The sequence below is a fragment of the Capricornis sumatraensis genome, chromosome 3, assembly GCF_032405125.1.
Source record: "Capricornis sumatraensis isolate serow.1 chromosome 3, serow.2, whole genome shotgun sequence".
NCBI classification, from domain to species: Eukaryota; Metazoa; Chordata; class Mammalia; order Artiodactyla; family Bovidae; genus Capricornis; species Capricornis sumatraensis.
This window is the reverse complement of record NC_091071.1, coordinates 48,930,757-49,002,519: the sequence shown is the minus strand read 5'-3', so window position 1 is coordinate 49,002,519 and position 71,763 is coordinate 48,930,757. Positions and strand designations below refer to the sequence as shown.

At 43.3% G+C, this 71,763-nt stretch overlaps 2 protein-coding genes and 2 non-coding genes across 4 annotated transcripts; 1 reads left to right on the top strand and 3 right to left on the bottom strand.

Annotated features, from left to right (window-relative positions):
* Positions 1–25,361: 25,361 nt before the first annotated feature.
* POLR2D (RNA polymerase II subunit D) lies at positions 25,362–38,691 on the bottom strand. The gene is made up of 4 exons (XM_068968099.1): positions 38,597–38,691; positions 36,657–36,837; positions 30,614–30,709; positions 25,362–27,665 (listed from the first exon to the last, which is right to left on the bottom strand). Exons 1-4 carry the CDS (start codon positions 38,667–38,669, stop codon positions 27,587–27,589), a joined length of 429 nt encoding a protein of 142 aa, XP_068824200.1. The 5' UTR covers positions 38,670–38,691; the 3' UTR covers positions 25,362–27,586.
* On the bottom strand, positions 31,193–31,265 carry TRNAE-UUC (transfer RNA glutamic acid (anticodon UUC)). Its single transcript has one exon. It is a non-coding gene; the product is annotated as a tRNA-Glu (tRNA).
* A 5,741-nt stretch (positions 38,692–44,432) lies between the features above and the next one.
* AMMECR1L (AMMECR1 like) lies at positions 44,433–59,285 on the bottom strand. Its single transcript, XM_068968737.1, has 7 exons — positions 59,176–59,285; positions 51,411–51,855; positions 49,065–49,175; positions 48,648–48,762; positions 47,929–48,019; positions 46,285–46,381; positions 44,433–44,674 (listed from the first exon to the last, which is right to left on the bottom strand). The coding sequence occupies exons 2-7, from the start codon at positions 51,815–51,817 to the stop codon at positions 44,563–44,565; spliced, it is 933 nt and encodes a 310-aa protein (XP_068824838.1). The 5' UTR covers positions 51,818–51,855; positions 59,176–59,285; the 3' UTR covers positions 44,433–44,562.
* A 12,194-nt stretch (positions 59,286–71,479) lies between these two features.
* Positions 71,480–71,552, top strand: TRNAR-CCU (transfer RNA arginine (anticodon CCU)). The gene has a single exon. It is a non-coding gene; the product is annotated as a tRNA-Arg (tRNA).
* Positions 71,553–71,763: the final 211 nt, after the last annotated feature.

Sequence of the window (71,763 nt, the reverse complement as noted above, 5' to 3'; positions counted from 1 at the left end):
GCAGCCATAGTTCTTTACCCAGAAAATCATTTTCTTTTGCCTCCTCTCAATCCTCACTTCCACCAGAAAGTTGGAATAGGGCTGTTCTCTAGAGAAAAGCCAGAAGGAAAAACCCACCTTTCTTATCATCTGGATTTTTTCCCCCAGCAAGTAACTGACCCAGAATATGTGCAGTTTGTTTGTTTGCTTTTTGCTTTCTCTTGAGGCCACCTGCAGTTACAGAAATGAAAGCACCATGAGGATCAGGTCACGCTGTGTTCGCACAGATAGTTTGCTCTCCGTCTGACTTTAGAGAATCAGATGAGAAACAGTGGTCAAGACAAGAAAACCTATAAGCAAGAATAGCAGACACCTACAAATACCAAAAGACATAAATGTTTCCTGGAGGATGTGTCTCAAGTCTGTCCTTGTCGCCAATTTCAAAAGTCTTAATTGAAGAGGAAAAATCGCTGCTGGAGAAAGGTCCCCTACCAACAGTTTACAGCCTGATACTCCCATATTTTAGTGCCTCTTAAGTCAGAAACAGTTGACAAAAGATGGCGGGAAGAGTTGACAAAAGGGAAGAGGGACTTTGGGGTCAGTAGATGCAAACTGTTACATTTAGAATGAATAAACAAAGTCCTAGAGTAGAGCCCAGAGCGCTATTTCCAATCTCCTGGTATAAACCAAAACGGAAAAGCATATATATGTGTATGACTAAGTCACTTTGCTGTACAGCAGAAATTAACACAAACAACACTGTAAATCAACTATACTTCGATAAAAAGAAAGAAGGAAAGTGGGCAAGAGACTACCCTTCCAGTCCTCCAAGGAAACTGTAAATAAACTCTATGATGTGCATGATCAGAGCAGATCTGAGCTAGGCTGATTAAGAAAAATGTCAAGAAAGCAACATTTCTGCCTCAGACAAAGGCAATCTTAACTTGGCATTAGATGGCCCCCCTCTACCTGCTCTGCTCACTGGTCCTCTGGGGGAACTCAGACGATGTAGATGAACTTTCAGGACACTGATGGGCCTGCTCACTCACTGCTTTTACTTAGCTATATGAGGGAATTCCAAAAAGGGTGTTGGACGACAGTGTTCCTCTGAGCGCTTATTTGTCCTCATGTTTTGTATCTCCCACTATTTGTGCATTTCTAGGGCTTGTGGTGCGGAGAAGGCACTGGCACCCCACTCCAGTACTCTCGCCTGGAAAATCCCATGGATGGACAAGCCTGGTAGGCTGCAGTCCATGGGGTCGCAAAGAGTTGGACACGACTGAGCGACTTCACTTTCACTTTTCACTTCCATGCATTGGAGAAGGAAATGGCACCCCTCTCCAGTGTTCTTGCCTGGAGAATCCCAGGGGCAGGGGAGCCTGGTGGGCTGCCGTCTATGGGGTCGCACAGAGTTGGACACGACTGAAGCAACTTAGCAGCAGCAGCAGCAGCAGGGCTTGTGGTGACAGTGATATCAAGTAGCACTAAACCATCTCCCCAGTTCTTTATTTTGGACGAGATGCTAAGGAACAGCCCCAGCAGTGGCAGAGGTTGACCAGGTTGCCCTTCTTGCCTGCAAACTCTCAGAATCTGCAAACTGACTGGAAGCACCTGAAATTTCAATGTGCTTTTTGTGCATTCCCAGAATGGCTGATATGACATTTCCAGAAAATACCAATTGTGGGTGAGGCTGGGCAGCAACCAAACCAACCAGATGCTCTTCCACAGCCAGTGTGAAGGTTAGATGTACACTCATTCCATTTGGAGAAACTCTCGGTCAGTATCCGAGGAAGAACATAGGCATCGCTGTGTCCCAGTGGTTCTTCTGGCAGAGGAATAAAGAATAGAGCAGAACTGCACACACATGTTCCCAGAAGACATTTACAGAAAGGTACATAGCAGCATTATTCTTAAATTTCCCCAAGGTATAAACTACCCAAACCCTCCTAACAGTAGAATGTGTGAACCAGTCTCAGCGTATTTCAGCAACTGTATGCTATAGTTTCATAGGGAAGAAGGATCCTTAAAATATACAGTTATACGAGCGACTTTCACAAAATGTAGAGCAAATGAAGTTGACACAAAAGGAATTACTATTTCCTTTATTTGCAAGTAGTTGACAATGGTGACCCCCTGGTGCATAATGTGAAAGAGGTCTGAAGGAACTTTGGCGTGCTGGGTTCGAGTCGTGTATTTTGGGTTTTGTCTTTATTTTTTAATCTAGGAGGTGATTACATAGTTTGTGGAAATTCATTGAGCTAATCAATGTTATGAAAGATTTTTCAGTATGTTTATAATACTTCAATTAAAACATTTTCTAAAAGTATGTTTCGAAGATACTTTGAAAATCTCAGCAGTGACATGTTTGTTTCATGTATACTGCACTTTTGAGGAATTCTCACACATACAGAAAATGACAACTCAATAGCACGGCGGCAGACGTTACACCAGTGGCTCACTCCCTCCTCCATCCCCTCTTCTACCTTAATAAGAAGAGTCTAACTATGTTTTAGGTCAGCAGTGTGCCCATCTGAGATAAGTACTGACACAGAATGAAGCTTATTAAAGGTTATAACCAGACTGTTTATGATGTCAAGAGCAAATAATTTGTTTGGTATGCTCAAATATGAGTAAACACACACTCTGCAAAAGGTACACTTGTAATTTCATTCTACTTTATGATACAAAAGTAATTAAAAGAAAGAAATGAGGACTGGAAATGATTAAGATCTAGATACCAGAAGACAGAGCCCATGCATTTTTAAATACCTAAAAATTTACCTTCTTTCTTCTATCAAGGGCTGAAGATTCTAGAGTTGTCGGAATCACAGGTATATTTAAAATCTTTTTAAAAGTAAGTATAAAACCAAAAGCATGGTCACGGAATTACAGATTATCAAACATGTCCTGGCAGATTATTAAAGGAAACTATTGGAAATATTAGAAATAAAAAATACAGAAATTAAAACTAAAAATTCATTTAATGAGCTATCAAAGGTTAGAGATAGGTGAAAAACAACATAGAAATGGAAGTTAGAGCTGACATATTTTCCCAACCCAGCTATACAAAGAAATGGAATACTCAATTAGGGAGGTTAACATAAAAAAAAAAACAAACAAAAAGATAAACAAATTAAAAAAGAAATAGATAGATAAATAAAAAGGTTAAATAATATGAAACAAGATGATATCTGATAACCTTCTAATTTTATTCCAAGGACAAAGTGAAGAGAATGGAGGAGAGAAAACATTAAAGTGATTACAGCCAAATATTTCTTAGATTTGATAAAATCTATGAATTCTTAGCTTTAAGAAACAGGATGAAAACCATGGCATGCGGAGAAATTAAAAATTCACATACAACTATATTGAGATGCAAGGAAAACAAAGGGAAAGATGAAAAAGAACTGTTTTCACCCCCAAAAGAACAACCACCAACAGTAAAAATGAAAGGAACTGAAATAACACCTTAATGTTAATAATCTTCAAAAGAAGATCAGTATAGAGTCATATACTTCAACGTGTACTCAAATAACAGTAAAAATAAAGATGATTTCTCAAACAGGCAATTAAAGGGCGCATGATCTCAGAAGGAATGTTCAGCAAATATTGATAAACGTACATGTAGGCAGAAATGAGATATTCACTGGCAAAAAAAACACCAATGTTTCCCAGGCTTCCCTGGTGGCTTCAGTGGTAAAGAATCCACCTGCTAATGCAGGGGACACAGGCTCGATCCTTGGTCTTGGAAGATCCCCCGTGCCTCGGAGCAACTGTGCCCATAAACCACAAACACCGAGGCAGTGCTCTGGAGCCCAGGGCCGTAACTACCGGAGGCCCATGCGCTCAGGGCCTGTGGTCTGCAGTCGGAGCAGCCACTTCAGTGGGAAAAATAGTAGAATGTATGAATTCCAAAATAGCACAAGGATAAAAATTACAAAATAATAACAATAGTGAGTAAATCTGAAAGAAGGAGAAAGGAAGCATGGAACGCCGTCAACTAAGAAAAAAGGGACACAGCGTGAGAGCGTGAGTTAAGTTTTATTTGGGGCAAAATGAGGACTGCAGCCTGGGAGACAGCCCCTCAGACAGCTCTGAGAAACCGTGCCAAAGAGGCAGTGGGGAAGGTCAAAGGATATGATGTTGGTGAAGGGGGAGTTCAGCGTAATCAGGCGCTTGTTTTACAAAAGGTTTTCCGCTAGTCACAAGGAGCTGATGTCACCATGAAGGGATTTAGTGCTTTTTGGATACAAGGAGATGCAGAGATTGGGATCATGAAATCAGTTCCTAAAAATATCTATTTAAAGACCTATTCCAGCAGTATCCTTGGAGCACGGAGTGCCTCATCCTCCACACTCAACTTCCCTCAGGGCTTGTCGAAGGTCAACAGCTTCTGCAGTACAGGGTTCAGGCTCCACAGGGGCAGATGGCAAATGCCCTTGGCACGTGCCAATTTGTAGTTAACGCTATCAAGACAAATAGCTAAAAAAAAATATATATATATATATATAAGCTTGCTGTTATTGGTTAGGTGCTAAGTCATGTCCAACTTTTGAGGTCAGAGGAGCCTGGTGGTCTACAGTTCATGGAGTCTCAAAGAGTCAGACACAACTGAATGACTAACACTTTCATTTCTTCACAGTGGAGGTTTGGAGATTGATTAAATGGATAGGTAGGAAATAAAAAAAGGAATAGGTAGGATTTGAATCACTACAGACCATGATTGCAACCATGAAATTAAAAGACACTCTTCGGAAGGATGTAAGAGCTGGACCATAAAGAAAGCTGAGCACCAAAGAATTGATGCTTCTGAACTGTGGTGTTGGAGAAGACTCTTGAGAGTCCCTTGGACTGCAAGGAGATCCAGCCAGTCCATTCTGAAGGAGATCAGTCCTGGGTGTTCATTGGAAGGACTGATGCTGAAGATGAAACTCCAATACTATGGCCACCTGATGCAAAGAGCCAACTATTGGAAAAGACCCCGATGCTGGGAAATATTGAAGGCAAAAGGAGCAGGGGGAGGCAGGGGATGAGATGGTTAGATAGCATCACCGACTCTACGGACATGGATTTAAGCAAACTCAGGAGACAGTGGAGGACAAAGGAAGCGGCGCATTGCAGTCCATGTGGTCACAGGGAGTCGGGCACGACTGAGCGACTGAACAACAGCAGGCTTTGCGTTGCTTGTAGAGCTGCATCTCTGCTTCCGTAAAGGCTCAGTTTATAAAACGGATGGGAGGGAAGTAAGAGCCAGATGACAGGAATGGGCTAGGTGACAGGTAAATGAGAGCTCATAAAGCTCTTCTATTTTTGTGTGCATTTGAAACATTCTTTAAGGAAATATTGAACAATTGCTCCTTATAAATTGGAGGGAATAGGTAATACATTCAAATGGCACAAAATCCAAGTTACAAGAGGGGAAAAGAGGGAAAAGAGAATTGCTTTCTCATTCAGTCACCTCTCCAAAGGCAGCCACTCTTACCAGTCTCTTATGTGTCCTTCAAAGATGAAGCTGCATACCTGAGACTGGGGTTCTGAGCCCAGTCACACTTCAGACTGAACTTAAACCCACAGTCTCCCAGCTGAAACAGCACACCTGGTCTCAGGAAGCTCAGATTCTTTACATCTAAGCACCGGAGGCACTCAGCAAGAGGCTAAGTGATAAGTAGATGTTAATATAGGACCCTTGTGGAGGATACAAGCAGAGGCAAGAGGGCTTTGTCCTGAGAACTAAGTGGGGTAGCAGGTTTCTTTAGGGAGATATACGTGCCATGGACAGGGTGTGGGCCACCTCAGACCCAGGTGAGAGGCCCTGGGAGAAACACTCCCAGAGCGTGGTCCACCTCCCACGGCAAGAGCAGTCCCGGAATCTGGGGCAGTTAGCTTTATGGGCTGGGTAATTTCACAGGCTAACAAGTGGGAGGATCATTCCAGTTATTTGGAAGAAGGGGCGAGGATTTCCAGGAATTGTGCCACCACCCACATTTGGCCTTTATGACCCCAGAGCTCATGGGGGAGCTCTGCGGGTGTGTCGTTTATCTGATGTATTCCAATGAGCGGACAATGAGGCTCCATGTCCACTGGAAGTCAAGTCTTCCACCATCTTGGGCCCAGTTGTTTTTTTGTTTTTAATTTTTTTTTCTTTTGGCTGCATCTGGTCTTAGTTGTAGCACGAAGAAACTTTGCTGTGTCCTGTGGGCCATTTCTTTAAGGAGCAAACTCTGCAGCCGCAGCGTGCGCACTGCTGTGGTCGCAGCATGCAGGCTGTCTACTTGTGGCGTGCAGGCTTCGTTGTGCTGCAGCATGTGGGACCTCAGTTCCCAACCGGGGATCGAGCTGGTGTCCCCTGTGTTACAAGTCAGATTCTCAGTCACTGGACCACCAAGGAAGTGCCCTCTAGTTGGCTCTAACCAGTTTTTGTTGTATCAGCTGTGTCCTTCTTTTAAAGGCTGTACTCTGTTCCCTTCCCTCCTATATACTATATAATAAATGGAAAGAGTATATAAAGACATTTTTTCCTAACAAGAAGGATGTGATACAATGTTTCTTATCTTGCTCCTTTTGTGGCAACATGTCTTGGCACTTTTCTTAGTCTCAGCTTCTCAGTTTTCTGTTTTCTGTTAGAATGATTATTTGTTTTATGAATCCTACACTGATGGCACTTTAGTTGAGTTCAGTCGCTCAGTTGTGTCCGACTCTTTGCAACCCCATGAATCGAAGCACGCCAGGCCTCCCTGTCCATCACCAACTCCCGGAGTTTACTCAGACTCACGTCCATTGAGTCAGTGATGCCATCCAGCCATCTCATCCTCGGTCATCCCCTTCTCCTCCTGCCCCCAATCCCTCCCAGCATCAGAGTCTTTTCCAATGAGTCAATGCTTTTCATGAGGTGGCCAAAGTACTGGAGCTTCAGGCTCAGCATCATTCCTTCCAAAGAAATCCCAGGGCTGATCTCCTTCAGAATGGACTGGAGGGATCTCCTTGCAGTCCAAGGGACTCTCAAGAGTCTTCTCCAACACCACAGTTAAAACGCATCAATTCTTCAGTGCTCAGCCTTCTTCACAGTCCAACTCTCACATCCATACATGACCACAGGAAAAACCATAGCCTTGACTAGATGGACATTTGTTGGCAAAGTAATGTCTCTGCTTTTCAATATAATCTCTAGGTTGGTCTTCCAAGGAGTAAGTGTCTTTTAATTTCATGGCTGCAGTCACCATCTGCAGTGATTTTGGAGCCCCAAAAGAATAATCTGACACTGTTTGATTGTTTCCCCATCTATTTCCCATGAAGTGATGGGACCGGATGCCATGATCTTCATTTTCTGAATGTTGAGCTTTAAGCCAACTTTTTCACTCTCTGTCACTTTCATCAAGAGGCTTTTTAGTTCTTCTTCACTTTCTACCATAAGGGTGGTGTCATCTGCATATCTGAGGTTACTGATATTTCCCCCGGCAATCTTGATTCGAGCTTGTGCTTCTTCCAGCCCAGCGTTTCTCATGATGTACTCTGCGCATAAGTTAAATAAGCAGGGTTACAATATACAGCCTTGACGTACTCCTTTTCCTCTTTGGAACCAGTCGGTTGTTCCATGTCCAGTTCTAACTGTTGGTTCCTGACCTGCATATAGATTTCTTAAGAGGCAGGTCAGGTGGTCTGGTATTCCCATGTCTCTGAGAATTTTCTACTGTTTATTGTGATCCACACAGTCAAAGGCTTTGGCATAGTCAATAAAGCAGAAGTAGATGTTTTTCTGGAACTCTCTTGCTTTTTCCACGATCCAGAGGATGTTGGCAATTTGATCTCTGGTTCCTCTGCCTTTTCTAAAACCAGCTTGAACATCTGGAAGTTCACGGTTCACATATTGCTGAAGCCTGGCTTGGAGAATGTTGAGCATTACTTTACTAGCGTGTGAGATGAGTGCAATAGGGCTAGTTTGAGTATTCTTTGGCATTGCCTTTCTTTGGGGTTGGAATGAAAACTGACCTTTTCCAGTCCTGTGGCCACTGCTGAGTTTTCCAAATTTGCTGGCATATTGAGTGCAGCACTTTCACAGCATCATCTTTCAGAATTTGAAATAGCTCTACTGGAATTCCATCACCTCCACGAGCTTTGTTCATAGTGATGCTTCCTAAGGCCCACTTGACTTCACATTCCAGGATGTCTGGCTCTAGGTGAGTGATCACACCATCGTGATTATCTTGGTTGTGAAAATCTTTTTTGTACAGTTCTTCTGTGTATTCTTGCCACCTCTTCTTAATATCTTCTGCTTCTGTTAGGTCCAGACCATTTCTGTCCTTTATCAAGCCCATCTTTGCATGAAATGTTCCCTTGGTATCTCTAATTTTCTTGAAGAAATCTCTAGTCTTTCCCATTCTGTTGTTTTCCTCTATTTCTTTGCATTGGTAGCTAAGAAAGGCTTTCTTATCTCTCCTTGCTATTCTTTGGAACTCTGCATTCAGATGCTTATATCTTTCCTTTTCTCCATTGCTTTTGCTTCTCTTCTTTTCACAGCTATTTGTAAGGCCTCCCCAAACAGCCATTTTGCTTGTTTGCATTTCTTTTCCATGGGGATGGTCTTGATCCCTGTCTCCTGTACAATGTCACGAACATCTGTCCATAGTTCATCAGGCACTCTATCAGATCTAGTCCCTTAAATCTATTTCTCACTTCCACTGTATAATCATAAGGGATTTGATTTAGGTCATACCTGAATGGTCTAGTGGTTTTCCCTACTTTCTTCAATTTCAGTCTGAATTTGGCAATAAGGAGTTCATGATCTGAGCCACAATCAGGTCCCGGTCTTGTTTTTGCTGACAGTATAGAGCTTCTCCATCTTTGGCTGCAAAGAATATAATCAATCTGATTTCGATGTTGACCATCTGGTGATGTCCATGTGTAGAGTCTTCTCCTGCGTTGTTGGAAGAGGGTGTTTGCTATGACCAGTGCATTTTCTTGGCAAAACTCTATTATCTTTGCCCTGCTTCATTCTGTATTCCAAGGCCAAATTTGCCTGTTACTCCAGGTTTTTCTTGACTTCCCACTTTTGCATTCCAGTCCCCTATAACGAAAAGGACATCTTTTTTGGGTACTAGTTCTAAAAGGTCTTGTAAGTCTTCATAGAACTGTTCAACTTCAGCTTCTTCAGTGTTACTGGTTGGGGCATAGACTTGGATTACTGTGATATTGAATGGTTTGCCTTGGAAACGAACAGAGATCATTCTGTTGTTTTTGAGATTGCATCCCAGTACTGCATTTCAGACTCTTTTGTTAACCATGATGGCTACTCCATTTCTTCTGAGGGATTCCTGCCCGCAGTAGTAGATATAATGGTCATCTGAGTTAAATTCCCCCACTCCAGTCCATTTGAGTTCGATGATTCCTAGAATGTCGACGTTCACTCTTGCCATCTCTTGTTTGACCACTTCCAATTTGCCTTGATTCATGGACCTGACATTCCAGGTTCCTATGCAATATTGCTCTTTATAGCATCAGACCTTGCTTCTGTCACCAGTCACATCCACAACTGGGTATTGTTTTTGCTTTGGCTCCATCCCTTCATTCTTTCTGGAGTTATTTCTCCACTAATCTCCAGTAGCATATTGGGCACCTACTGACCTGGGGAGTCCCTCTTTCAGTATCCTATCATTTTGCCTTTTCATACTGTTCATGGGGTTCTCAAGGCAAGAATACTGAAGTGGTTTGCCATTCCCTTCTCCAGTGGACCACCTCTCCACCATGACCCGCCTGTGTTGGGTGGCCCCACAGGCATGGCTTAGTTTCATTGAGTTAGGCAAGGCTGTGGTCCTGGTGTGATTAGATTGACTAGTTTTCTGTGAGTATGGTTTCAGGGTGTCTGCCCTCTGATGCCCTCTTGCAACACCTACCGTCTTACTTGGGTTTCTCTTACCTTGGACTTGGGGTGTCTCTTCACGGCTGCTCCAGCAAAGTGGAGCCACTGCTCCTTACCTTGGACGAGGGGTATCTGATGCCACACACTGGTGGCACTTACTGCTGCACTAATGCTGCAATTGCCATCCTTGTAAGGTTTTTAAACATCTAAATACAGCTCTATATATCACCTCCCACTGGATTAAAGTAGGTTATTCCAAGAGATCCCTCTAGATAATGCAGAGCTCTAGGTAATGTTGTATGGCACGTGGGATCTTAGTTCCCTGGCCAGGAATCGAATGCATGCCCCCTGCATTGGGAGCGTGGAGTCTTAATCACTGGAATGCCAGGGAAATCCCAAGATTTTTCCGAGAGGCCAATTTCACAGTAACAACAAATCAGAAACAGAACAAACTATGTGCCTGAATTAAAGACCAAAGAAGATAATACACATAATTTCTTTGAATACTCAGCTCTAGTGTTTAGGGAAAATAAAAATTTGCATTTAGAATACTGTATACGCAACTACAGGTTTGGCTTATAAAGCAAGAACACTGGATCCCAGGTCAATAGGCCTGGGTCAGAGTCCTGGTTCTGCCACATGGTGAACTGATGTTGGCCTGCACTGCCTCTGCTTTTTCCTCTAATGCCTGTTAGAGAATTTAAGGGGCACTTGGCAAATTCAACCCCCAGCCCAGGGTTTACCCTTTGGACATACACAATGCTCCTATTCTAGCCTCATCCCATTTGTGTCATGAATATTTTCTATCATCAGAAATCCCCTGGGTCACATAGTCCTGGATTCAAATAGCTTCTGGAATTTACATCTTATCTTTGTGATTTACTGCTTACATAATATTGATTTTTCTGAGTTTCAGTTTCTTCTTTGGTGAAATGAAATGCTTTCATGGGATGTTCAAAACAAATTGTAAACCTGACCACATTTCCTCTCCACTGCTGTCATTCTAGTCCAGATATAGGCAGAGTGTGCCTGTATCTAGCTGAGAAGAGATTTACCTTTTTAAAGGATTAAGAAACAAGACAAAGAATCCGGGATGATGATCATATGTAACCCACAATGACTGAAGTATACTCGGCTCCGCTTGACCTCTGCTCTAGTCCAGGCCATGTTTGCTTGGATTATAGTGGTTGCCTCCTAAGTGTTCTCCCTTCTCTCCTTTCTCATCTCAGTTTCTTCTTCCACCCAACTCCAATCCACTGTCTATACTGCAGCCAGAAGGACCCGTTTCAGACACAGACCAGAGCTTATGTCCCCCTCACTGGAAGCCTCCAAACGGCTTCCCACTGTACAGAGTATAAAATCCCAGCCCCTTGCTGCCACCTCGGCTCCTGCCAGTCTCGCCCTAGTTGTTGAAGCTCCAGTCTGTTTTCTCTGCGCCCGCACCCCTGTCCCCACCCCATGCCTTTCCACTTTGCATTCTCCCTCCTTATCTGGAACTCTTTTTTCCCCCTTAGATTTCACTATCTTGGCAGCTCAAATTGCGACTCTTTAAAGAGGCCAGCCCCAAGCACCATATCTAATCTAGCACTCTTCTCAAGCTAATCTGCTTCACTGCTTTTCTTGTCCGTTTCTCCCCACTAGAATGTAGACTCCAGGAGCGCCGGAACCTTCTCATCTAGCTCGCCTTTTTGAATCCCAGTCTATTTGGTGGGTGCTCAATAAAATATGTTGAAAGGATGAATGATCAGATATGGAGAAGGTTATAAGAGCATTAGTGAGCATTAAAGTATAAGGGCATGCCTTGGAGTGTTTTTAAAAATTCCCCAAGAGTTGTGGTGAAGTCTCAATGAGATATATAAAACACTACATCTAGCCACAAACACCTGGGCTCAAGGGCAGTCTGCCTTCACCCCTTCTCTATTTCAAATGCAAATAAACCTGGGAGTTACAAGACATCCGTGGGTAAGAGTGTGTGAGAGAGACATAGAAAGGAAAGATTCAGCTGAGATACCCCGGGACCATACTAGTTACTAAAATACTGAAATATTTCCATAAGTAACCTCTGATCACTCCTGTCTCCCCAGGACCTCACTATGATCTGGCAATTAGAGTTACTGCCTGACAACATCCAGGTCATCGGCCTAGCTTCTAGGTCATTAAATGTTTGGAAAGCACCTGCTTATTGAAAATTTATAACTGGCAGGAGTAAGTTACTGGAGAAGGTGAGTTCTGACTAGCTGCTGAAAAGAACATTTTTTACCAAGAGCTGCCTCTGCTAAAGGCAGAGACCTCTGTATCTTGTCATAGATAGAAAAGCAAGCTATTATTATTATTAAAACTAGCTCATTTTTTCCCACCAGGAACAAGACACATTGATAATGGTTCTTCTACTTCACAGAGGCATATGGTTTTTCTAGTTCACAGAGGCATATGGTTTTTCTACTTCATGTCAGCTCTGTCAGGTGATACTGAAATGCAAACAGAGATGTTGAAAGCTGTGAGATTCTAGATGAAGAGATGTGTGGTTTCCCCAGCTGTGAGTTTGCAATAAAAAGGAACTCTGTCCCAGACCGGCTCCAGGCAGCATTGGGACCCTGCTAAGGCATTTTCAGGAGCCCTGAGCGCAGCCAAGGTTGGTTGACACAGTCTGTCCAGGGGTCAGCAGGCCTGCACACACTGAGTTCGCCTGTCCACACAGAGAAGGGGAGGGCGTTTGGCAGACCTCTGTCCATGCTAAAGTACACTGACCTGAGTAAGCAGGCAAGTTCAGTTCTTAAATGCTCCGTAAGGAAAGGAAGGATAAATGGTCACCTCTTTTGTGTTTGTTTACTCAAGCATCTAATTTTTACTTTAAGTAAAAAAAAAAAGTAAGTTTCATGTATTTCTCCAGTTTTATTGAGATATAATTGACATGAAACTTTGATTTAGTTTATGGCATCACCAACTCAATGGAAATGAGTTTGAGTAAGCTCCAGAAGTTGGTGATGGACAGGGAGGCCTGGTGTGCTGTAGTCCATGGGGTCACAAAGAGTCACACAAGACTGAGTGACTTAATTGAACCGGACTGATGGTGTATAACATAATGGTGTACAACATAGCAAAATGACCACCACAGTAAGTTTAATTAACATCCATCCCCTCACATTGTTACAATTTTTTTTTCCAGTGAAGAGAACTTTTAAGGTCTCCTCTCTTGTGTATGTGGTAAGTCACTTTAGTTGTGTCTGACTCTTTGTGACCCAGTGGACCCTATGTAGCCCTCCAGGGTCCTCTGTCCATGGGATTCTCCAGGCAAGAATACTGGAGTGGGTTGCCATGCCGTTCTCCAGAGGATCTTCCCAGCGTGGGGACTGAACAGGGTCTCCTGCATTGCAGGTAGATTGTCTACCATCTGAGCCACCAGGGAAGCCCCCTCTCATAGCAACTTTCAAATATATAATACAATATTCTAAACTCCGGTCATAGAGCTGTACATTATATCCCCAGGACTTCTAACTGGAAGCTCGTACCTTTTGCTCAACTTCACCCATTTCCCCCACTCCTGACTCCCCACCTTTGGCAACCACACATCTGTTCTGTTTCTGTGAGCTTGTTTTTTCAGATTCCACATATAACTCAGATCATGTGGCATTTACCCTCCTCTGTCTGACTTACTTCACTTAGCATGATGCCCTCAAGGTCCAGCAAAATCAAAAATACTTTGATTACAAACAATTTAACTCCTGAAAAACTCACCTGTTTAACAGATGAGTATAGTCCACAAACAATGACCATAACATACTCTGCCAATTTCTCTACTAGGAAAAGTGAGAATCAGCTCTGGATAGAGAGCTTTTTCTGTACTTAAGATACTTGTTTTGTTTTTTGAGAAATAAGACTCTGTTTTCAGCAACATGGATGGACCTAGAGATTATCACATTAAATGAAGCAAGCCAAAGACAAACATGATTTCACTTATATGTGGAATCCAAAAAAAAAAAAAGATAACAAATGAATCCATTCACAAAACAAAAACATATCCATAGACACAGAAAACAAACCGCTGGCCACCAAAGAGGAAAGGGGGCCCAGTAAACTGGGAGCTTGGGATTAAAACAGACACAACACCGTACACGGAGTGGACAACCAACAAGGACCTGCTGTATAGCACAGGGGGCTATGCTCAATAGCTCATAACCTGTAATGGAAAAGGATTCCTACAGGTGCTTCAGTGAATTTCACCTGGGATGGGACTGGGGCTGCAGGGCACCAACTTGGTAGCAACTTTGCACACGTCCGAGCAGTGTACCACCTTGGTGTGCTTGAGGATAGCGATGATGTCGCCCACCACAGTCACACCCAGTTCCTCCATGATTTCCTTGTTGAGATCCAGCAGCACGCTCTTCTGGATCCTATTATCCACAAATATCACTGCATAACTGACAGAAGGTAATAACTGGAGGAATAACTGGAGGAATGCCAGCTTCCTTAGAGAACAGGGTCCATTCAGAAAGGACCATAGTAATTGAGACTGTTGTCTCCCTGGCCTTCACACTGCTCCCTGGAGTGGCCTTGGCAAGTGACTTCACCAGTCGGGCCTCTGTGTCCTCATTAGAAGCCTTTAAGTACTGGTGTCTGCCCACTATAGCTGCAGAGTTCGCTGCATGTGTGCATGCTAAGTCACTTCAATTGTGTCCAGCTCTTTGTGACCCAATGGACTGTAATCCACAAGACTCCTCTATCCATGGGATTCTCCAGGCAAGATTACTGGAGTGGGTTGCCATGCCCTCCTCCAGGGGAACTTCCCAATCCAGGGATCGAACTCAGGTCTTCTGTGGCTCCTGCACTGCAGGCAGATTCTTTACCGCTGAGCCACCGGGGAAGCCCCACAGAGTTCCCTGCTTGACTCAGTTCCCTCTCTCTACCATTAAAGGCCATCTCCAGTGCTGACTTTCTTTCCCTCTGGGCCCACGTCTACTCATGCCACTCACCTTCACTTCTGGCAGCACCCAAGATATTTGCTATACAGTAAATCCCCTACATATGAACCTTCAAGTTGTGACTTTCAAATATGTGAACATGCCTTGACAACCTGATGGAACTGGAGGCCCAGAGTAAGGATAAAGGAGAAGTAACTGAAGAACCAAAGAGATTCATGATGCAGGAAATGGCAAGAGGTTTTTCTTTTTTTGACAAGGCATTGTTAGTTTTTTTTTTAATAGTAGAAGATGTTTACCAGTTTTCACAATCAATAGCCAGACAAGAAAATAAAAGATAATTACAGTTGAACGCCAAAATGGGAACATGATTAACTTAACAATATGAAATAACTATACACAATTTGGGAGGTCAAGCAGAGTGACATGGTAAGTGGAAATGCATATATGCATGTTTTCATTTGCTCAGCCAAGCTATGTCTTTTGGTTGGTGCATTTAATCCATTCACATTTAAGGTAATTATTGGTATGTATGATCTTATTACCATTTTTTTAATTGTTTGGGGTTTATTTTCAGTAGGCCTTTTCCTTCTCTTGTGTTTCCTGACTAGAGAAGTTCCTTTGGCATTTGTTGTAAAGCTGGTTTGGTGGTGCTAAATTCTCTTAACTTCTGCTTGTCTGGAAAGCTTTTGATTTCTCCATCAAATCTGAAGGAGTCTTGCTGGGTAGAGTATTGTTTGTTGTAGGTTTTTCCCTTTCATCACTTTAAATATATCATGCCATTCCCTTCTGGCTTGTAGAGTTTCTGTTGAGAAATCAGCAATGGCAAGCAGGTTTTCTTTTTTTTGACAAGGCATTGTTAGTTTTTTTAATAGTAAAAGATGTTTACCAGTTTTCACAATCAATAGCCAGAGGGGGAAAAAAAAAGATAATTACAATTGAATGCCATAATGGGAACATGATTAACTTAACAATATGAAATAACTATACACAATTTGGGAGGTCAAGCAGGAGTTCTAACGGGAGTTCTCTTGTATGTTATTTGTCATCTTGTTGCTTTTAATGTTTTATCTCTGTCTTTAATTTTTGTCTGTTTGATTATTGTGTGTCTTGTGTGTTCCTCCTTGGGTTTATCCTGATTGGGACTCCCTTTGCATCCTGGACTAGGCTGACTATTTCCTTTCCCATGTTAGGGAAGTTTTCAGTTATTATCTCTTCAAATATTTTCTCAGGTCCTTTCCTTCTTCTTCTTCTGGGACCCCCTATGATGGGAATGTTGGTGCATTTAATGTTGTCCCAGGGATTTGTTAGGCTGTCTTCATTTTTCAAAAAAAATATTTTTTCTATGTTCTGTGGAAGTGATTTCCACCATTCTATCCTCCAGGTAATTTATTTTCCATTTTTCTGCCTTAGTTATTCTGCTCTGGGCTGCTTCTAGTGTATTATTCATCTCTGTTTGTTCTTTAGTTCTTGTAAGTCTTTGGTAAACATTTCTTCCATCATCTCCATTCTTTTCCCAAGATCCTGGATCATCTTCACTATCATTATTCTGAATTCTTTTCCTGGAAGGTTGCCTGTCTCCACTTCATTTAGTTGTCTTTCTGGGGTTTTATCTTGTCCCTTCATCTGCTTTTTCATCCTGATTAACTGTAATGTGGTTTTCCTAGCTGCTGCAGGATTGTGCTTCTTCTTGCTTCTTCTGTCTGCCCTCTGATGGAGGAGCCTTGTGTAAGCTTCCTGATTCAGGGGACTGGCAATGTGAAAAACTGGGTCTTGCTCTGATGGGCAGGGCTTGCTCAGTAAAGCTTTAATCCAATTATCTGCTGATGGGTGGGGTTGTGTTCCCTCCCTGTTAGTTGTTTGGCCTGAGGTGACCCAGTCTTGGGGTCTATGGGCACTATGGTAGGGTTACTGGTGACCTCCAAAAGGGCTTACACCAAGGGGGAACTTCAGAGCGAGGACCCTGTGGTGAGCCCCTGCCAACACACGCCTCCACAGGAGGCCCTCCAACACTAGCAGGTAGTTTTGGTTCAGTCTCCTGTGGGGTCACTGCTCCTTTCCTCTGGCTCTTGGTTTGCACAAGACTTTGTTTGTGTCCTCCAAGACTGTAGTCTCTGTTTCCCTCAGTCCTGTGGAAGTCCTATAATCAAATCTTCACAGATTCCCTGGGGATTCCCAGTCCCTCTGTCAGATTTCCAGGCTGGGAAGACTGATGTGGGGCTCAGAACCTTCTTAACAGCGGGAGAACTTCTTTAGTATTATTGTTCCCCAGTTTGTGGGTCACCCAGTGGGTACAGAATTTGATTTTATCATGATTGCACCCCTCCTACCCTCTTGCTGCAGCTTCTTCTTTGTCTTTGGAAGTGAGGTATCTTTCTGGTGAGTTCCAGCATCCTCCTATGGTTGTTCAACAGCTAGCTGTGACTTTGGTGCTCTAGCAGGAGGAGAGGAGTGTGTCCTTCTACTCCACCATCTTGAACAGGAATCCAAGGCTTTTCTGGTTTTGAGGCACAGGACCTGAATGTAGAGTGGTAAATGAAGGTAAATGGCAGGAGCCGTCCATAATGCAATTCAGTGCTACCATGTCACCTATGATGAGAAAAAAGAGTTACTACCCAGATATCACCAGACTGTTTTTTCATCGGGGCAGATAGAATTGAATCCAGCAAGGAACCAGAACTTGTGCTGTCCATGACAGGCATGAGTGAACTTGCAGCTTGCCCTCCATCTCCTATTGCTGACAATCATTCAGCTCTACCATCTCCCACATCATCTTTCTCCTGAGTCCCCTGCATAATGCCAGGAACTGGAAGGTCTGTCTCCTCAGAGAAATGTGTTGTTTTTCAGTCGCTAAGTCATATCTGAGCCCATGAACTGCAGAATGCCAGACTCCTTTGTCCTCCATTATCTCCCAGCTGCTAAGTCGCTTCAGTTGTGTCCAACTCTGTGCGACCCCACGGATGTCAGCCCACCAGGCTCCCTCATCCCTGGGATTCTCCAGGCAAGAACACTGGAGTGGGTTGCCATTGCCTTCTCCAATGCATGAAAGTGAAAAGTGAAAGTGAAGACGCTCAGTCGTGTCTGACTCTTAGTGACCCCATGGACTGCAGCCTACCAGGCTCCTCTGTCCATGGGATTTTCCAGGCAAGAGTACTGGAGTGGGTTGCCATTGCCTTCTCCAATTATTTTCCAGAGTTTGCTCAAATTCATGTCCACTGAATTGCTGATGCTATCTAAACATCTCATCCTCTGCCAACCCTTTCTCTTTTTGCCTTCAATCTTTACTAGCATTAGGGTCTTTTCCAGTGAGTCCAGGTATCCAAAGTATTGGAGCTTCAGCTTCAGTATCAGTCCTTCCAATGAATAATCAGGGTTTATTGCCTTTAAGATTAACTGATTTGATCTCCTTGCAGTCCAAGGGACTCTCAAGAGCCTTCTCCAGAACTACAATTTGAAAGCATCAGTTCTTAGGCACTCAGCCTTCTTTACGGTCCAACTCTCACATCCGTACCCGACTACTGGAAAGACCATAGGTTTGACTATATGGACCTTTGTCAGCAAAGTGATGTCTCTGCTCTTTAATACACATTCTAGGCTTGTCATAGCTTTTCTTCCAAGGAGCATGTTTTAATTTTGTGGCTGCAGTCACCATCCACAATGATTTTGGAGCCCAAGAAAAAATAAAATCTGTCACTGCCTCCATTTTTCCCCTTCTATCTGCCATGAAGTGAAGAGACTGGATGCCATGATCTTAGTTTTTCGAATGTTGAGTTTCAAGCCAGTTTTTTCACTCTCTTCTTTCACCTTCATCAAGAGACTCTTTAGTTCTTCATTTCTTGCCATTAGAGTGGTATCATCTGCATATCTGAGGTTGTTACTATTTCTCCCAGCAATCCTGATTCCAGCTTGTGAGTGAAATGTGGGCTCTTCCAAAAGAACCAGGTGGACAAGGACACTTGCCCCTCATTCAAGGCTTCAGGTTAAAAAAATGTCTCCTCCAAGAACTCAAAACCTGAAACTTGTGCCACATGTGGGTTTGAATTCAAATTTATGTGCCAGGGTCCAGCCCCGGTGGATCCAGGGTGATTCAAAGGTGGGGACGGAGTTGGCGTCTTTGGAAAAATACATATTTAATCACAGATATAGAGAGATTAGAAATGGATAGTGTAGTAGGAAGATTAGTGGAGAAAAGGAGGCTGAACAACTTGGATTACGTGGAATAGCATCATGCTGCAGATGGGAATTCAGCCAGAAAAACGGGAGCAAGAAAGAAGCGACATGGGGGAATCAGTCTTTCCAGAAACTGATCAGATGTCATTATTTTTGGGTTGGCTTATATACCTTTTGTTACACATAGGGATGAATACAGAGTCACGCGGGGGTCAGCAGTCCTGACCTTATCAAAATCAGGTGCTTCACATAAATGTATAAAAAAAGGTCTTAGGGATATTACATCATCTTCTGGCCATGAGTGAGACCTGCTGACATTTTATGATCCTTTCTTTCTGATAACCAAAAAACTTATTTTTTCCAAGTGTGTTTTTTCTTAAACTAGGCACCACCCTCCAAATAAAGTTACATTCCCATAGGGTGAGGGTGTAGTGAGTTACAATCAAGAAAGGAATTTATTTAACCCAAGGTTAACATGATTAGTCTTAAAGGTTAATACTTATTTCTTCCTATATGCTAGTTGTATTCATTATAAGGGTAGGGAACATGGAGATTTAGCAGGAAACATCAGCCCAACAAATGAAAATCCTTTCACCAATGTTCCCCTTAAGATCTATTTAGTCTTAAGATATGATAAAGTTACATTTTTACATAGCAAGAACACAGTGATTTATAACAAAGTACAGTGATCTATTACAAAAGAGAAAATCCATTAACTCAAAAAGTCTAGTATTGCTAACATCAAAAACTACTATATTTCCTTTGCTATATTCCAAATACATTGATTAATATATTCCCAGGTGCCTAAGGATATGGAGGCTTGACGGTAATCATTGACTCAACAAGAAGAAAAAGCCCTATGCTAATTAAGACTCTCCAAATACTCCAAAACTCTCTGTGCTGTTTATGGTTGAGAGGTAGTAAACAATCATGTGCCTAGTGGCAGCAGTATGGATAATCCTGTCACACAAGCTAGTCTGTCAGCAGAGAGCTTTGACCTGAGACATCCTTGTCCCACCCAGAGCAGGGAATTAGCAACAATTATTGACACAACAAATGAAAAACCCTTCACCAATATAATTCCTAACCAACCCATTATACTAATAATTTCTAACTCCCCAAAAGAATTTGCCTTTAGTAAGTCTAAAACATCTCATGCCTCTCAGATTGGGAGGCTGTAAACAATCACATGTGGCTGGACGAACCTATACAGGTGGGCTAGATAACCTTCAGAGGAGTCTGTAAGCTGAAACACTCTTGTCACGCCCAAGAATTTTTATTGACTTGGAGCTGCACGTTTACTCCTTCTCTGAGAGAAACGGTTATGGGGGAGAGCCCCCCGTAAAGTCAGAGGTGTAGGTGAGAGCATAAAACAGACTCTGGTTTTGGGGTTAGATGCTCGGGAACAGGGGGTTTCCTGAGGCTTGATCACGCCTTTGCGTATGCCAAGCCTCCTTCCTCATGACCTTTGCCATGGGCAGAGTTCCTCACGCTGGCCCCCAGCATTTATGCTACACAGTCTATGTTGTAGGAATCGCTATGCTGAGAAGTTATGTAAGAAATATTCCAAGGCCACTGATACCAGAAGCCTAGGAGACCTGCAGACCCCTCTGTAAATACATGTCAATAAATTTGACACATTTCCTCTCTAAAGGGCAAAATTAACAAATAGAGAACTAGAACTTGAGATAACCAGTCTGAAAGAGAGTAGAAATTAAATGCCAAATTGCCAACATCCGCTGGATCATCAACAAAGAAAAAGAGTTCCAGAAAAACATCTATTTCTGCTTTATTGACTATGCCAAAGCCTTTGACTGTGTGGATCACAGTAAACTGTGGAAAATTCTTCAAGAGATGGGAATACCAGACCACCTGACCTGTCTCTTGAAAAACCTATATGCAGGTCAGGAAGCAACAGTTAGAACTGGACATGGAACAACAGACTGGTTCCAAAGAGGAAAAGGAGTACGTCAAGGCTGTATATTGTCACCCTGCTTATTTAACTTATACGCAGAGTACATCATGAGAAACGCTGGCCTGGAAGAAACACAAGCTGGAATCAAGATTGCCGGGAGAAATATCAATAACCTCAGATATGCAGATGACACCACCCTTATGGCAGAAAGTGAAGAAGAACTAAAAAGCCTCTTGATGAAAGTGAAAGAGGAGAGTGAAAAAGTTGGCTTAAAGCTCAACATTCAGAAAACGAAGATCATGGCATCCGGTCCTATCACTTCATGGGAAATAGATGGGGAAACAGTGGTAACAGTGTCAGACTTTATTTTTCTGGGCTCCAAAATCACTGCAGATGGTGATTGCAGCCATAAAATTAAAAGACACTCCTTGGAAGGAAAGTTATGACCACCCTAGATAGCATATTCAAAAGCAGAGACATTACTTTGCCAACAAAGGTCCATCTAGTCAAGGCTATGGTTTTTCCAGTGGTCATGTATGGTTGTGAGAGTTGGACTGTGAAGAAAGCTGAGTGCCGAAGAATTGATGCGTTTGAACTGTGGTGTTGGAGAAGAGTCTTGAGAGTCCCTTGGACTGCAAGGAGATCCAACCAGTCCATCCTAAAGGAGACCCGTCCTGGGTGTTCATTGGAAGGACTGATGCTGAGGCTAAAACTCCAGTACTTTGGCCATCTCATGTGAAGAGCTGACTCATTGGAATAGACCCTGATGCTGGGAAAGATTGAGGGCAGGAGGAGAAGGGGACGACAGAGAATGAGATGGCTGGATAGCATCACCAACTCGACGCACATGAGTCTGCGTGGACTCCGGGAGTTGGTGATGGACAGGGAGGCCTGGCGTGCTGCGATTCACAGGGTCGCAAAGAGTTGGACACGACTGAGTGACTGAGCGACTGAGCGACTGAATTGAACTGAACTGAAGTTATGAAAGAAGCAGTAGAAACTATGATGAAAGAATAAGACTGCAGAAAAAAGAACAAGGTGATTTGGAAAACATCAAGTTGAAAATTATGAAGTAGAGACTACAGTCACTGACGTAAGAATTCAGGACTGAAGAGGATGGAAATGGGGGAGGAGAAGGGGAAGTGACTACTAACGGTGTAAGTTTCTCTTGAAATGATGGAATGTTCCACACTTAATTCTTGTGATGCCTTCACAGTCCGTGGCTATACTAAAGAATATACTAATTAATAAATTAATTTGTATACTTTAAATGTGTATGTCAATTTTACTTCAATAAAGCTGTTGAAAAAAAACCTCGGTGGGGAATTCTCTGACAGTAAAGTGCCCCTGGTCAGGGAGCTAAGATCTCACAAGCCGCATGGTGTGGCCAAAACAAATTTTAAATAAAGGGAGAGAGGAAGGAGCATGGGAAATAAGCTACAGTTAAAAGTGGCGATGACTAAGAACTGTCCCAAATTATAGAGGGCATGAATCCATAGACAGCAGCAGCAAAAATTCTCAGAGAGTGTAAGACTGGATCCATTCCTCGACATTTTGAAGTGAAATTGTAAAACACAAAAGAACAAGAAGGAAATCATAAAAGCAGTTAGAGACAACAGATTATTTACAAAGGAACATTAAGACTGTCAGAAATCTTACAAGCAACAAATAGCATCCTCAAAGGACCCTGGAAAGTTAATGTCTATGTAGAACATGGAATTCTACAACTACCACTCGAAATGAGGGTGAACATACTTGGCTAAAGAAAGGCCGAGAACATTTACTCTCTTTCTCTTATTCAAAGAACTACCAAAGGAACACCTCTGTGAAAATGAAAACTAACCCAGGAGGAAGGAGGGATGCAGAGAGGCAATGATGAGTAAGTAAGTTGTTAAAAATATGGACAAGTCTCTGCATTGACAGTAAACTTCGTGTATTTGCTTGCGTGTTGAGGGTAATTAAAAACAGAGTCAATCTAAAGTCCTGGACAAAAACAGCACAGAGGTGGGAGGAGGGGCTCGGGGATGATTTTGTGGTCTTTATATTACTCAGGGGAGTAAAAGACTTCAAACAGGAAATACGCTTTCTTTTTATTTGTCTCACTGAGGCTGCAGACTCTGAGTAGGTGTTCTGTCCTGTTTCTGTATCCTCATGCGTATAAAGCAGGACCTGACGCAAAGAAGTGTGTCACTATGTGTAAACAGAGGGTATTCTTTTGTATCTTTTAAATGAGAAAAATGTCACCTCTTTTAAACACTCTCGAAAGCTAACTAGGGTGCACATTTCCCCATTAACATGGTAATTGAATGTAACTTGTGTCTATGTCCTTTCTGAAATTCCAATATTTTAAAATTTATTTTTAAAGCTGTTTATAAACATCTTCAGCTTCTGCTTGTCTTCTCTATGTCTCTCAATTACTTTTTGAGTGATTTTACACAATTAAAAATGTTTATGCAATCTTTCACGTTTTTAAATTCTTCTATCATTAAGTTTAGAAAGTATTGCTTTTATTGCTTCTTACATGTCTTCTAACTTTAAGATGCCTTTCAACATGGAGAACTGTGAAGTTCCCTATTAACAAGGAGGATGTATTCAGGACATGTGTGGTCATGGGCTGGTGTTGATATGGCTTGGGAGATAGAGGCTGGTCTGAATTTAAAAGGACTTCAGTTTGAATCCAGGAGTATCCAGTGCCTGAACCACATTTATTAGTGGAATTATAAGTATCAGAAGCCTTTAAAGGTAATAAATCTTGGAGTTTTGCTTTTTAAACGCAACATACAAGTTTTCAGCCTACTTGGCAGAATTAATTAAGAAAGAGGTTTTCAACAGAAGATGAAGTATTCAACTTTTCACTATTACCAAATGTTACCTTAAAACAGCCTTTATAATTTTGTCCATGAGTATTAGTAGTAAAGAGGCAGGTTTTTAAAAGCGAAATTTGTATCATACACAAAAACTGGACTCAGTGATGCACAGAGAGTGATACACACCTTTAACCTTCAAAACTCTGGAGACGTAATTTGGATGAATGGCCCGCCATTATTACTGCTGCTTATGTGAGCACTGTCAATCTTGCTGAAATGCTGTCAATGCTTTGCAGGACATTTGTGTTGGGAGCTAAGAGCTGTGTTGTCCACTGGCTACATATGACTATTTAAATTTAAAAAAAAAAAAAAAACTTTTTGTCACGCTGGATATTAGTTGCAGCATGTGGGATCCAGTTCCTTGACCAGGGATCAACCCGGGCCCACTGCATTCTGAGTGTCATAGCCACTGGGCTACTGGGGAGATTGTGTGTGTGACTAGTTACATTTTTAAATTTAAGACATTTACAGTGCAGTTCCTCGAGGGACACTCGCCTCAAGTGCTCAAGGGCTACCAGTAGCAGACAGCCCCCACACCAGACGGAGCAGACACGGAACAGTCCTATCTGCTCCGCTGGACAGCGTTGCCTTGCCTTCCCCAATTCTCAGGTGTCTTCTGGGCTGCTTCTCCACCTCCACCCTGTCTAAGCCCTCGCTTCCAACTGTATTTTTCAAGTATATTCTTGCTCTCCCTGCACTCCTCACTGTCCTGAAAACAGGGGCAGTGTATTTACAAAACAGGGACGATGTATTTTCTTAACACTTACTACTTAAGCACTCCCTCGTCATTTGTCAGTCGCTGTCGTGTCCTACTCTCTGTGACCCCATGGACTGTAGCCGCCAGGTTCCTCTGTCCATGGAATTCTCCAGGCAAGAGTACTTGCGTGGAGAGCTGTTCCCTTCTCCAGGGGACCTTCCCAACCCAGGGATCGAACCCAGGTCTCCCGCATTGCAGGAGGATTCAACATCTGAGCTACCAGGGAAGCCCATCAAGCATGCCCTTAGCGTCATGCAAAACGAGTGAGACACAAACTACAAGACTCCAGCAGACAGAACTGCCTTCACCCTGCTGTCCCCACTCAAACATTCCGCCTGTTAGTCCCAAACTGTCCTCCAGCTGATGCTGCAGGGAGACTGGAGAGACACATGCAGATACATCACTGACTGTTCAGGGCCTGCACTCTGTTTAGGCCCATTTTTTTCACCCAGGGGTAGTTTCATCCAACTTGAGGGCAGTAGCCCCATGTGTTTCTTCGATATTTCTCAGTGTTTAGATATTTAATAACGATTGCTTTTATATACTAAATTGTATCAGCACTGGGACTGACCTTTGGCCCAGAACTTTCCCCGGGAGAAATCTGAACTAAGTACCAGGAAATTCTTGTTGGTGTTCTTATAAGTGCAATAGGCAAATTTACAGAGGAGTGTATTTTAAAAATGCATGCTTCAATTTTTAATGAAGTCTCATGCTGCTTTAAAATGCTTTCTGGAAAAATATAATAAAGCAAGTATGACAAACGTGTTAAATGTAGGTGATGGACATACAGGTGTGATCAATGCACTAGTCTTTTAGCTCTTCTGGGCACAGATTTAATAAAAAGTTGAAACAACGTCACACAACCAACATACCCTGTGTTTCAATGGTTCAGGTATCTCTTTAGTTCACCCTTTTCTTGCTAAATGGTATTCCACTCCGTGGCTGTTATCAGATCTTGCTGATTGACCCACATGCTGGTGGACATTCAGTCTGTTTCCTGTTTGGGGCTATTATGAATAACGCTATAATTATTCATACACAAGTCTTTGTGTGGGCTTCAACGTGTGGGTTTGAGAGAAAAGCATAAAAGTCATTTTTATTTTATACACATAGTCATTTTATGCAGCTTGTGCTTAGGCCGCACTCAGTAATGCTGTTTTTCAAGACTCAAGTTTAGTAAATTTTTATAAAACCAAAATGACTAGAACTTTTCAGAAAAGCTTTTCGGGTTCACTTAGCTTTCCGTGAGGTGAGGCTTTGACAACATGACATCTTTATTTCAGTGTGTCTGAATTCTGCTTTTGCAAACAGTACAAGTCTAGCGATGTTTCAGACGATCCAAGAGCTTGTGAGGCCTGCTGCTCCCTGGACAGCGAGCTGCGGTCCAGGACTGTAAAGAACCAGCCCAGCAGAAGGCGCAGACCAGGCTGTGCACCTGTAACACAGCACGAGGCTGCTTTTACCCACCATCCCGATACGAGTTACTGTTTTTACATCTGCTGCTAGTTGCCTTACTGCCTGCCGTTCATTAGTGCCAGGGGCTTTACACGGTGTAAAATTCTCCAGTGGGAACACCATGGCGACAGTGGCAGGGCCCTGCTCCTGCCCCACAGCACACACGCCTAGATTCCAGCTGGTATCTAGGTTTGTTTTCTGTTCCATTGCTTGGTGCCAACAATGTAATTGCCTCTTTTATGAACTAAGTCTACAGGCTTCAAAAAGTAGTCAGTTTGCATTGTTCTCATAGTCTGATACCAGTGCCAGTGGGTAGGCTACCAAATCCTTGCACCAACTTCTATGAAGCAAGCTAAGAACAGCTAACAGGTACTGGGGTATAGTGTATGTCAGATACCAACAGGCTCTAAATTACTAATAATTTTCTCATTCACCTTTCAGTACCTATCATTATCCACATTTTACAATTGAGAACGCTGATGAGTCTCAAAGAAGTGAAGTTGCCCAAGGATGAAGAGTACTTTCTCAAATATTCCTTTAATTGAGGTATAACTGACATTTCCTTCAAATAATGGTGACTTAGAAACCATGTCATTTCAGAAATTGAAAATAATTTATAAAAATAAGAAAATCTGGATTTTTGCCTTGGAAGCTGACATAAAATGGCCTTGACTTTCTAAAGCCAACTTTGTTCTTTCCCGATCCTTATCCTTGGATCATGAATTCAGGTGGAGTCAACAAGTACTTCAAAGAAAAATCCCCAAACTGTGAAGAAAACAGGCGTATTTCCCCTCTGAAAATTGAAAGCCACAATATTTAGCTATTTTCCAGGCAACTAGTCTCAGATTGAGTGATATCACTCCAGGGGCTCAGCAAGTGGCAGGCTCCCTCCTTGCAAATCCCCACAGAACACCTGCTGCTGAGCAGGCAGCCAGACGTCTGGACCTGACGCCCCACGTGAGGATACTGCAAAGTACTCCCTGCTTCACATCCAGCCTAGGAGGGAAAAGTCTGAATTTGGGAGTGATGAAGCAAGTGCTTTAAGAACACATATGCCACATGCTTATCCATCGCAGGCTGTGTGCTCCACAACACCCAGTGGTTACCCTCAGCATGACAGAGGAGCTGCTTTTCTCAGAAACCACTTTCCTGTCTCCTGGGCTAAGCACAATGATGCCAAGGCTCTACGTCTTCTCTCTAAGAATTTCAAACAGTGACACAGGTCTGCTTTAATTCCTCCTTTTGCATTTAGGTAAGACTGTTTCCCAGACTAGTTTTACATGTCCTAGAAGAGCTTAAAAAACAATGAACACATTGATATTAAAACATGAAATATTAGGAATCAAAATAACCCAAGGGCCAAAGACCATGCTGTGAGGCAGTCAGCAGTATCGCTTGTATGGCATCACCCCACCTCGTCCTTCCCAGAGGCAAGCTCAGGCAGCCACGGGCAGCTACTGCAAGGCCTCTCCAAGCTTGTACAGGTCATCACTGGCCAACAGGCAAGCTTGAAATAGCAACCTAAACCAAGACGAAGCACTGGGTTGTTCTATCCAAAGGAAGGCCAAGTGTCTTCTGCAACAGAATTTCGGTGTGAGTCAGCCCCAGACTCTGAGCCAGGGGTGCTGTGCTGCGGATGTGACGTGGTTCCCCAGCAGCAGTGATATCTGGTGATTAATACTGAAAGCTGCGCTTGGTCTGGATGTCATCAAGAATCTGCTGTAGCTCCTCATCTTCAAACCGCCCCTCCAGGCTACAAGAAGAAAACCAAGAGTGAGTGTCCCAGCAACTGACAGTACTCCCACCCTCTTCTTTTGTAGGTGCGGATCTTGGAGCACTGCTGGCTCACCCCTCCGCTCATCCCTAAACACTGGCACCTTTACGTTTCAACTCAATTTCCTTCCTTTCCTTTGAGAACATTATCAAGTATTTCAAATACATAAAAGGTATAGAAGAATGATCCCCAGTTGACTCATTAATAAATATCGACAGACCCAAATCAATGGTTCTGTGTGTGCTCCGCTACTCCAAAACCTTCTCTTCCTTCCCTAGGAGTAACAATCATCCTAAATTTGGCATTCATTACCCCTACATATATTTTTATACTTACTATTGTATACATAAATGTACCTTTAAGCAATCCATAGCACTGTTTTTAAACTGTAAGAAACAGCACTGTATGTATCCTTCTGTAATTTTTTCACTCAACGTTCATCCTGGCATATGTTGACATTATCTCATTGTTCTAGTTCACTTATTTTTTTCACTGCTTTATAATAAACATTGCATGACTGCACAAAGATTTATTTATCCAGTCTTGCAGACTGAAGACTGTTGGCAAGTTTCCATTAATAATGCAGCAATATACACTGGAACACATGTCTCCTTTTAAACTATGTTTGAACTGCTTTTAGGACACATACCCAGGAATGAATTTGGGGGTCATGGGGTGTATTTAACTTTACTAGATGTAGCCAAATTATTCTCCAAAGTGACTGTATAAATCTGTACTCCTATCATCAGTGGACCAGAGTTTCAGCTGTTTCACATTTTTGCCAACAACTGGTATACTATAAAAACATTGGTCTTACTACAAAAGCACTCATTCTCCTGGGCTGGCCAAAAAGTTCAGTTTTTTCCTTAAGATGGCTCTATTAGCACTTAGTTGTCTTTAATTTCATTCAAAACAATTTTGTTAGACTATATTGTGACAGCTTGCATGTCACATCAGCATGCATTAAGAAAAAAAACTTATCACAATTGGTGAGTTTTTGTGTAGCCATTTCAATACAGAAGACAGAAGAAAAAAAGGAACATTTTTGGCCTATTATGCTTTATTTCAAGAAAGGTAAAAACACACCTGAAGTGCAAAAAAAGATTTGTGCAGTGTATGGAGAAGGTGCTGTGACTGACTGAAAATGTCAAAAGTGGTTTGTGAACTTTTGTGCTGGAGATTTCTTGCTGGATGATATCCCACAGTCAGACAGAACAGCTGAAGTTGACAGCAATGAAATCAACACAATAATTGAGAAAACAATCAATGCTATACCACACAGGAGATAGACAGCCAACGTACTCAAAATATCTGAATCAAGCATTGAAAATCATTTGCACCAGCCTGTTAATTGCTTTGATGTCTGGGTTCTACATAAGTTATGAAAAAAAAAACCAAACCAAACCCTTCTTGACCATATTTCCTGCGCAATTCTCTACATGAATATAACTAAAACATTTTGTTTTAAAAACAAAGTTTGAAAGGCAATGAAAGTGAATACTGTACAATAATGCAGAATGGAAGAGATCCTGGGGCAAGCAAAATGAATCACCACCAACACGCCAAAGGCCAGTCTTCATCCGAAGGTGATGTTGTGTACATGGTGGCATTGGAAGGGAGTTCTTTATTATGAGCTCTTTCTGGAAAAGATCCCAATTAGATCAACTGAAAGCAGCACTTGACAAAAGCTGTCAGGAATTAGTCAACAGAAAATGCATAATCTTCTACCAGGATACTGCAAGACCAAATGTTTCTTGGACAACCAAGAAAAAACTGTTATAGCTTGGCTGGGAAGTCTTGATTCATCCACCATATTCATGGGAGCCTCTTGATGAAGGTGAAAGGGGAGAGTGAAAAAGCTGGCTTAAAACTCAACATTCAAAAAACAAAGATCATGGCATCTGGTCCCATCACTTCATGGCAAATAGATGGGGAAACAATGGAAACCGTGAGAGACTTTATTTTCTTGAGCTCCAAAATTACTGCAGATGGTGACTGCAGCCATGAAATTAAAAGACGCTTACTCCTTGGAAGGAGACCCGTAACAAACTAGAGTATTAAAATTATTTTGTTGACAAAGGTCCACATAGTCAAAGCTATGGTTTTTCCAGTAGTCATGTATGAATGTGAGAGTTGGACCATAAGGAAGACTGAGTGCCAAAGAACTGATGCTTTTGAACTGTGGAGTTGGAGAAGACTCTTGAGAGTCCCATGGACTGCAAGGAGATCCAACCAGTCAATCCTAAAGAAAATCAATCCTGAAAAATCATTGGAAGGACTGATGCTGAAGTTCCAGTACTTTGGCCACCTGATGCGAACAGCTGACTCATTAGAAGAGACCCTGATGCTGAGAAAGATTGAAGGCAGGAGGAGAAAGGGACAAGAGAGGATAAGATGGTTGGATGGTATCACCGACTCAACGGACATGAGTTTGAGCAAGCTCCGGGAGATGGTGAAGGACAAGGAAGCCTGGCTTGCTGCGTCCTTCCATGGGGTTGCAAAAAGTCCAACATGAATAAGCAACTGAACAACAAATTTACCAGACACTGAACTTTCAGATTTCCATTTATTTCGGTCTGTACAAAATTCTATTAATGGAAAAAATTTCAATTTTTTCCTCTTCAATAGAAGACGGTAAAAGGAACCTGGAACAGTTCTTTGATCAAAAAGATAAAAAGTTTGGGGAAGATGGAATTATGAAATTGCTTGAAAAATGGCAGAAGGTAGTGGAACAAAATGGTGAATACGTTTTTCAATAAAGTTCTTGATGAAAATGAAAAATGTGTTTTTACTTTTAAAACCAAAGGAATTTTTTGGCCAACCCAATATGTTGGTGATATCCAGAAATCACCCAGCTTTTAAACAGAGTAATTCTACTTGTAGGAATTTATTCAACACACACAGAACTTTTCACCACCAGTACTAACCTTGGGATCAGAGCCTTGGACTCCTCAGCAGTCTCTGGACAAAGGTTGGCTAAACAGGCCAACTCAAACTTATGAAGCTTCTTCTGGAGCAGCAAGCTGATCACAGGGAAGAAATATCAAAACAAGGCAAATGAATAAGAAAAAGTGGATGAAATGTAGCTAGCAAGGAGGAGAAAAATGTAAAGCACCTGCAATCTTTCCATTAAAATTAGATCTGCTGCAAAATCCCACTTTCAAATCAATTCATGTTCCTGTTTCTCTTCCTGGAGAGCAGGAAGCTATGAATCAGGCAAAGACAATAAAAGTAATCTGAGCACACCTAAGTAGAGGATTCTTGTGATAAAAGCTTAAGAAAAAAATCCTCTCTACCTGGAGGACCATACCATCTCTCCCCCAAGAATTTATTTTGTTGCTTTCTGCTCTTCCTACCATTGTTCTTTGCTTCGTTATTAATTTTATGTCTTAACACACGATGTTAGATTTCCCTGATCTATTAGGCATTTTGAACTGGAGGAAACTCTTTTTTAAAACAAGTTTTACTTTATTTTTGGCCACACTGAATGGACTGTAGAATCTTAGTTCCTTGACCAGGGATCGAACCCAAGCCCTCTGCAGTGAAAGTGCAGAGTCCTAACCACTGGACCACCAGGGAATGCCTCAATTCTCTTTTACATGTATCTAAGAAATAAATAGAGGCATATCTTACTTTGTACAAATCTGTGTATAAGCTGCATCTTATTTTAAATGTACCTCTAGTTCAAACTGTAAAAAAGAACATCATTAATACAAATCATATCCTGGATTCTCATATATCTACTATATTTTCTAAAAAGATAATATCATTTTAGTAGAATATTTTATCAAGTCAATGACATCAACTATACATGAAATTTTCTAAATGTTAAAAAATATTTATTTATCTATCTATTTTTCCCGTGATGGGTCTTTGTTGCTGCACACGTGCTTTCTCTAGAGGAGCGAGTGAGGGCTGCGCTCTGCTTGTGTGCCCCGACTCTCGCTGCATCGGCTCCTCGCGGTGGAGCACGGGCTCCAGAGCGCACTCAGTAGCTGTGCCGCATGCAATCAGGGCCCCTCGGGCATGTGGGCTCCTCCCCAACCAGGGGTCAAACCAGTGTCCCCTGCACTGACAGGCAGATTCTTAATCACTGGACCACCAGGGAGATCACACTGCTTACAACAGAGGTTGTCCATGGTGAATGAGGTTTCAGAAAGGACCTGTTTTTAGAAATCTTATTTTTGGCTGTGCTGTGCGGCATGCGGCTTCTTAGTTCCCTGACCAGGGATCCAACCTGCATCCTCAGCAGTGAGAAAGCAGGGCTTTAACCACTGGACTGCCTGCGAAACCCTTGATTATCTGATCAGACAAAAACATTTACTGTCCTTATCACTTGATTACAAGTCTACTAGTTATTATACAAAATTGAGAAAATAAAGACAGAAAAATGTCACCCATATTACCATCTAAACGAAACCAATATTACCATCTTAGTATACCATTCCAAACATCTTTCTATGTTTTAGAAATAAACTCACTCATTCTATTGTTTAACTTTTGGTCACCTAATAAAGCTATTTTCATTTTATAAAGAAAAACTTACACAGGTTCATAATGTAGTAAATATATGTATATGAAGGGGTTTGTTTGTAAAATGAACACATGCTCATTTATAACAAACACCCTCTCAAAAAAACCCACTCAACATGGGAAAATAACCTGAAATTCTACCCAGAAATAACAGTGCTAACATATTCATGGAGATCCTCTTCCCCTTCTCTACATAATTAAAAAAAAAGAAAACAAATGTTATTCTGTAACCAGCCTTTTTTCACTCAACAATACAGTCACTGTCTTCCACATTTTACACACGTACCTTTTCCTTCGACTTGGCATTCAACAGATTGTGTCTTAATTTATATAGCAAATGTCCTGCTCTTGAACACTTCCGTTGCTTCCAATTATTCATCATTTTGAATAACGCATTCTGAACATCATTGTAAATGCATACTTCTTTATGCATCTGATTACTGTGTGTTTTAAAGATAAATTTCTGGAAGCAGAATTATTCAGTCAAAAGAGATGACTGTCTGGAAGGCTTCTGAGAGACAGTGCCCTGAAAGAGTTTTACCATTATACACTTCCACCAGCAGTAAAAGATGGCGCCTGTTTCCCTTACTTCTTACACTAGGTTTCCCATTCTTTGTTTGTTTGGCTTAAAACAACTTATTATTTCAATTCAGGAGGCCAGAAGTCTGAAATTAAGATGCTGTCAGGGTCATGCTCTTCCTGAAGTCTCTAGGAGAGAAGCTGTTTCCTGCAGTTTCTTAGCTTCTGGTGCCACTGACAATCCTCAGTGCTCCTTGGCTTGTAAATATGACAACCTTTCTCTGCTTGCATTGTCATATGGTATTTTCCCTGTCATACTCTTCTTATGAGGGTAACAGTCATACTGGATTAGAATCCACTTTAACTGAATATGACCTCATCTTGACTTGTCTGCAAAGATTCTATCTCCATAGAAAGACACATTCACAGGTACTGGGGATTTAGTGCTTCAACATCGTTTGAGGGGGCACGTTTCAACCTATAACATGGTCCAAAGGGGAGAGGTTTGGTCTCAGATGGTTCCAAGAGAAGTAGTCACTGGGGAGGCTTCACAAAGATTAGTCAAAGACCCAGGCGCATTGAGGAATGGGTAAAGAATGAAGAGGGCTTCCCAGGTGGCTCAAGTGGCAAAGAGTCTGCCTGCCAGTGCAGGAGACGTGGGGTGGTTTCCCATTCTTTTTAAATCTGCTTGGCCATTTTAGCATTTCTTAGATTTCCTTGAAGATGAACATTACTTCATATGAATTAGTCATCTGAAGTTGTGATATCAATCTCGTCATTAAAGACTAAGTTCATTTTCATAAACTGGGTATCATCTCTTACTTTTTAGAGCTCTTAACATTAAGGATTATCAATCCTTTCCCACTTTACTCATACTTACATTTTAAGTATAGCAGTTTATTTGATGTTAGGAAGTTTAAAGATATTTATTGCAAATTAATTTACTTATTCAACTAAAAACTAGTTAGTGCCTTTAATGAAATTGACAGTGATGAATACGATCAAGTCCTTGCTCTTGTAAAGCTTACAGCCAACTAGAGTTTATCAACCTTCCCCACATATAAAGTCCTACTAACCACACCCAAAATTGTACATTCACTCATGTTAACACATAGTACTTTCATGCATCATAGTTTACATTTACATTCTTAATTTCTGAAGAAACCAGTTTGGAATAAGGTGTACAGAGTTAAAACTCTGTTTTAAAATATTTTCCCACTAACTTAGCATGCCATCTTTGTCATATACTGGAATCATATAAAATATAATCAATTTGGATTTGAACCTGTTCCTTAATTTCCTATTCTGTCCCAAGATCTATCCTGACACCAAAGTGTCACTATTTTAATTACTGTCGTTTTTCAATGTTTTTTAACATCCTATAGGGCAAATTCCCTTTTATTTTTCTTTTAAAAATTTTTTCCTGACAATTCTTACAAACTTAAGATCTTTTGGGGGTTATTCATTTATTTATTATTATTTATTTTTCACTGCTGAGGATATATTTTTCTTAGCACCATTTTAGATAGACTGTCCTACTCACTGGTAGGATCCAAATAATCAGTGTCTTGCCTCAGCCAGTATGATCTATTACCATCTCACCTTAGTTGAATTATATGGCACATTAAGCTTTATTATGAGCGTATTTGAGAGAGAGAGTGAGTGTGTGTGTGTGCGTGTGTCTGTGTGTCTGTGTGTAGGCTTCTCAGGTTGCTCAGTGATGAAAGAATCTTTGCCTGCCAATCTTGGGAAGATCCTCTGGAGTAGCAAACGGCAACCCACTCCAGTATTCTCACCTGGAAAATTCTAGGGACAGAGGAGCCTGGAGGGCATATATACATCAATTCCCTTGAGGATTTAGAATGGCACTAGATGTATACATTAATTTGAAGAGAAATGACATTTTTATAGTATTAAGACCTTTTATTTGTGAATGTTTAAGTCCACCTTCATTTATTCAAGTCATTTTTTGGGTCAACAATTAGCAGTTTTGTATGGAACATTTTCCCCATGAATACACTCACACTTTTCACAACAGTCTATCCTTCACATAGTTTTATCACTTCATTTTCTGTGCATTTAACTTTGTTGTTTGGCTGCACTGAGCAGCTTATGGGATCTTAGTTCCCCAACCATAGACTGAACTGAGCAGCTGCAGCGGAAGGACTGAGCCCTAACCAATGGACCGCCGGGACCTCCCTCTGCATGTTTAACTTTTGTGAACATCCTTCAATTTCATTTCCTATCATAATTTTTAATGACAATATAGGAGTCCATCAAACGGATTTACCACAATTTATTTAATTACTACTGAATATTTAGGTTGTTTTTCACTCCTGACTACTATAATTCTCTGAAGAGTCTGCACATATACATCTTTTCGTTCATCTGCCTTTCCTTAGGACAGTTACTTCTCAAACATTTCCACAGGAGTGGAGCAAACAAGCACCCTGAGGCAACCTGGGGGCATAATGACTTTCTGCAACTGCAAGGATTGAAGTCTCATGATTTAATTCAAGAACTCATATACATTTTTTGTTTTACTTCACAGTATACTGGTATCTGCTTGCTTTAATGTAGAAATGTATTAAACCACATACTATCAAAACCACATAGTATCAAAACTGATACTTCAAGAAAGAGATGCTACCCAGTTTATAAAAATGGACTTATCCAGCGGCCTGATTTGTATCAAACTTCAAGTGACTGTCTAATTCATACAAATAAAGTTCATCCCCAAGGAAATCAAAGAAACGTTAAAATAGCTCGTTTTCTCTGGGGCCTCCTGTATGCTCCAGCACCTCACTGTTCTCAGAGCATATCCAACTCAATTTGAGAAGCAATGCCTTAAGGAGAATAAAGGCTAAAAACCAGTCACTGTTTGAATGGCAAAGATCCAAAAGAATAATCCAAATTTATGTTTGTTTGTTTATTTATTGGCCATGCCATTAAGCATGTGGGATCTTGGTTCCCTGACCAGGGATGAAACCTGGGTCCCCGGCATTGAAAGGCGAATTCTTAACCATTGGACCTCCAGGGTAGTCCCTCTTGCTACGTTAATGAATAAATTATATATTAATTATATAAAACATTATATAACTAAGTTATTGTATATTATATACAGATATCTTAATAATATATAATAAATTATACACAATACATAAAATTATATTATATAATATTATATATAATATATACAATTATATAATTAATTATATAATAATATATTCCACCAGGATAATTCCCTGGTGGTCCAGTGGTTAATACTCCACACTTTACACTTCCACTGTAGGGAGAGTGGGTTCGATCCCAGCTTCGGGAACTAGATTTCACATGCAAAAGGGCAACTAAAGGGATCTGCCACAACTACTGAGCCCTGTACTCAACTGAGCCCTGTACTCTACTGAGCCCTATACCCTGGGGCCTGCAAGTCACAATGAGAGAGAAGCCTGCATGCTGCAGTGAAGAGCTGATGTGCAGGCACTAAGACCTGACACAGACAGATAAATAGATAGATATTAAAAAAAAGCAAAATGCAGCAAGATCTCTAGGACAGATCAGGTGAATGATAAATAAGTCCACTCTATTTAAAACATAACAGGGCTGTGTGTTTGTGACGTGTGTGTATATGAATTCATGGAATAAGCTCTGGAGGGCTAGCAACAAACTTTTGACAGTAGTCACTCTGCAGGGAGGTAAGTGGGATTTTGGGTACAGAAAAAGTAGGCAAGGAGGATTTCGGCCTAACAAGCTACTTTAAAGTTTGCCAAAGACATCATTTTCCTCACATGAATCGCACAAACGACGCCCATGAGGCAGCAGGGGTGGGGTGGGTGAGTGGGGATGGTGGTGCTGACAGCCTTCCACATGCAGATGCCCAACAGTCTGGATTAGTAAGAACTTTCTTTCAGCACTCACCTACGGACACTGGCGATGGTCTCTCTGTTTTTGAAACGACTGAAACGGGCAGTGTAATTTAAAGTTTTCATGAAGACCTCGGAAAGTTCCTGCTCATCCTCTGCGCTCTCATTCTGCTGCTTTCGATGCTCAAGAAGCATATGAACTTCCGAATTCAGAAGCGTCTCAGCTGTTTCAAACTCTATTTGTGAGAAGCATAAATGTCAGCTGAAAATATTTCTTCCCAAGTCAGCTTCTAAATGTTCATTTGCCTTAGTGACTATCAGCAAACTTCTGACCCTGCAGAAATCCAGAGGCTTCACATCCTACAACTGTACAGTGTTCACACAAACAAAACACCTTAAATAAAAAGAACCGAGACAAAACCCAAGTACCAAAAACGGGTTTATCATGAAATTCAGAAAACCACCTACCTCTCAGTTATCACACCTTAAAAAAGAAAACAAACATACGTGTCCATTATGCCTACACCGTCCATGATGCTGTCCTCGGAAATATTTCACCCTGAGTCTATGAAATACAATACTGAAAGCAATCTCTATACACAGTAATAAACAGAATTATGGTACAACCATTAAGTGGGCTTCCCTGGTGGCTTAGTGGTAAAGAATCCACCTGCCAATGCAGGAGAGGCCTGATCCCTTGGTGGGGAAGATCCCCTGGAGAAGATGGCAACCCACTCCTGTATTCTTGCCTGGGAAATTCCAGGGACAGAGGAGCCTGGTGGGCTACAGTCCAAAGGGTTGCAAAACAGTTGACACAACAACTTCGCGACTGAACGCCATCACCTCCCATCAAGTACTATCTAGTCCTTTAAAAGAATAGAACAGTTCTACAAAATTTATGATTTCTATAGCATAATCCTATTTTTGCAAAGAATAAAGGGTATAAGTATATATTTATAAATAAGCATGGTTTGGAAGGATAAACACTATTTATAGTTGTTTGGGTGAAAAGGTGTGGACTTTAATGTTTTACTCTGCATATATTAGTGCCTTTAAAAAGGCAGGTACTGTTCAAGTTTTCCCCACTTTGTTGTTGCTGTTCACTAACTTCGTGTTTTTCACTACCTGTAAGATATATTTTGAAGCCTTAAGCTACTTATTTTGGGTTTTTAAATTACACATTAAGTCCATCACACAGCACAGAATCCCTGATAGCATTCCTGATAGCAAACCGTGCTTTACTCGCTGCCATCTGACAAAGATTCTCTTCTCTCATAACCAAGCTCTGGCCAGGCTCCTGTGCGCCCTTTTCTCGACTAGGACTCAAGGTTGTTCCACAAAGACTTGAAGAAAACACTAACACGATTTCTAACAGTTCAAGGCTGCATCCCTGGGATGACTCTAGCTCCTTTACAGTGGCTGCTTATGAAAACTGAAGGCTGTCAAAATAACTTGTTTGTTCCTGACAACATCTGAAGATAGGGCCCTTGTCTCACAGCCCAGAGCGCAGGGTGTTGGGAGGGAAGGAGCCTAACCCCATAACCACCAGTTAACAAATCCAAATGAGCTTCAAACGGACCAACCCCCGCTTCTCGTAATTTTCCACTTTCCTGACTCTTTATGAGGCCCTGCTCACCCCTCTCCCTATTCCTTCATTCTCCCTTTAAAACGCCCAGTCACCTTTGCACAAATCCAAGTCTAGATGATTCCACGCTTCACGCTTTCCCCTACTGCGATAGTATATTAATGATTAAAACGTGCCATTACCCCTTTAGTGTTGGCTTTATCTTTGACACAACCGTCCAGCACTTCCCAGTTTATGGACTAAAACAACTTAAACACGAACAAGAGGCCACCCGGGGCGATGTGGAGTTGGGGGCCGACGGCTCCAGCGCTGCCGGTGTGGACTCCAGCTGGCCAGTTCCCGCGGAACCGTGCCCAGACGGCCCGCACCCTCCTCCTCCGCGCCCTTCGCCACGCCTGCCCAGGCCGCACCTTTGGGAAAGATGAGTTGTGATGCGTCCTCCTCTACATCTCCAGAGCGCGGATCGTTCCCGCCCGCCGCCATCCTCTCGCCGAGAGCCAGTACCCACGCTGTCGGAAGCGGAAGCTCTTTCCGGTCGCCGCCACGGAAGGGGCGTGTTCTTGGAGACGGGGCGGGGCCCCACTGGAGGTGGGCGGGCCGCGATGGGTAGGCGAGACAACAGCGGGGTGGGCGGGGCCAAGGGACCTAGAGGCCTCGGGCGCAAGCGGGGAGGGGCCAGAACGGTGGGGTCTTGCAGGTCTCCGGAAGTGCCGCGACGGGGTGGCGTATCCTGCGGCCGCGGCAGGAGAAAACCGTCACTTTCTTCAACAGTAGGTCCTTCGCCGCGAGTCGTAGGGACTGCTCAGTTGGCATTTCTGAGCCTCAGCTATCTCACCTGTGAAGTGTGGATGAGGATACCGCTTTCCAGGGCGCAGGGGAAGGATTGGATGGGATGCAGGAACGCGCAGACCGACCCAAGGATCTCTAGTTGATGGGAAGCTGGGTAGGTGACTCTGAAAACATTCAGTGTAATTCCTCCAATGCCTCAAAGCATTTAAAATGTTTGATTTGTAGTGGATTTTTTCCAATACTTCTGAACATGGAATAGTGGATAGTGATATTGAGAAGCCTGTTGGAACATTTGGGTGATACTTAGAGTAAGTAAGCAAATGAAAAATGATTGTTTCCAACTTGAGAGAAAACAGATGGTTGTACAATGCAGGAAATAACCATAGTGCACTGCTTGGCTCAGGAATGAACCATCTATAAGTATATAAACTGTTCACAAAAAATGAAGATATTACCAGACAAGGGTATGCATCTGTATTCCTTTAATTTATAATTCCTTTAAATTATAATTTATAAAAGTTAATTTGCCTTGTGTATGTGTTTCCAAAAGAAATGTATCAGGTGAATTAATGGTAGGTCATATAGTGCTGGCAGAGCTTATTACTGCTTCAAAGTGCTTTCCTACACAGTTCATTAGAGCTGCAGGCCAATGCCCAGAGGAGTCTGGGAACATGCCCCAGCTGGGTATGGGATAGTCTTTGAGCTCAGTGTAGGCCCCCTTCTCCCATCTATCCATCCAACAGGCTTTTGCAGAGCACCTACCTACTACTTAACTGGACCTTAAGATTTGCTGGCCCCAGTATTAGCCACATACCTAACACACAGCAGGAAGAGAAGGCAACAGAAGAGAGAACAGCAAATAATCCACACTGATATTTCACAGGCTGTTTTGCCCACATTTTCATTCTGGAAACCATTATAAACACGTAAGTGCAAGGCCCTGAATTTAAAAAGATGAATCAGTCCTAGAGCCGTACCCAAGAGGAGCTCACTAGGAGTAGCTGATGGAAGGTCTGGACTTAACTTCCATTGTAAAAGACAGCAACAGAAGATACAGAGAAAGAGATCATTAAGTTCCTCAAGAGCTACTATGGTTCTTTGTACTGTATTGGCTCAGAGTCAAATTCTTCAACCAGCCCAGTGAGTGCCTTTCAAAGGCAGATATTCAAGCCAAGGTCACAGACTAGATTTATCTGGAAGCAGATTTAGAGCAGACTTGGAGCACCTCCTCCATCCTTACAAGAACTCTGATTTCTGACCACATGGTTAACATTTCTCACAACAGGTTAAAATGGCAAATTTTATGTTATATGTGAGTCCATGGGGTCAGAGAGTCAGATGTGACTAACACTTCTATATTTTACTACCACAAAAAAAAACAAAAAAAAAGACATGGATTTCCATGCTGTTTAACTACAGGTGGTATTATAAATATGAAATACTACTCTGGAACCGTAACTTCTCTTGAAGGAACAAAGTTCCTCTCACTCCGGAGTTCTTATCCCAGTCTGTTTAATCAGTTGTAATCTATTTCCAAAATCATCATCTAATCCTGATAATGTACACCTGTGGCCAAGTATCAGGGTTTTGGATCTGGGTATCTTAAAAAAAAAATTACATCCATGCAAATAATTTCAGCCAAAGACTAACAATATCAGTATATGAATGTAAAGTTTGAAGTTATTCCTTGCTATTTTCTCCAAACACATCTTATGCTTTCTGGGCTATCCAAAACTAAGAAATATTTTCCTTTAGGTCAGACCACACAATGTCCCAGGGTCACTGCTGAGTTAGTTAACCTCATGAATTATCTTAAATTTGAGCATTTCCCCACGACCCCCTTTCAGGTTGTAGCTTTCTGGGAAAGGTCAGCTTCATTGGGAAGTCTAAGAACTATGAATCTTAGTTCAGAAAATTTGGCTCTTAAAAAACCAGTGGTACTGCTAGCAACCACAAAAAAATTTAAAAATGAAAGGTTATTGGAGATCAACACCATACAAAAACATGCAGTCTGAATAAATATGATCTGGTTGGCTATCTCTAAATAATGACTATTCAAAAATAACTATTACTACTATCTACTATTCAAAAAAAAAAAAAGACGAGACAAAGAACAATTTTTACCCATTATGATTTATTCTCTACAATACTTTGTTAAAGAGTTCAATGATTTGCACTCAGAAGTTATATAGCCAAGAGGCAACCAAGTGTAATACAAAGAATTGGTCTAAAGTCTTTGCACTGAAGGCCATACAAAGTCTCTTGCTTCAGGGAAGTAAGAATGAAAATAAACAAAAAGAACAAATAGCTCCCTAGGTTCCAGAATCTCAATAGAAAATAACATCAACAATTAGTGAAATTGTAGGTGTTAACATACCATGGAAAACAGATCTTGTGCAAATATTAAAATTAACACCCAGGACTTCTGTATAGATGATTTTTTTATTATAAACAATAAAATATATGTAATGTCTGAACTACAAACCTTTCGTGTTGAAATGGTCTTTAACATGAGTTGCTTTAATGTTATGAAGCGAAAAAGTTTAAGAACCTCACAGTGGAAACAATCCAACACTGATAAACTCTAGTGATCAAAGACATTCTCTTTTAATGAAGACCAAGGACAATTCGAAATCACAGAATGTCCCAGCTGTGGGTATTATGAGACAAGCCAACTTTCCAGACCGAAAGGCACTCACAGCTAGGGATGAAACGAACTCCGAACCAAACCAGCCACAGTGGGCTGGTCCCTTAAAAACGGTGGTTACTGTTCAGCTTGAGCAGTCCAAGGACAAAGGAAACACTGAGCAGAAAACATTCCTTCTCTTTAAACCTACCACTCACACCACATACACTGGCCACCCTCATCACTGCTCTGGTCAAGCAACATGGAAGGCAGGTCAGTTCCAGTTCGGAGTTGTCATTTCCCTACGCAAAGCTGCCATATGGATGATCCAGACTTAGTATTTTTCCTGAGAGCCACCTGCCACACGTCTTCATAAGGTAACCGTGACCATTTATTTCCAGACCACTTTCTGACTAGGCTCCGTTCAGGACAGACACTGAGTGCCATTCCTCACAGGGCCAAACAGCTTTCCTTGGTCGACTCCTGAGTCCTCTTACTAACGTCAGAGGAACCCGAGCATCTCCATGGCTGGACTCGGATGGGAGCATAAGGGAATGTGCGGGGAGTAAGGCTTCTTCACTCCAAAAACCACTGAGCCCACTTCAGTGTGGTTCTGGGCTTAAGCCCGATTCTTGTGCACTGATTTTTTTCCCCCATTTTCCTGGGGTTTTAAATTTTCTGTTTTTTTCTTAAATGGCAGGTTTCCTACCCCACCCTCACTAAAATTAAAAAAAAATACTATACACTGGGAAAGACAAATAGGGCAACATTTCTACAAGAAACAATAGGCTTGAAAGAGCATGGCACTGTAAATGTTTGCATGACCAGTCTCACTGAGCGTGCTCAGGGGTGAAAGTTTAGCACCATTTTTTTTGCTTTTTTTAAACTTTAGAAATTAAACACAACTTTTAACATAGAAGACTTGAACAGTAATGAGTGTAGCCCTATGTACCAATACTGTTGTACAAATTGGAGGTGGGTGGTTTAGTCCAGAGCTGACCACCCTGACATCAATCCATGGCACCTAAAAGTAACCGTCGTCACATTTGTTTGTAACAAGACATTTATTATTCTCAGCAGCAGGAAATCATGAAACAACTCCTTCATCTTCAGAAGCCTGTTTTCATTAACACTGCGAGGGAACGGTGGCAGGATGTGGGAGTGCGCCCAGCAGCAAGATGGTGCTGGAGCCTGGCCCGCACACCTGGACATCAGCCCACACTTCCCTTGCACATTCCACATCCTTAACAGCAGCAGAGGATGGTGCCAAACACACTGCTCACCCTAACCCATCTCTTCAAGAAACAGGGCCTAGAAAAGCATGTGTGTCATTCCTTAGACTGGTGTCCCTGCTCCCCCCGCCCCCTGCTCCTGGCAGAAGAAAACTCAAAAGATCTTTTGACTTGAATATCTGCCCATTTCGGGAAGCCACACCACTACCACATAAACATTAAAAATAAATTAAATCAAAACATTGTGTTCACTGGGTTGACACCCAATCCACTTTAGAGTTCTCTAAGCATACTGTTGGAAACCAGTGTATCACCTGTAGGGTCTTGTCTTCCAACTGGCCACCTCTTCCTGTGAATCATTTCAGCAGTGCCTCTGTGACAATGTTCTCAAAACATCTTCCAAATTCCCAACTTCTATGAACTGTGCCACCATATAAGCGAAGAATAGGCAAGAGGGAGAAACTTGCTGACAGCTATTTGGAATCAGCAAGAATGGGAAAGGGGAATATGCCACATGAAGGTATGAATGACCTAAAATAAAATAAGCTATTTGGAACTCTGCCGCAGTGGGGTGAAGTTTTCCCAGCGTGTTAGGCAAGATAAAGATTCACCTTGTTTAATTACACAGCTTTGTTCTAAAGTCCCCATAAAGGACCTGAAACATTAACAGTTTTCCCACTTCTACAGGCAAACTAGAAAAAGGAACTCCTCTGCTTAAAGGTCTCTCAGGATGTTTGCCTGAAAAGAAAAACAGCTTGGAGACCCTGGATTCTCTGCTATGACGACGTATCCTTCTAAAACCCTACCCAAGTGCTTGTTGGAACGTCTCTGAGAACCTAGATCCAGCTATAGGCACTGCTACCAGTAGAGGAGTGAGGTAGCCAGGTGGTAAGGAAGAGGTCTCTCCCTTGACACTGCGTGCAGTGATGCCATCAGGACCTCCCGCAGGCATCCCAGTCCATCCTCAGCAGGCCAAACCACAGAGCTCGGTTCAATACCAGAAGACTCGATGCAGAAAGAGTGCCAGAAAAATCCAACTGAGAGTGGGATGAGAATTAGAACCTTCGAGGCTAACTGAGCAATGAGATCTGCAACGCCATCCAAAGGGCTTCTGATCTTGAGGTGGGTCTCTGTCCAGGAGCCACAGAGGACTCATGGTGCCCACGTTCGACCCTAACATGGCGTCCGCTTATGAAGCATGGAGGTTGTGATCAACTCTCGGTACGCAATAAACTGCAAGTTTAAAAAAAGGAATTTAAAACAACCTAAAAATGTTTCTTGTTGGTCTCCGTTGCCCAGACTGCCAGGGGAATACACCTACTTGATCTGGGGAGGCTGCAGGTGTGTGTGGGGTAAGCCTTCATGGACCATCAGTTCCAGCTTCCACTGTGTGTCCGACACACAGGCAGCAAATCAGCAGCGGCACCTGCACGCCAAAGTCTTCTGAGCCCACACGGAATTCTCACTAGGCATGGAGGAGCCCCAATCCAACGGAACCCCGTATTGAGGAAAGGCTGAGATAAGGCTTGGGCCCTCAAGTTCTGTTTCATTCAATATAAGCCCCCCCCTCCCACCTCAGTCAGTTGGAGGCAGACTTGGCAACGGAAGCTAGCATCATAAAATGGTGCAGTAATAGAAGTAACTGGACCAGGAAGAGGAGGCATCTGCTCCAATGATGTCATAGCCATTGGTGGCCACGGGGGGGTGGGACTGGTCATGCAGCCGTGTGTCAGGAGTAATGATTGTAGAGGGGCGGGGCATGAAGAGTGCCATTCTGGAAACAATGCTGTCGAGAAGCTATATATTCTGCATAACTGATTGTCACCTTCTCACTTCGGTACCTGTGTAAGGAAACAGGAAAGGGTGTTAGGAACCCCAAATACTTCATTTTAAAATCACGCAGCAGAGTAAACCAAAAGCTTATTCCACATTTTCAAAGAATAAAATGGAAGACCAAGAGCAATCTTACTTACAGAAAATGAAAGACAGCACAAGAAAACAGTGTTGTTATTACAAATGAACAAGATGAAAAAGCACAGTCACAGTCCACCCCTGAGAATGTGTTTTCTGCACATCCCACCTTTAAACACTTCATATGCTTATCATTAGGCTGCTCTTAAGCAATCTGCTACTAGGGTCTGGATGAAGAATTTCAAGGTCAAATTATATGGGTGGCAGACGGGAAGATGGCTGCACCAATGCCCAGTGTAAAATGCGTTATCTATTTCAGGTTAAAATGTGATAAATTTGACAGAAATGCAACTTCAACTTGCAGAAAAGCAACAAACAAGTTATTTATAACTAAAAGGGGCACAGATACCTAATTCTGGGTCAAATTCTGATGAAGCAGGTTAAAAGGTCCTGGGTCTTACTTCCCAGATGAATGTGCCGTATCATATACCACAGGGTCATCAGAACAGAATTCATAGCACTTTGGCCTTGCTCTAAAAAGAGCCATGAGTCAGGATGCAAAGCATGGGGTGTTACAAACCTATGGAGCCTACTACAGACCACAGGAGCTGGGTGTGACAATCCTTACCCAGAGCCATCTCTTTCCCTCTGTAATCACTCCTCCACTGCAAGGTGATTATTCCTGAATTTTGACAGGGAAATGGCTGTTCAAATAAATTATAATAATAATGATAATAATAATGCTTTGTATTTGAAGATTTTTCTTTTTTGGAATCCAAAGCATTTCAAAAACATGGGGTTATCTTCCAAATAGACCTGTGAGGTTACTACATGATTATTCAGCATTTTACAGATGAAGAGGCCAACAGAGGCCCACACAAACCCACAGAAGCTACACCTCTCAGGATTTCCACTTTCAATAGGGATGGGAAGAGAACTGACATCTACTGACCACCTACAATGCTGCCTGGCCCCAGACTAGAATTTCTGCATACATTACCTTACCACACTCTAGAACAACCCCAAGGCAGGCTTTTTTTTTTTTCTGCTCAGAGAGGCCCAAGTCACACAGCTGGAAGTGGTGGAGCTGGGATTTAGGGTCCAGTTCATGCAGATTTTACAACAGCCCCCCCCATAGATGTATTTGCTCCTAACAGGCAGAGGCGATTCCTTGTTACTAGTCCATCACCACGCCACCTGACTGCATGTGGTGACTGCAGCTGACCCAGGACTTCTGTTATTCTCCTGCGTTCAGCCTTCCCACTCAGCCTCCCAACAAGTGGGTCTGGCAAAGACACCCACAATTGTTTAGCAGCTACTCTGCCCCAACTATGCCATCAGCGGAGCTGCGGACACGCCCAGGATGCTGGGGAGTCTCTGCTTCGCTGCCACTGCTTCCTCAGAGCTTCAACCTCACATACACTTCTTTGGTTTGGAGACATTAGCAAGGAACATTTTTCTGTTCCCCTGTCTATCAAAAGTATCTTCCATCTAACCCAAACTAAGTTAAAATGACAAGGAAAATGAGACAGTGGCTTACCTGGTGAGTTTGATGGTTTTTCTGAATTCACTGGTAATTGGAGCCTTAAAGCCACCTTTCCTGAGCAAGGAATCTATCGTCTGGATCTGATCCCAGTCTGAGGAGAAGACAGGCACACAGAGGTCAGTGTGCAGTGACACCAAACCAGGCAGGCAGTGCCCTAACACAGCGACAGGAGGGCAGCAGCCGGGCCCGCTGGGGGCAGGGTGGGCTGGGCGCGGCCCCCACGCCCTGGCAGTCCAAGGAGAGCCTGAGACGTGCGAGGATGCCCAGCACACACCGTCAGTGGCCTTCCCCTTCTGAGTCTACCCTGTCAGGTATGATCGCAGGACAACCATCTGGGAGCAAATACGGCCCCTACTTGGCTGGCCTGGAACTGTAACCAGGGCTGCTCTGGAGAGGGGAGAGCGCATATTCTGCAGCCTGCAGACCTTCATGTGGCCTTGCTGCATTCTGATGATTTCTAGGAGTCGCTTTCTACTACAGAGACTTGACAGCAGGACCGAAGCTATTCCCTTAGGAAGGATGAGAAAGTTGTTTGCACATCTACTGCTGTGTTCTTCTAGAAAGATTTTCACCATATACAACCAAATATATCAAATTGAAAACCAAACAGAATTCCATAAATCACTGCAGCAAGTGCCTTGATTTTAATTTTCCCAATCAGTTTTCAAATAGCAAAAGTGTTTGATTATTTACCTAAATTATCATCACACATCACTACTAGGAAATATTCCTGGTCCATCTCCTTGGACAGAAAGGCCAGATTTATGACCTCAAAGAGGTGGCTAAAAGGCTTCCTCCTTTTTAAGCCATATCCCCACTGCTTTCCATGACGGGAACCAACAAGGCAATCCCTCTCCACATAATCAGTTCACTGATATACTGAACTCAGTATTTTTCTCTATTTCAGTTTCATACCTAACTGCTAAGTCACTTTAGTCGTGTCCGACCCTGTTCTACCTCATAGACGGCAGCCCACCAGGCTCCGCAGTCCCTGGGATTCTCCAGGCAAGAACACTGGAGTGGGCTGCCATTTCCTTCTCCAGTGCATGAAAGTCAAAAGTGAAAGTGAAGTTGCTCAGTCGTGCCCGACTCTTAGCGACCCCATGGACTGCAGCCCACCAGGCTCCTTAGTCCATGGGATTTTCCAGGCAAGAGTACTGGAGTGGGTTGCCACTGCCTTCTCCGATCATACCTAACTACTAGATATTATTTTTTTAAAAAGGACTAGTTCCAAGAAAGAAAGAAAATTGGGTTGTACGCTGCAGAATGCATAAGCACCATTATAAGGTATTCTCCTAAATGTTCTTTTAAAGAGAAAACCTGCCCAACCCACTTCCTACCTTTAGTGTGCCACTGTAGGAGCTACTGAGTTCTTTTTTCCTACAACTACCACTGCAGTTCTGGGCCCAAGAAACACTACTACTCATTGAAAGTAAGTGAAACAGAGACCTGAGAAGTATTTACCCCTTTTCTTTCCCAGCTCTTTTGGGGAGTTTCTTATTCTGTAAGAATCTGATGGATATGGGGAGAAAGCACGCCACTCATACGCAGTTGCACTGGACTGAAAGGCAGCACAGTCCACTCTCCTGCCCTCTACCTGAAAACTGCGAAGGGTATCACTCCATTCGTCTAACTCACCTTGTTCCTTTGCAACCTCAGGTAAGTAAGTGGCTGTACGTTTGACGCCTTTTTCATTGATGAATTCAATTCGAATCCCATGGACCCCAACCTACAAAAACACACAACCAATAAATGCCATTTACTTACTCTAACGGAACTTCAATTATCCTCATGTAAATTGACACTGTCCTCTGACCAGCTTGACCCAGGGCTGAGAAAAGGGGAGCCTCATGCTTTTCACGACTGACTCTCTCTCAGGCATAGAAGCCAAAGAAACTGCTGCTTCAGGGAAAGGGAGAGTCTATGTGCAGCCACCTCTCTGAGACTATGGAGGCTGCATAATCAATTCTCTCAATAATGCATCCAATAATCGTGAATATTCCACCTTTAATATTCAAGAACAGGCTACAGGATTTGATCAGGGCTCCTGACTTTTCACATGTGGCTCCAACATTTATTCAAGGGCTTACCAAGAAGAATCAGGAATGTTCTCCTTTATCCCATTATTTACTAGACATGGGGAAAGGACACAGGAGAGAGCAGACTGGTAAGAAAGGGGTTTCTTTCTGCTCCTAATATCGAAGTATCTTTTCTGTCACCCAGGTTGCCTACAACTGCCTCTGACCTCAGCTCTCACATGCTTATACCCTTGCTCAATGAAGGAGATTCATTACCATGTACTAACCCGAACCCAAATGCAACGAGAGATGCAGAGTTCCAAATGCGGCTGTTCTCACCTCCCAGTCCAGGTAATCACTGGCATCCTCAAAGTTAGTAAGGAGGGAGACAGAGCAGAAAAGTTTAGGCAGCTCCTCTCGGGTCAGGGGGGGAAATCGGCTGTCCTTAAGTGCACTGGAGGGGACAGAAAACATAAGTGAGGCTGCTCCGGAATCGGGAGCCAACATCATGAGCCTGAAAGTTTACGGCTCTTGAGCTCTGCAGAAAACATTCACTACCCATCAACACGAACATGATAAAAACAACCCGATGCTACTGTCTGTCTATACTTGAACTGCTAAGTGACTCACCAGATTAAAGCCCCCACAGCTCCTGACTATCAAAAAGAAACACTCAAGCTTTACCACTCGGAAGAAACAGGCAGTTATTTTCAAATTTTGCAAATAATCTACCCATCTCACGTGTGGTGTCATTACCTGGTTAGCGTGTATTCCCTGAGTCCTGAATGAAGATTCATGGCTGAGAAGGTCCCAATGCAGCCACGAAGCCGCTTGTCCCGCCCTGTCTTCCACGTCACAAAGAGTGGACTGAAAGAGCAAGCACGCAGCAATCAGAGAAGAAAACCTTGGTTTTATCCCTGTCCGCCTGTTCTTCCCCAACACGACTGTTCTCTGATGTGGGCTGTCTGGAAGGCTGCGGCCTCCGGGCGCCGTGCGGCCCCGAGGTGGAGATGGAGAGGAAGTGGCCATGAGGCAGAGAGAGAGGCTCCTGCAGCCCCTGCTCTCAGCTCCGCTCCACTCCGCATGGACGCACTGCTTCCTTCCTCCTCTCTCAGGACCCTTTCTTCTAGTTCTCCACATCTTCCTCCTCCTGTTTACCCTCTTTCTCTGTGTCTATGTCTCCCAGTCCCATCCTTCCTGAAGACATACTAGCCTGCACATCTTCTCCCCTCAACCCCACACTGCACCCATCATTATTTCCGTCTCTTCTGTTTACAGATTCCAGAAGAAAAAAGGCTCCCCGAGAAAGTTTATTCTGCGGACTTCCCTGGTGGTTATCAATACACCAGGCAGCGCAGGGGTTATGGGTTCAACCCTACATGCAACAAGCCTGCCTGTCACAACTACTGAGCCAGAGCACCACAACCAGAGTCTGTTCACCGCACAAAATACCTGGATGATGCAATGATGATCCCATGCGCCTCAACTAAGACCCAACGCAGCCAAATAAATAAGTATTTTAAAAAGAAGGCTTATTCTGGGATTTTCCTAGTGTTCCAGTGGCTAAGAATCTGTGTTCCAATGCAGTAAAAATGAGTTTGATCCCTAACTGGGACTAAGATCCCACGTGCTGAGGGATAATTAAACCCTGAGCGTCACAACTAGAGAGAATCCCATGGGCTGCAACTAAGATCCAATGCAGTCAAAAATAAATAATTCTTTTTTTTTATTTAATAGCTTATTTTCAGCAGAAGTTACCACTTTCTAGGCCAAAGTCATGCGGCATTAGGCTACATCAGATAGACAGTAATAGATATTCAGACACAGGTTACGGGACTGCCTTCTCTTCCCAAAATTCTTCCATGTTCCTATGCCTTTACCTCTTAAGATTCTTGAGTTAACACTGCTAAAAAGCAACTTACATCTTTAAAGTTACCTTAGATCATTATTACAAGGCAAGATCTCCCACCTACCCATCTTTTCCTTTCAGTAAAACACCTGAACAGCACCAGCCAAAGTTAATGTTCCAAAACCTACTCAAAAACCCTTCCAGTTCCACTGTCCCCACAGCATACAAAGCTGTGGTCACCACCTACTCTCCACAGTCTGTGTCCTGCTCCTGCAAGGGACACACCTGACTACACTCAGATCAAGGCTCCGACTCTCCATCTACTTAGTTAGCGTTTCTCTGTCCACAGACGTCACGTGGGAATACTTCCCTAAAAAGCGAGCACATTGTCTCATTTCCTCTCCTCTGACACAATCACAGACTAACTTCCCCTCTATCTGCCCAGACAGCGTGAGGCACACCCTGCTTAGCTTTTGTGTGTGATCTGTCAACTCAAGTCTGCTGAGAGCAGGGACTATTTCTCCATGCCTGTCTATTCCCAACCCAATCCTCAGTATGTCACTAACAGTTCTCAGTCAGTGAATCCTCTAAAAGCGCCTCCTAAAAAAATAAAAAAAGCAGCACTGCTCTTTAAATGCACCTCGAAGCTGCCTCCAATTCTGAGAAAGAAAGCCTTAGCATGCTTTTCTTCATCTGACTTCACCCTTGACATACACATATTCCTTATTTAAGTCACTAACACCTCACGGGAACTTGGGACAGTCTTGAACTAAAAGCATCAAAACAAATTCTGACATTCTTGGTGGGGTGCTGGCAGCCCCACGGGACTGACAGTTAAGTGATGGGACTCTTGAATGAGCTCCTCATCACCAGCCTGGCCCTCAGACACTGGTAGTTGACTCGGATTTCAGCAATGCCTGGGTCCACAATGGTGTGGTGGTGTGACTTCTCCACATGAAGGTCTGAATGACCTACTCACTGTCATATGGAACCAAAAGACAGTCAAAATCAAAACCCTCCTGATTCCCAGAATGTAACTAACGACAAGCCAACAACTCCTTCAAATGTGGCCTAGTAGCCACTTTCGATATTCTGGATATTGTTTGGATATTTTTCATCATTCTTTTCCCATTAACCCTTGCCTAAACCATGTTAAAGCTTTTTATAAGTAGACGACTCTTGCAAGAAAATGACCCCAGAAAGCGGGTGCCATGCCTTTCTCACTGTCCCCAGCGCACGACTGCTTTACTCACTAGGGGTCATTGGTGAATCTGGGAAGTCGTGGCTGCGGGAAGCCGTAGAGGTGACAGTAGAGGACGTCGAAGCAGTAGCAGCACATCTCTGCGGTCACCACCAGATTCTTGGTGGTGTTGGCAGTTCCATTGGGCCGGGGGAGAGGGCTCAGCGCTCCCGATGCGGGGTTCATTCGTGTGATGGGAGAGTTTCCAGGTCCCAGAGTTAAGTCCGACACATTCTCCCGACCACTGCTGCCATCCACATGCTGGTGGTTTTGAAGAGGTCCTGAACTAGAGCCGGGGACAGTTGTGGACTGGTTCCCGTGACTGTGCGTTCCACTTCCAGATAACTTAGGCTTCTTGACCCCACAACAACCTGCTGCCAGCTTGGGCTCAAGTGGAGGAACACAACGTCTTTTTCCCATCCTGATTCAGTGCTTGAGGTCTGGAATGCTGCAGAACCCTAATCCAAAAGAGAACATCCAAGCATTAATTCAATGGTTAGTTAGAAGAACACAAAAATCAAAGAGAAAGGGTCTACATGGAAGGGGTAGGAGTCATCGAGTTCTTTCTCACACAGGTCACATTGCTCACAAAGGGTGTCAGAACAGTGGGCTGGAAAAGCCTGCATTCCACACCAGGGACACCCAACCGTTACCTGAGGGGAAGCTATTTTTCACTTTCCATAAAGGTTATGACCATCATGAATGGAGGCAGGCCAAAAACAGCTCCCTCTTGCCCAGGCCTCCTCGGGCAGAAAGAAGGGTAGAGTGGCAGCCAGTCTGCAGGCGAATGGGGTCTTTTCGAGACTGACTGAAAGACTGCACCTGACCTGACAGGCTCTTCATCAGGATGCTTTCTCTACATTTTTACAGGCTCCAAATTGAACCACTCTGTTTCTAAAGAGTCCCAGAGGAACTTGCATGTTTTCCTTGTTAACCACATCCTTTCTGCATTTTCCTCATCACCAACCTCAACTTAGCTACGTGACTTTAGCTCCAGACCTCTGTGAGGATGAAGAGCAGCCGCTGCTCTGGCGAGAGTGCGCTAACACAAGGCACCCGCGCACCTTTCTGTCCTCACAGCGATCCTGTGGTCTTACTCATTTTCTTTAGTTCACCTCTGAACGTACTCCAATTTCTACACTTCTATACTTTCAAGACCCCATTCAAAAAAAACTACAACCAAGCAGAAACCTTTATTCACACAAATGATCCAAGCTTCAGTCCTTTTGTGAGGTAGCCATTTCTGCCCTGTCACAGCAAGGCAGAGATGCAAAGCTATCAGTCTGACAAAATGTGGCATCAGATGGGCCAGGAAACCAGAGTTCCAGCTGATAAAGGGGAGGAAGGAATCTTTTTCCATTAAATTCGTTTTCTTAAGAAGCCCAAGGTAAAGATATATAGCTGTAACATGACCGAGATCCTTTCTGATATCTATGTCAATAATTGAGACTCATGAAAATAGATCCTAGTTATTTCGATGTTGATAATACCAAAGTTTATAAAATCCTGCTAACTTGAGAAAAATGTACTTTGTGTTTTTTCACATATCACTACATGTTGGTTTTTTTCTTAAGGGCTTCCCTGATGGCTCAGACAGTAAAGCATCTGCCTGGAATGCGGGAGACGGGTTCGATCCCTGGGTTGGGAAGATCCCCTGGAGAAGGCAATGGCACCCCACTCCAGTACTCTTGCCTGGAAAATGCCATGGACTGAGGAGCCTGGTAGGCTACAGTCCATGGGGTCGCAAAGAGTCGGACACAACTTGGTGACTTCACTTTCACTTTTCACTTAGTTTTAGCCTCCTACTCAATATATATATACATAATTTTCATCTAAAATTTTCTCTGTAATTTGAACACGCAGCACACAATTGCCTTTTTAGGCACTACTCTACTGTATTGTATAGTATTTTGGTTGTAATGTGTACAATCTTTTAAATAAAATTAGATATGTACTTACCCATTTCCAATGCCATTATTTCTACAAACACAACTTCTCACTTTAGATTGAATGAGATACAAAAATTTCACAAATGGTGCTTTTGTTTCTGATATATCCCGATCCCTAACAAAATACACATTTTGTGTTTAGGACAATTCTTCGAAAGAAAGTTGTCTCTAGCAGAGGAGTAACAGTTTGAACATTTCAATGTCTAGCTTGCAACAGGCTTCTTTTTAAGAAAGCCTCATGCATGTGATACATTAAAACCGCCAATGAATAGACTGTTTCTGAGTGTGGATATCACTGTCTTCTTCAGACTGTTAAGAAAAGGAGCAGGAGGTCCTGGTTAAAAATGCTGCCTCCAGACTCAAATGGCCTGGGTTCAAATGTGATTCCTCCAGGATTAACCTCTCTATGCCTCAGTTTCTGCAAACTGGGAATAACAATAGTGCTTGCTTCATGGGGCTGTTAGGAGACTTGAGCTTAATCTATGGGAAGTGCTTCCATGCACTTTCTGGCATAAAGTTAGCTGCTCTTATCATCTGGGCTCTCCTCTGACTGCTCCCCCCAGAGGTGGAGACTCTGGGAAGGCTAGAACTTTGCTGCACACTCAAGGCTTAGAGCACAAAACAGATGCTCTTTAAACAGGATTTCACTTAATCCTCAGAACCACCCAGCAAGGATGATATTGCCATCATTTTACAAAGGAGGACACTTAGGTTTAATAAGAAACTCTGCCACTCAGGATTTGGACCACAATCTATCTGCCAGACTACAAGGCTTGGGTCTTCCCACCAAGCCACAAACAACGACGAAGCTGCCAATAATATCCACTGGATTCAGTCCCTTTGCTAGGGGCGTGATTGAAAAAAAAAAAAAATCAAGGGAATACTAAAAACTAGAAGAATAGCTTGCAAAATTTTGCCAACAAAAATGGAGCCGAGGGAAGCGCACTTCCCTGGTGGACCAGTGGTTAAGAATCCACCTTCCAATTCAGGGGATACAGGTTCGACCCGTAGTTGGGGAACTAAAATTCCCACGTGCCACAGAGCAACTAAGCTTGTGCACTGCAACTACTGAGCCTGCAGGCTTCAGAGCCCGTGCTCTGCAACAAGAGAAGCCCTCCCACACCACAACCAGAGAACCCCCTAGAGATGCAACGAAGACCCAGTGCAGCCAAAATAATTTTAAAAAAAAAAAGGAGAAGCAGGGGAAAAAAATCAAAACCTAAGCCCAAAGCTCTGCCACCACCCTGACAATGACCAGTACCCCTGCCACAGTCGCCTGAGTCCACAAGGAACGTCACTGTCCTCTGAGCTCTTACTTGACTGTCCTCCTTGGTGTAACTGTAGGCAGAGGGTTCAGGGCATGTGTTCATCCAAGCAGAGGGACCTTCTCTTGAGAGCTAGATCTTTAACAGCACCAATAGGGCCCCGAGGCTCTGCCTCTAGAGTCCCAGCGTTCAAAGAAGCAAACAGAAGGGATGAAATAACAGTAAGTTAAAAAAAGAAATCCTTCTTCATTCTCCTTACACCATAGGCCGCTTGAAGAAGAGAGAAATGTCATGAGATAGTGGTAACTCAGGTGTTCCCCCAAAGGTGCGATCCGCTCTCTGATGGGTGAAACACCCTGTAACAGAGCCGAGGGTTTTCAAACCATGCCAAGGCAGGTGAGGTCAAGCTTAGGAAGATTCTGCCTACACCAGTGGCCCCCAATCTTTCTGGCCCAGGGACTGGTTTCAGGACAATTCAAGCACATTTATTGTGCACTTTATTTTTAATCTAATGCCACTGCTGATCTGACAGGAGGTAGTGGTCCGAGCCCTGTAGCTGGAGACCCCTGGCTTACCCATAATGCACAACCACCGCTCCGTCTGGGGGCATACCGAGAGATTACATTTAGCAATCCCCCCACACCATCCGCAACTGTGATTTGTAATCAACAGAGCCAACCCAAACCTTGTGGATCCTCAGGACCAAGTTTTCTCTGGAGGCCACTGAACAAACAATTCAATCAATATTCTCAATTAGTGACTAAAGGCAGAGTTAGAGACTTTCTGCATCAAAAGTATATTAGAAGGCATTTCTTTAACATTTATTCCATAAAACTTAAATCTATAGAAAACTTCAAACATAAAGTAAAAGAGTATAATGAACTCAATACTCAGCTGTAATAATTTTCAACAAAGGGCCAAACTTATTTCATCCACAGCCTACTTACTCCATCTCTCTCACCCTACTGAATTATTTAAGGTTTGTTTTTTAAACGGGCCAACATTTTACTTATCTGTCAGCGTAAAGCAAATATTAACTAAACAGTACAGACTGTGAAGGTGCTGGTAATGAGTACTTTTATTTACATAGCAACCACTACCTATCAATTCCATCAGGTTTCCCTCTTGAGACACTCCTAACCCAACTCCAACAAAGTGGGCATCTCACCACAACTAAGTGTCCCAGACCCGGCTCCCAGGACTGTCCCACAATGACAAAAGACATACTTGATTCTCCAACGGCTCTGTTTCTGAGGGCACAGTGTAAGATTCCTCAGATTAATTTCAATGCAATAGACTAACCTGCTGTGACCGACTGAAAATACCCCCCATGGCATACATATTCTACCTCTCTTAGAAAACTATGCTTTTGTTCTCAGCCTTCCCCCAACTTCATAAAAACCACCAGCAATGGTCACAGGAGTAACTGAATGGCTACTGTCAAGTGGGTTCATCTGAAGTAACTGGAATCAGGTAAAAACCTTTATAAACACATATACCACAAAGACCCTTCTGGAGCCTTCAGTTGGCTAAACTCAAGGCCATTTTAAGGGCCTATAATAGTGATGTCATTTTCCTATACTCCGTCTACTTTAGAACGAACAATGAGAACAAGCTAGTTAAAACTGGATTTCTACCAGATGGAGACAATACCCATACTTCCACAAAGAGCTGGAGGAAATAACAGGAGTCACTGTTTTACCTCTTAAGGCCTCCTAACCTAGCAAGTGTCCAATGAAATTGTTCTCAGTGTTGAAAGTCACCATGCCCTTTATCTGACACACAGTGCTCAAGGGATCCTGACCCTCAAGAGGGTCCAAAACAAAGGCACCTTTGCAGCCTGAGGGGAAGGTGAGTGGCGTACAAAGCCACCTGAATTCCAGCCAGCAATGAACTCCCCAGTACCTTTAGTCACAGAAACTAGGCTGCATTTCTGGGCTTTTTCCCACAACAGTTAACCCAGTGTCCTGCATATGGTACACAAACCAACAATCTTATTTGCAGATCTCCCAGCAACTTCATTTAAGTTAGCCTTTCTAATAAAACGAGTATTTATGGCACAGCCTGATCTTTACTCTGTTCCACCGCGAGGGGCTGACTGTTGAGTGTGTCAGAAGCTGAAGGTGCCGACATACAAGTATCTACTCATATCAACAATGTCAATTCTACTCGGCCCAAACCAAGGAGTGGTTTAATTCATAGCAAAATGGATAGCTAATGTGGACCATTCATTCTAAAAATCAGGTCAAATATCCCCTTCACTAACTTCATTCTAAAAATCAGGTCAAACACCCCCTACACTAACTTCGTGGTTTGGTTTATGCCGGTAGCTGTTCTCTGCCAAATCATAGCAGTTGGTCAGTCCCAGGCTTGGCCTCAGGGGCTGCTTACCTGTAGGTTGCTCAAGGCTTTCCTTCCAAACGACGTGCCTAGTTCCTAAACTGCATGTGACAAGAACTTGCCTCCTTTTTTCAAATGATGGAGTACTTTAAGAGCATAATTTGTCGGGAAGGCAATTTACAATTTCAGAAGTTAATGGAAATGATGTGTGATAAACTGCTTATATTTATAAACAAGAATGTGGAGACCAGTGCTGAGGGGAGGGTGTGACGGCATCCTGACAGACATGGCTGGCTGGGCAGGAGGGCCTTTTTCCCTCACTGGGGGTCCCTTCCAAGGCTCCAAAGTCCACTGAAAACAACAAGCTGATGCCTTCCCAGGGCAGCTCCCATCCTCAGAGGACAGAGTCCAGACTTTGGAGTAGTCATCTAGGCTCAAATCCCAAATCTGATTTAGCAGGTACAGGCTATGCAGACTCAGGCAGGCTGTCCGTCTCTGTGGATCTAGGCTCCTGCTACCACAGAGGGTTTATCTGTGAGCATTCTTTGAGTAAGACATGAAAAACATCTAGCTGATCTTTGGCACAGAACTACTATTTATTAAAGCGTCTGCTATTACTATTAATATGGGGTTATTATTCTAATGACCTTGATGTTTTTCCTCTTTGGAGACTCATACTTCTAATAAGTCATCCATTGATCTTTTCATTGTGAGATGCCAGGAAGTATAAGGAATATTGGGCTGACAGCTGTGCACAGTTCTATTCTATAAAAGTCCTCTGTTAAGTTTGAAGCCATATAACAAAAAGAAACTAAATTTGCTAAATACACTACTATTACAGAAATCTTGATATATATTGAGTACATTAGAACTACCGAGACAAAATAGTTAGATTTCCAATAACCAATAGTACTTTTCTAGATAAAAATATCTAGAAAGGCTAGGAGGTAGGAAAAAAAATAGGTTCACCTTTGGAAGACAAGTTTCAAAACAGCTATTCAGGGGCATGACCTTTTAACAACAACAACAAAAAACAGACTTGGGAGGTAGGAAAAAGGCAAAAAAAAAAAAAGGGGGGGGCGGTCTCTGCATTTTCTTCTGTTATTATTAGTGTCCAGATGTCTATTCAAACCAATTTTATACAGAAGGGAACAGACTGCAGTTTCCTTTGTGACACAGAAGTGAAATGAAATTCAATTTAATAATTATTTGAGTAGTGAAATGGCACGTAAACTATATTCTGGCCTACTTAAGGAACTATTCCAAGAAATAGTCAGATGAAAGACCCACAAAATATTCTGGACATTATTTCAAATAATCATCTCTGTATTTCTGAAACCCGGTCACACACACACACACATCTGAAACATCTGCTGTGTAAAAGTTTTCCCTGCGAAAACCAGATCTCCCTATACAACTGCTTTTTAAATTTACAGATCTAGAAAAGCACACAATACTACACACCTTCGTGTGAACTTAGCGTAAGGAAAAACATGAATATAAGAAATCAAATGTTTTGTTTCCTTTTTAGATCCCCTCCCTTAACTGTGTGAGCTATGGCAGGATGCCAGATCTTTCTGGGCCTCAGTTCTTTCATTTGTAAAATGAAAATATTTGTCCCCTGCCTTCCTCACAGAGAGACTGTGAGGCTCCAATAAGATATGAAGCATTCTGAAAAACTTTTTTACAAGTGTTTGCATACCATCAGAGGGGACCCAGCAGTAATAAAAAAATTTCCCAGAACTCTGTTTACATGTAGAATTTTAGTTTTTACGAAAACAGTATCACCCTAGCAGATTTAGGGCAAAATGTTCCAAAATTCTCTGAAAATTATAACCATGTGGAAGACATCTGATAATTGACCTTGACAGAAACTGTATTAACCTGAGTTATGATCTTTGTCTTTAAAGAGTAATTTGGGAAGGGGCGGGAGGCAAACCTTTATGTAACCCAAGGGTAAGTGTAATGCTACAAAACCATCTAAGTCACTCTAATAGGATTATGGAAAATAAACTTGTTTTTTTACCAATTAAAATTATTTTAAAAGCGAGCAAGTGGAAGTGGAAGGATTCATCACGTTTAGGACACTCATGTAAGTAGAAAAACAGAAATGAACAAAGTAAACATATATTCTAGTCCAAGCCCAGGCCTAAAGCCAAAAAAAAAAAGACAAAAAGTAAAAGCAACACAATTCCATTCTAAGTATGTCCAAGGTAATACTCACTGAAAGCAGAAAGTTTGTGTTGTCAGGGGAACAGCTATAACAGAGGAGGGGAACTATTTTGTCTCTGAAATGAACTTTCTTCCTTCTGATTCCATTCCTTCTTCCTGTACCTAAGATGGAAATGCAGGTGCAGTGAGTGAGCAAAACCAAGGCAGTGAGGAGGTAAGAGATGGTTTCTGAAAGGAGTACAACAGAGTAATTTCTAGGAAGGAAAAAAAGCTAAGGAACAGGTTTTCCTTAATTCAAAACATTTCAAAATCTAAATATAAGGTGGCAAGGGCAGCCCCCTGCATTAAATCACCTCATTCCTGACGTCAACACCAAGAAGGGAGGACAAGGAAGATTAAAGGTTTTATTGAACCTGAACATGAAACACACATTAAAACTTCCTCCACCACTAATTTAGATCAAAAGTTGCTCTCAGGCCAAGATACACCATCCCAAGGCTCTCTACTGCTTTCAGACTACAAACAAGATTTCCAAATCCTCTGCAAACAGGGTGCTGAAGGATTACTGGACAGCATGTCAGGGTCCCGAGGACAGGCCACCTTGTTATCCCAGGTGGAGATGATAACTGTTGGTAACAGTCAGTCATCATTACTCTTAGGCTGGCATAAGTCTCTCCATAGTCTCTTCACCAACTCTCCCCACCCCCCCCCCCTAGTAGATATGAGTTATTCCCAAAGATGTAAACAGGAGACTCCAGGCCCCACCCACTCTATCCAAGGAGAGGGCAGTGAAAGAGGATAGGCCCAGAGGGACAAGGGTGAGAGAGTGTGGCAACGTGAGGAGTTCAGATCAGGACAGGGAACAGAGGAGGGCAAGTAATGAAGGGCAAAATCCACAGCCTGGGAAGGAGGGAGGAATAAAACCCACAGAGTATCAGGAGAGATGATGGAAATAGGGGCTTTGGGTGGATAAGGAAGGACAGAATGAAAGTGGGGTTTAAAAAAAACACAACAGATTAATGAAAGGCGGGAGCGTGCGTATTAGAGAGTTTAGCAAAGAAAGGGCGAGATACAGGGGGGAAAGGAGAGACCAGAGCGGGAGGGGCCAAGAAGGGCAGAGAGAAAGGTAAAAGGTAAGGAAAAGGTGATGGAAGGAAAGCGCGGGGCGCTAAGAGGAGTCGGGAGACGACCCAGCGACGGGTAGGGCAGCTGAGGCCGAGCCGCGGGGGTGGAATCCAGACGCCAAGCGGGGGAGGGGGCGGCGGGACTGGCGGGGGGGGGGGGGCAAGGGCCGCCAGGCGGCGCCGGAGACCACCAAACTTTACACGACCCGAGACTGTTTCCAGGAGGGAGTGGAGAAAAGAGTGGGAGCCTCGCCTGGCCTCGCCCGGCCTCTCCTCGCGGCCCGGGGCAGGGGCGTCCGCCCACCCCCTCCCCGGCGCGTCTCCCGACCCGCCCGCCCCCCGGTGGGCACACGCGGCCCGCAGGCCCAGCCCGCCGCCTCCGTCCCCGGCCGCTCGGGAGCCCCTCCCCACGCTGCCCCGGGACCCTCGCCCCGAACCCGGGGGGCCCGCTCCTCGGCCCCTCCAGTCGCCGCGGAGTGAGGAGGCCCGGAGGGCTCGGGGGCAGAGCGAGAGAGGGCGGCCCGGCGGGGCGGGGGAAGAGGGCGCGGCGCGGACCGAGTTTCCCACCTTTCCTCCTGGCCCAGACGTAGCCGGGGCAGACGGGACCTCTCGCGCTCTGCCTCCTCCTCCTGCTTCATGGAGCCATGCGCCTGGGTGGGGGCTCCCGAGAGAAGCGGGCCGCGGGCGGGCCGGACGCGCGGCGCGGACGGGGCGGGGCCAAGAAGGCCGGCAGGGGGCGGGCGGAGGAGGAAGCTGCGGGGCGGCGGTGGCGGCAGGGAAGAACTGCTAGAGGTATTCCCCGGGCAGCTGGAGGACTGAGCCGAGTCGGGACCCGAGTCTTCCGGTATCCCAGCAGCCACCGGAGGCAGTGAGGTAATGGAGGAAGAATGTAGGGAGTCCTCCAGTGGACCACACGCCCTCTAGCGAGGCGCCAAAACCATAGAGATTAGGGGGGGCGCCGGAGCACCGCCCCGCTACTGTCACGTGGCCTGACTCTGCGTACTTTATTGGCTGGTGCCGACTCTACGGGGTTGAATTTAGGAGACTGCTTCCTATTCTTGTGGCCGAATCTCAGGCAGTTGGAATAAAGAGGAGAGGACAGTAAGGCGCGAGAGGAGGTTTGCAGGCTGGTTCTTCCCAGGTCGTTGAGCAGGCCGAGGGGTGCGCTGGACTGTCAGGCTGGCCGGCGCGGAGCACGCCGGGTCCCCTTGGCTTCTGCGAGCGAGTGCAGAGCGCGCCGGGAGTTGTAGTGCGGCCGGCTGGGCGGCATTGTCCGCCGCGTCAAGGCCTAAGTGCCAGCTGGGTATGCCAGCCCGGGTGCCCGGGTGCCGCGGCCTCGCAGCTCCGCCCTCTCCCGCTTTAGAACCCAAGCGTCCTGGCGCGCGTCGCTTCCCCCGACCGAGCCGCCGCCTTAGAAAGCAGTCAGGAAGGGGCAGCTCAGACCAGCTTTAAATGAAGCCGACCCCCTGGCTCTGGCCAGGTCCGCGGGAGAGATATTCCAGGCTCTGGGCCAGTCTCCTTATGGATGAGAAAGGGCAAACCAGACCCGGGAGGTGCCAACAGCCCATCTCTGTCTTGACCCGCTGCGTCCCAGTCTGGAGACCACGCAGGTGGAATTGTCCACAGTACAGGCTTGATTCAGTAGGTCGACTAAGCACATTCCTCAGTACTGGCAGGGCAGGGGCCTCAAAGAGCACTACAAAAACCAGTTTGTTTGTTTTTTTTAAATTAGGAGTAAATAGTTGTAATTTCGATTCATGGGGTCGCAAAGATTCGGACACGACTGAGCGACTGAACTGAACTGAACGATGACTTAGCACTCATTTTAACTACACATAGAGTTGCACAGAAAGTCTTAATTTCTGCCTCGCTCCGTCACCTTAACCAAATAGTTTAGGCTCTGCAGCAAAAAACATGCTCTGTTTTAAAGCATTTCCAGTCTTGCTAAAAACACACAGTCAAGCCCACAGTTTTGTTTATGCACAAAGGAATCCTAACGTGTTTGTCCTCAAGGAGCAAAGACAAGTATCTAGTAAAAAATGCAAATCATATCTTAACAGTGAAGCTTTCCAGCAAAAACCTTCTGCTCTGGAATGCATAATGTGCTAAAGCATAATAAGATCTACTACCACAGACTTTTAGCTTAATTACCTGCACGCAGCAAACACCGAGGAAATGGAGTGATTGGTGCCTCTCAGACCTGGAACTCTCAGAAAACCTGGCAAAGCGCAGCAGTGGGAAGAAGAGACAATGATGCCTTGCAGAACAGGAGGTCGATTTTTTTTAAGCCATCTATAGCAGTCTTCATAATTCCTGCCAGTTTTGACGCACTTATCTGTCGTTGAGGCCCACGTTGGCCAGTTTCTAACCTCTTGTCAGACTGAAAAACTCCAAATTAAATAATCCCATGGTCTAGAGCCAAAATCAGGAGGCAGCAAGCCAGAGGTCATTTGTTTGTTGGTTTCTGAAGAAGACCAGATACTGACTTTAAATAATCGCAATAAGTTTCACATAGTGAAGGTCTTTCCAGCTGAAAGTTTTAAAACATGGCATCTGGAAAAGGGCCTCAGTCTATTGCTCCCGGGGTGGTACTATATTGTCACTGAGTAATGCACAGATAAGGAAGTTATTGCTCCCTGGTTATCAAGCTGCCGGTAGGTAAATGATGGAACCGGGTTGGGTTTGAAACACTCTCAAATTTAAAAAAAAAAATGGAAAACAAAACCTTGCCTTGAGCTGTGAAAAGGCATTTTACTGAAAAGTAGGACCCATATACTATTTCTGTTGTTTACTGAGGCCAAAAAGAAAAGGGTTAGGACTTTTTAGAAAGTCACTTTGGGGTCACCTCACATCAGCAAGCAACAGTCTGAACTGGTGCAAAAAAAAAAAACAGTGAAATTAGGATTAGGAACGAGGAAGAAACGAGAGCAATTTGTGCTGTAAATGTGGAAGGGCCTGTGTCTTACTATCTCGTCTCTCGCACGTAATTCAGAAACCTGGTACATAGTAGGCGTACAATAATTATTTGTAGCCTGAATGATTAAGTGAAGAAGAAAGCCACAAAGCAGTGGGAAAGTAATATATTAGTAGTTGGGAAAGGGGAACGACAAGAGAACTAAGTGGCTCAAGTGCTGTGCATGGTCCTGAAATGTCACCCTCATCTGCTGTACCACTCTATCAAAATACCCTCAGATCAAATCGTTGGTCTCCCTATCTTTCCATTATTCTGACCTTGAATGTTTAAGAATATATGCTAATGTAAGAGGTTAGATTTTAATTGTTTCCACCACAAAAAGAAATGATCATTAGGTCACATGATAGAGACATTAGCTAACTCTCCTAGTGGTAATCATAGTACAGTATATGAATGTGTCAAACCAACACATTGTATACCTTAAACTTATGCTAATACAATGTTATATGTCAATTATATCTTAATATTTAAAAAAGTGTTATAGGTCAATTATATCTCAATTTTTAAAATAATGATTACGAGAGAATGGAGGGACTTCCCTGGTAGTATACTGTCTAAGAGTCTGCCTACCAATGCAGGGGACAGGGGTTCTATCCCTGGTGCGGAGGATCCCACATGCCCTGGAGCAACTAACGCCCATGCACAGCGACTCGAGAGCCCAGGAGCTGCAACTGCTGAAGCCCACACGCCCTAGAGTCTGTGCTCTGCAACAAGAGAAGCCACTGCATCGGGAAGCCTGTGCACCACAACAGACAGTAGCAGTGAGAGTGGGGAAAGCCTTCACGCAGCAACGAAGACGCGCACCACCAAAAAAAGCTCAGTTCAGTTCAGTCGCTGAGTCGTGTCCGACTCTTTGCCACCCCATGAATCCCAGCATGCCAGGCCGCCTTGTCTATCACCAACTCCCAGAGTTTACCCAAACACATGTGCATCAAGTCGGTGATGCCATCCAGCCATCTCATCCTCTGTCGTCCTCTTCTCTGGTCCCCAATCCCTTCCAGCATCAGAGTCTTTTCAATGAGTCAACTCTTCGCATGAGGTGGCCAAAGTACTGGAGTTTCAGCTTTAGCATCAGTCTTTCCAAAGAACACCCAGGGCTGATCTCCTTCAGAATGGACTGGTTAGATCTCCTTGCAGTCCAAGGGACTCTCAAGAGTCTCCTCCAACACCACAGTTCAAAAGCATCAATTCTTCAGTGCTCAACTTTCTTAATAGTCCAACTCTCACATCCATACATGACCACTGGAAAAACCATAGCCTTGACTAGACGGACGTTTCTTGGCAAAATAATGTCTCTGCTTTTGAATATGCTGTCTAAGTTGGTCATAACTTTTCTTCCAAGGAGTAAGCATCTTTTAATTTCATGGCTGCAATCACCATCTGCAGTGATTTTGGAGCCCCAAAAAATAAAGTCTGACACTGTTTCCACTGTTTCCCCAACTATTTCCCATGAAGTGATGGGACCGGATGCCATGATCTTCGTTTTCTGAATGTTGAGCTTTAAGCCAACTTTTTCACTCTCCTCTCTCACTTTCATCAAGAGGCTTTTTAGTTCCTCTTCACTTTCTGCCATAAGGGTGGTGTCATCTGCATATCTGAGGTGATTGATATTTCTCCCGGCAATCTTGATTCCAGCTTGTGCTTCTTCCAGCCCAGCGTTTCTCATGATGTACTCTGCATATAAGTTAAATAAGCAGGGTGACAATATACAGCCTTGACGTACTCGTTTTCCTAGTTGGAACCAGTCTGTTGTTCCATGTCCAGTTCTAAGTGTTGCTTCCTGACCTGCATATATGTTTCTCAAGAGGCAGGACAGGTGGTCTGGTAGTCCCATCTCTTTCAGAATTTTCCACAGTTTATTGTGATCCACACAGTCAAAGGCTTTGGCATAGTCAATAAAGCAGTAATAGATGTTTTTCTGGAACTCTCTTGCTTTTTCCATGATCCAGCAGATGTTGACAATTTGGTCTCTGGTTCCTCTGCCTTTTCTAAAACCAGCTTGAACATCTGGAAGTTCACAGTTCATCTACTGCTGAAGCCTGGCTTGGAGAATTTTGAGCATTACTTCACTAGTGTGTGAGATGAGTGCAATTGTGCGGTAGTTTGAGCATTCTTTGGGATTGGAATGAAACTGACCTTTTCCAGTCCTGTGGCCACTGCTGAGTTGTCCAAATTTGCTGGCATATTGAGTGGAGCACTTTTAAAAACTAAATAATTAAAAAAAAATAATTTGAAAAAGAGAGAATGGAATCAGACTTCATGGTTTCAAATTCTAGTCCTGCTACGAACACCTGTGATCTAGGGCAAGTTAGTATGTTAGTGATTTAGTGTTATCATCTGTAAAATGCGGATTGTAGCAGTCCCTATGAATTTAAATGTTTATACTTATAAAAGCCGCTGTTCTCGTTAGTGTAGTGGTGAGTATCCCCGCCTGTCACACAGGAGACCAGGGTTCAATTCCCTAACGGGGAGGCAACACACCCTTTAGCTTCCCTTGTAGCTGTTGGTAAAGAATCTGCCTGCAATGCAGGAGACCCAGGTTTGATTCCTGGGTTGGGAAGATCCCCTGGAGAAGGAAATGGCAACCCACTCCAGTATTCTTGCCTGGAAAATCCCATGGACAGAGAAGCCTGGAAGGCTACAGTCCATGGGGTCGCAAGAGTCGGACACAACTTAATGACTAAAACACCATAACACCATACTTATAAAGCTATGATAGGGTTAACATGTCAAAAATTGCTCTGTCACTGTGAGCCTCATTCGTATTAGGGTATTGAATAAGCATGAAATTAGCCTGCAAAGCAAACACATGCATTCTTTTAGATGTACAGCTTCGATGGGCAATGCATTGATGCACCAAAGACATTTACCAACCTGTGACCATGAAATAAGTTTTCACAGGATATATTAATGGGAATTATAGATTTCATAGGTCCATCTAGGCAAATCTGTGGTTTTTCCAGCGGTCACATATGGATGTGAGAGTTGGACTGTGAAGAAAGCTGAGCACCGAAGAATTGATGCTTTTGAACCGTGGTGTTGGAGAAGACTCTTGAGAGTCCCTTGGACTGCAAGGAGGTCCAACCAGTCCATCCTATAGGAGGTCAGTCCTGGGTGTTCATTGGAAAGACTGATGCTAAAGCTGAAACTCCAATACTTTGGCCACCTCATGTGAAGAGTTGACTCATTGGAAAAGACTCTGATGCTGGGAGGAATTGGGACAGGAGGAGAAGAGGACGACAGAGGATGAGATCGCTGGATGGCATCACCAACTCGATGGACATGGGTTTGGGTGAACTCTGGGAGTTGGTGATGGACAGGGCAGCCTGGTGTGCTGCAATTCATGGGGTCCCAAAGGGTCGGACACGACTGAGCGACTGAACTGAACTAAGCTGAACTGTTCATATTGTTCATAGGGTTCTCTCAGCAAGAAGACTGGAATGGTTTGCCGTTCTCTTCTTCAGTGGACCAGTTTGTCAGCACTCTTCACTATGGCCTGTCTGTCTTGGGTGGCCCTGCATGTCATGGCTCATAGCTTCACTGAGTTACGCAGCCCATTCTCCACGATAAGGCTGTGATTCATGAACCAGAGATCAAATGGCTAACATTCATTGGATCATAGAGAAAGCAAGGGAATTCTAGAAAAACATCTACTTCTGCTTCATTGACTACACTAAAGCCTCTGTGTGTATCACAAGAAACTGAAAAATTTTTTAAGAGATGGGAATACCAGACCATCTTAACTGTCTCCTGAGAAACCTTTATGCCGGTCAAGAAGCAACCATTAGAACCTTACATGGAACAACTGACTTGTTCAAAATTGGGAAAGGAGTACCACTGGGCTGTATATTGTCACCATGTTTGTTTAACTTCTGCAGAGCACATCATGGAAAATGCCAGACTGGATGAATCACAATATGGAATCAAGATTGCTAGGAGAAATATCAATAGCGTCAGATATGCAGATAATACCACTCTAATGGCAGAAAGTGAAAAGGAACTAAAGAGCCTCTTGATGGGAGTCAAATAGGAGAGAAAAAAGCTGGCTTAAAACTCGACATTCAAAAAACTAAGATTAAAAAAAAAGACAGAAATAAAAACAAAAAAAAAAAGAATAATAAAAATACAAAACAAAAGCTAAGATAATGGCATCTGGTCCCATCACTTCATGGCAAATAGAAGGGGAAAAAGTGGAAGCAGTGACAGGTTTTATCTTCTTGGACTCCAAAATCACTGTGGACAGTGACTCCAGGCATGAAATTAAAAGATGTTTGCTCCTTGAAATGAAAGCTACAACAAACCTAGACAGCATGTTAAAAAGCAGAGAGCTCACGTTGCCAACAAAGGTCCATATAGTCAAAGCTACAGTTTTTCTGGTAGTCATGTACAGTATGAGAATTGGACCATAAAGAAGGCTGAGTGCTGAAGACTTGATGGTTTTGAATTGTGGTGCTGGAGAAGACTCTTGAGAGTCCCTAAGAACGCAAGGAGATCAAACCAGTCAATCCTAAAGGAAATCAATCCTGAATGTTCATTGGAAGGATTGCTGCTGAAGATAAACCTCCAGTACTTTGGCCAACTGAAGTGAAGAGCCAGTTCATTGGAAAAGACTCTGATTCTGGCACAGACTGAACACAAAAGGAGAAGAGGGCAGCAGAGGATGAGATGGTTAGACAGCGTCACTGACTCACTAGACATGAATTTGAGCAAACTCTGGAAGATAGTGAAGGATGGGAAAGCCTGGCGTGCTTATGTCCATGGGGTCCCAAAGAGTCGGAAATGACTTAGCGACTGAACAACAGTTATAGATTTCATTTGTCCCACTTTCCAGACTGACATGAGTCTGGTCTTGGTAGTAGATACAGAGTCTGCATCTGCGCTTTGGCCTCCACAAACGTGTCTGTGTATCTTTTGTGTACTCTTGTGTATCCTTCAAAGGGTGAGTTCTTTTGGGTACTTAAGAGCAATGTTGAGGGGACTTTCCTGGTGGTCCAGTGGTTAGGACTCTGTGCTTTCATTGCAGGGGGTACGAGTTCCATCCCTGGTTGAGTAACTGGAATCCTGGATGCTCCAGCTTGGCAAAAAAAATTTTTTTTTAATTTTTAATAAATAAGAAAACTAGAGAGATATGACCACCAAATGTAACCTGATCCTAGACTGAATCCTGGAGCAGGAAAAAAGTTAAAAGAAAGAAAAAAAAGAGTTTCCCTGGTGGTCCAGTGGTAAAAAATCCACCTTGCAATTCGGGGGACACAGGTTCAATTCCTGGTCTGGGAAGAGCCCACGTGGCACAGGGCAGCCAAGCCTGTGTGCCATACTGCTGAGCCTGCCCGCTAGAGCCCTCGAACCACAACTGCTGAAACCTGTGTACCTTAGAACCTGACCCCCACAGCAAGAGAAGCCCCCACAGTGAGAAGCCTGCACAACACAACTGGAGGGTATCCCCTGCTTGCTGCAACCAGAGAAAGCCCATGCACAGCAATGGAGATCCAGCACAACCAAAGGTACAAATCAACTAATTACTTTTTAAAAAGATGAATACTTACCTGATTCAAATAAATCTTTATATATACAAGTGTGTACATGAGTTGAATATTTTCAGATATATGAAGTAGTATAAATAAACTAAGTCCCACAGTGTTTTCTTTGTGTTTGAATTAAACCACATTACTCTTGAGAAGGTAAGCTTTTAAACTTTGTATGTCACTTTGGTACAGGGCTTCCCTGGTGGCTCAGAGGTTAAAGCATCTGCCTGCAATGCAGGAGACCTGGGTTCAATCCCTGGGTTGGGAAGATCCTCTGGAGAAGGAAATGGCAACCCACTCCAGTATTCCTGCCTGGAGAATCCCATGGAGAGAGAAGCCTGGTAGGTTACAGCCCATGGGGCCCCAAAGAGTTGGACATGACTGAGCGACTTCTTTCTTTCACTTTGATACACAGTTCATCAAAAATTTCCTAAACTTCATTTATTTCTGGTGAAATAAATGAAACCAGGTTGGAAAGCTCAAGTTGTTCTTGTTGTTCAGTCCCCCGTGACCCCATGGACTGCAGCATGCCAGGCCTCCCTGTCCCTCACCATGTCCCAGAGTTTGCCCAAGTTCATGTTCATTGCATCGGTGATGTGGTGGAGCCATCCCTCCTCTGACGCCCTCTTTTCTTTCTGCCCTCAATCTTTCCCAACATTAGGGACTTTTCCAATGAGTTGTCTGTTCACATCAGATGACCAAAATCCTGGAGCTTCAGCATCAGTCCTTCCAGTGAATATTCAGGGTTGATCTCCCTTAAGATGGACTGGTTTGATCTCCTGGCCATCCAAGGGATTTTCAGAAGTCTTCTCCAGCACCACATTTCAAAGGCATTAATTCTTTGGCACTCTGCCTTTTTTTTATGGTTCAGCTCTCACAACTGTATGTGACCACTGGGAAGACCATAGCCTTGACTATACAGACCTTTGTTAGCAGAGTAATATCTCTGCTTTTCAACACACTGTCTAGGTTTGTCATCGCTTTCCTGCCAATAAGCAATCATCTTCTGGTTTCATAGATGCAGTCACTGTCAGCTGTGATTTTGGAGCCCAAGAAGAGGAAATCTGTCACTACTTCCACCTTTTCCCCTTCTGTTTATCATGCAGTAGCTCAAATTACACATCTGTTTATCTTATAAATACTTTTAATGTCTTTTCTCTACTGAGAATTTTGTATTGCTTTTTTATTGAGAGATACACATATAGAATGTGCAACTCATAAGTGTACAGCTCAGCAATTTCTTACTGGATGTAAATTCTTAGTATACATCCATGTAGCAACTGTCCGAATTAAGACGTAGAAATTTCCAGCAGCCCAGAATGCTTCTATGTGCCTCTACCTGTATTAATCTCTCTTCAAAAGCTAACCATTATTCTGTCTGCTGTCACCTTGGAATAGTTTTCCTTGTTCTTGAATGTCATAGAAATTGCTTCATACAGTGTGAATTCTTTTGTGTCTAATTTCTTTTGCTCAGTGTTATATCCTAAGAGTTCATCTCTGGTTCTCTGCAGTTATAGTTCACTATTTTTCTTTGCTTCATAAACTACTATGTCATTCAATACATATTGAATGAATATGCCACAATTTGTCTATCCAGACTTATTTTAAAACAATTTTCTGCTACGTGGTACCTCCAAAAAAATAGGAAAAAAGAGAAAAATCATTCCTTTCTCTGAATCTAGTGATTTTAAGATTTTCCCTGAAAATATCCTTTTTTTTTTTTTTTTTTTTGGCAGCCTCAGTGTAGTTCATCCTCAAATGCATATCCTAAAAACGGCTGCTGTATCGTCAGGACCCAGGCAGGAAGGAGGTGTGGCAGCAATAGATCTTCAGTTGTCTAGCCTCAGGCTTATGTCACCTCTCCTTCTCACTGCCGTCACTGTGCCAGCAGAGAGCTGAATCTTCCTGACGTTCCGCAGAACATCACCCTGATCATTACATTCATGACATCTTCCTGCACAGACCGAGGAACAGGCAGTGGCAGGTACCTCAGATGCGTTAGAAAGTTGAATATGTTCCAGGAGGTCGAAAATAACTCCTAATCTTGGTAACACATATCCTATCAGTTAAGATCTAGGAAATAGAAACTTGTGTGTGAAACGCAGGAGGTGTTTCAGACAAAACGGATGGGCCACCACAGGCTGGTGCTGGATTGAGAGACTTGCATGGCTGGTGCTGAGATCTCTAAGAGAGTCTGTAGGGGAGACCTTGAGGAGAGCCACAGGAGCTGAAGATGAGAGGGGCCTTCTTTACCATCTTCCAGTCTCCCACCAGCACTTCTCATTGGCAGAACCTGAAAAGAAATTAGATGGCAAGGGCTTCTAGGAAATATAGTTTACGGATTCCAGTACTAGCATCACAGAGCAGAATAGAGAAAGATAGGCTTGGCCTGAGCAGTTACAGGTAAATAATGGCACAGCCATCAGCTCAAGGTTCCTCCAAAATAAGATTGCCCTCTCTGTTACTGGGAATGTGCCGGTAGCACATCCTTCAGGTTTGGGTTGAAATCTTTGAAGTTTGAGGGCTTATTCCAATAATGTTGAAAGCTGGCACCGTCCCTGAACTGTCTAGCACCTTAGGGCCTGCTGACTTCCTGAACTTCTAGCTCTTAAAGCTGCATTGGTCTGATACACATGAGGGGAAGGAAAGGGCCAGAGGTCAGACACACTTTCCTTTCTTTGCCCTCTCTGAGGTCACTGGGCACATTACAAAAATCCAGCCTTACATGGAACTTCCTAGGTGGTCCAGTGGCTAAGACTCTGCACTCCTAATGCAGGGGGCCTGGGTTCGATCCCTGGTCAGGGAACTAAATCCCACATGCCATAATCAAGATCCAGCACAGCCACAGAAATTAATTAATTTTAAAAAGTAAATGCCTTACAAATATAAGAAGGAGTCTTTTAACATTTTCTCAGAGATGGAAACCAAAAAGAGTAATTGAAGACATCTATTTTTCCTTCACTGTTCTGTTTTGAGATCTTTATGTGCAGACACGATGGGGGGGAAATAAGGCTGAA

Excerpts from the sequence above, each read along its gene's own strand:
- POLR2D (XM_068968099.1), bottom strand. The coding sequence starts at position 38,669 with ATGGCGGCGGGCGGGAACGATCCGCGCTCTGGAGATGTAGAGGAGGAC. Across the intron at positions 36,838-38,596 it reads ACAACTCATCTTTCCCAAAG|AGTTTGAAACAGCTGAGACG; the intron begins GTGCGGCCTGGG and ends TCTCACAAATAG. Across the intron at positions 27,666-30,613 it reads TCCAAGGCTCTGATCCCAAG|CCTGGAGGGGCGGTTTGAAG; the intron begins GTTAGTACTGGT and ends TTCTTCTTGTAG.
- AMMECR1L (XM_068968737.1), bottom strand. The coding sequence starts at position 51,817 with ATGGGAAAAAGACGTTGTGTTCCTCCACTTGAGCCCAAGCTGGCAGCA. Across the intron at positions 48,763-49,064 it reads AGGGAATACACGCTAACCAG|TGCACTTAAGGACAGCCGAT; the intron begins GTAATGACACCA and ends TGTCCCCTCCAG. Across the intron at positions 48,020-48,647 it reads GTGATTACCTGGACTGGGAG|GTTGGGGTCCATGGGATTCG; the intron begins GTGAGAACAGCC and ends GTGTTTTTGTAG.